At 45.9% G+C, this 72089-nt stretch overlaps 2 long non-coding RNA genes across 3 annotated transcripts; both read left to right on the top strand.

Annotated features, from left to right (window-relative positions):
* Nucleotides 1-11789: 11789 nt before the first annotated feature.
* LOC102152209 lies at nt 11790-17060 on the top strand. Its single transcript, XR_005377388.1, has 4 exons — nt 11790-11970; nt 12685-12766; nt 14618-14764; nt 16963-17060. It is a non-coding gene; the product is annotated as an uncharacterized LOC102152209 (long non-coding RNA).
* Nucleotides 17061-23154: 6094 nt separating this feature from the next.
* On the top strand, nt 23155-69293 carry LOC119865549. 2 transcript variants are annotated; one of them, XR_005377386.1, is made up of 3 exons: nt 23155-25262; nt 61114-61174; nt 68605-69293. It is a non-coding gene; the product is annotated as an uncharacterized LOC119865549 (long non-coding RNA). The 2 variants fall into 2 exon arrangements; XR_005377387.1 differs by lacking the exon at nt 68605-69293 and adding an exon at nt 68076-68540.
* The last annotated feature ends 2796 nt before the right edge of the window (nt 69294-72089 follow it).

Genomic DNA, 72089 nt, shown 5'->3' with positions numbered 1-72089 from the left:
ATGCTCACTATATTCACTCATTTGTCAAGGCGATTGTGAAAGAAGGTATCAGGCTTAACACACGTGGGTCTCCTGTGCCTTGACACCCAGTCTGTGCACAGTAGGGAGACTGCACCTGTAATTAAGTACAAGTCCAGGCTTGGAAGCCTCTTGCTGAAGAAATGGACCATGGATTCAGAACAAGCATCTGGGTGGGGCTTACACACATTTCCAGCTTTCCTGGCAACTTCCCACACAGACTCTGGTCTCCAAGGACCAACCTGGCAGTATTGCTCTCTTTCTCAACCCACTGCTCCTCCCTGCTTGGCTTGAGATCTAGGTGGAGGCCATAAGGACTTCTTTCCCAGGGTGAATCCAAGACAGTGAAGGAGAAGAGACATGACCTTCAGAGACAGGCAGCTCAGAACACAAATGTAAACCCTGCTGGCTTGATGAGTCACTTCACCTCTCAGAGCTTTAGTTCCTCATCTAGAAAATGGAAACAAGTGCCTCTCTTAAAAGGTGGTAACATATGAGATAACCCATATGTAAAACCCCCCAGCCGTGTGCTTGGCACATTGTAGGTACTTGAAGTTAATTTGATTCCATTGAATTTGGCTTCATTTGTAGCCCCAAATCATTTCTTAAGTGGAGAGCAAACTGTGTCTAGTTAGCTGTTATAATGCTCATTTTTCATTTTATAGATGAAAATAAACACACACACACCACACACATACACACGACACAAGCACTGTAGAATATGATTTGTACTGTCGTACAACTGGAAACTTGCCCCAGTTCAAGCTAGACCCTGACTTCTGGCTCCGAAGAACTTTCAGAAAGAAGGTATCCATAGGATGACGCTGCATAGAACTTAGTTTGCCAAGGGCCTGATAAGTTGGATTCTAAAGTTTGCAGTAGAAAGTTGAGTCTCTGAGTTTTCTTTTTTTTTTTTTTTATGATAGTCATAGAGAGAGAAAGAGAGAGAGGCAGAGACACAGGCAGAGGGAGAAGCAGGCTCCATGCACCGGGACCCTGGTCTCCAGGATCGCGCCCTGGGCCGAAGGCAGGCGCCAAACCGCTGCGCCACCCGGGGATCCCAGTCTCTGAGTTTTCAAGAGAAAACTTCTGTCCTCTTAGCTAGAGTCACTGGCCACAGGGTCCCCTTGACAGGAGGTCGGTCCATAGACAGTTCATGATGGTCTTAGGAGGAAGTTGGATCCCTCCCCTCTGTTGCAATTGTAGGAGGAGAAGGGCAGGGGGAAAGGAAGGAGTCATATCCCAGACTCTGAAGGTGAGACACTAGAGCCCTCTGCCCACAGCTCTCAGATTGGGAACTTGATCAAGAGAATCTCGGGGAATCTCTTCTTCCTGCCATGGGGGCCAACTGAACCCTCGTGGTTCAAAGCCATATCAGGAAAGGACTTTCTATTTTATAGGCATTTAGCTTAAACAATTCAGCGTTGAAGCAAAAACGGAAGAGAAGAAATAGAAAATGTAAGCACGCAGATGATTTTGGCCATTGATCTGCTCAGTGAGCCTAGGCACGGAGTGAGCTGGGTGGGGAGAAGTCAATCTGCTAGCTGAGTGTCAGCTTCAAGTCCATGTGCCTTTCCACTGGCCGGTGTCTTGCAGTACCAGCTGTGATTCTAGGAGTTAAAGGTTTGAATATTTTCATGCAACATTGGCCTGGGAGCACGTCGATTTTATCCTTTAGTGCTCAAGTGGAGACATGGTGATTTGTTCCAATATTGGAGACAAATTTGTCCTTGTGGACAGATTGAGAAAAGATGTGAGAGTCCCCGGTATGGATCCCAGGTGGTGATTAACGATGCTTGCTAGTTCCCAATTCTTTTTTTTTCTTCTCTGTACACAGAAGACTACAACTTTGTGATTGAGTGGGGTGTGTGACGGGTTCTAACTACTGCATGATGTGCATTACTACTGGGTCAAAATATCTCCTTGCCAGGGCAAGAAACTCCAAAGCTGTCTCTTTCCCTTTGGCATGGTGGCAATTGGTGGCTGCTTTGTAAGCCTGGGATCCTAAATTCCTATGACAAATGAAACCACCCTGCCTATCTGCGAGAAACGTGGCACTGAAGAGACGTAAATCCTTGTGGTTTTACCTGAGGATTTGAGCTTGCTTGTTGTAGCGACCCAACCCAACACATCCTACCTGAGATATTGTTTACAGGGAAATATCGGGTATCGTGATGGTCACCTTATGGTGTGACTTTACCATCTACATCATGGTGGCTCCATTTGAGCAACAGGTACCGGCAGGTACCCTATTCTCTTCTAAGCACTGTGCTTGGTACTTCACTCACATGATCTCATTAAATCCTTCCCACTTCTCCATGAGATCAACAAAATCATTCCCAGATGAGGAAATGAGCATAGAGTGATTTGATATTATGCTCAATTTAAAATGGCAGGGATGGATTTTAAAGTCTGATTTTTTCTGACACAAAAGCTAGTGTTCTCTCCATTCTATTACTTGTCCTGGCACCTTCAGAGCTAGTTTCCCCCAAGAGAGTGCTAGGCAGCTGGGGGTTTGGCAATGGAACTGTGCTGCCAGGCTTTGGCCACCCTGGTGCCAGCCCAGTCACTGCTGTGCGCCAAGACTCCAAGTACCTCCACCTACCCCACACCTCTTCCTACACTAATGATATTTACTCTTGCCACCCTGGCAGGGTGTTCCACTGCCTAATTACTGTTTAGAAATCTCTGAGGGTGGAAAACACAATGTTCAGTGCTTAATGGTTAAAGGACCCATGTCAAGTCTAGAGAAGACCGGGAGACTTGAGTGCTGTTGGCACAGGGCAGGCCTGGGACACTAGGGGTTCAGACCAACAAAGGTACATTGTGTCATAGAAGGACAGGGACAGAGGCTCTGAGGTGTCTGCTCAGGCCAAAGGCAAGCTTCCTCTATTATCTGAGTCATGTAGCTGTGGGGATGAGCACCCACCACGATCACTCTTAGGTCCCCCTCTGGGACCAAACCTTTGTTTTTGCCATGCTACCAAACATACAGCAAGCCATTTACTGAGCACTTACTATGCGCCTGGAACCTGGCTTGGGACCCCGAGAGTCACAGTCTCATTTATTCTTTGCCAACAAGGTGGTGAGCACTTGTCCCTGTCTGGAATCTGAGGCTCAGAGGTTGAAGTGACTTATTCAAGGATGCAGGGCTGGTGGGCGGCAGATCTGAATCCAGGTCTGTCTGGCTCCTACGCCTGGGCTTTTAAACTCAAGCAGCCACGTTTCTCCTTTGAACAAAGTTGGAAAGAACAAAGCCAGGTATTTTTGGAGTCACAATGATGGGAGGACTCTGAGATCTCAGACCATATGCCTTAGCCTTTTCATCTATCTGAATCATGGTGATCACTTCTCTAAGATGGGAATTGTGACTATATACATGTTTATATATATACTATATAAAATTTATATATATTTTTATACATATAAAATTACATAAAATTCATGGCCTTCCTAAAGGTTCTTGGCTCTTGGCCTTTGGAAGACAGTTCAGTGATGATCCTGTGTACCCCAGACCTAGGAAGTCATCACTGTCTTGAATATCTCCCAGGATGGGCAGCTCCCCACCTCACGAGGTATCCCTTTCTGAAGTCGTACAGCATAGTGGCGTAGAGGGCTTTGCCTGAGTAAAATTGCAGCCAAGGTACAGCCTTCACCCCCAGGGGACAGGGAAGAGTGGGAGGAAGAGAGGGGGTGTGCATTTAATGGCTGCGTCCTGGTGGGTGTCCCAGGGGACACGCCTGTGATGGCATGACTAGATGGTGATGCTGGGTCATTTTCCTAATTGACATTAATGACACCATCTGGCCTGAACATCTACCTCCTGCTTTCTCTCCTGCCACACCTTGCTAAATCTCTGCTCTGAATGGTGACACCTGACCTGCCAATATCCCAACTTGTCTGGCCAACACCAGTTTCTAGAAGCTGGCAAAGGAGGTACCTGAGATCCAGATCTTTCCAGATCCAGACTGGGTTCTGGTCTCCTTTGCCCTGGACACAGGTGAAAGTCTGGTTTTCTCCCCAAGTGGGTATGATAGGCCTCCACGGCCCAGGTAATGGTCTGGAGCAGAGTTGGCTCTTCCTTGTTTGACATGGAGTTGAGGGGCTGGAGGCTAACTGCCAGCCACCCCACAGGCTGTCTGGAGGTGAGAGAAGCAGAGACACGGAGATCCACAGGCAGAGGGAGGCACGGGGAATCGGGATGAACAATAGGACGGGAAGAAGGAGGGACAGGAGGAAGGTAGGCAGGAAGGAAACCATAGTATGTCCCTTCACGAATGCTGTGTTTGGGGATGCTGAGTTCCTCAGGTACCTCCTCCTTCTCCCTCTTCTCCTCATTCCTTCCTCCCTCTGTTCCTTTTACCTTAGTTGTACAGAGACTCTGAAGTCCTAAGGGGTTGCTGGGAAGAAGGGAAAACACGGACGTTCTAGCTCTGCCACTGAGCTGAGCCGCTTGGGGCAAGTGTCTTGCCATCTCTGAGATGTGATCTTAGCTATAAAATGGAGACCCTCCCACCCAGATGGACATGGAGCTGCCTGCCCTGAGTTGTGGTGTCCACGTTCCTTGGACTCTGGCGGGGGTAGGGGGCTCCCCAGAGGAAAGTTTGGGTCATGGCTCACTGAGCGAGGGCTGTAGGACCAAGGCTGGGCCACCTCACGCAGAGCAGCTGTGTCCCTTGAGAACATTTCTTGCTGTCCGTGGGCAGAGGCCGCCTGATACCCAGGGTCTTGGTTGGGGGGGTCAGCTGCTTCCTGGGGCCTGAGTCCATTTGTGGGTCCCAACAGCGGTTCCTGAGAGGACAGCCAGTGACATGGGGGTGGCTGGTTGGGGTGGGGCCCGGCGGGAAAGCATCGCTGGGCACGGTTACCAACCATGGAGTGCTCTGCGCCGTGATTTTGGCTGGTACGCCTCTCATTAACTTCACCAGGTGGGTTTATCGTCCCCATTTTACTGATGAGGAAACTGAGGCACACAGAAACTGTGTGTGTGTGTGTGTGTGTGTGTATGTGTGTTAGAGAGAGGGTGACTGGTGAAGGCCGTACCTCCTTTAGATGCAAAACCAGAGAAATGCTCTTGCCTGCATGAGGGGTCCATGCTCTGAGCACCCCAGAACACAGCACTACCTGTCGTGCGGCCCCTGTAACCTGGAGGGAGAGGGGTGGAATGGGGGGCGGGGAGCCCCTTCCCTGCCCTGTGCCCTGGCCCCAGTCATCCTGACCCCCCGCCCACCCCCCCACAGGCCTCTCAGAGTCCTCTGACCTGGGCTGACCATGTGCCAGGCCATGCAAGGCCGGTGCGCGGTGAACGTGCACCTTCCCCCTTCTGGCCCTCGGTGTTTCCAGCTGCAGAGGGAAGAAGTGGTCCTTGCAGGTCTGTCACCCAGATCTGAGCCTGCTTCCCCTCCCGCGAGACCAACCTGAATAGGGGGAGGAGGCAGTGGCCCGATGGCTCTGATCTTGGAAACTCACAGTCGAGGGAAACAGATTTTAAACCCGGAATCACATGGCCACTTTGTAAGTTGAAAACTGTGCTGGGTACCATGTGGCAAAAGCAAGAGATTGTATGAAGCATGATGATAAGGTGACTTTAGATTAATAAGTTTAATTTAGGAGTCCCCGAGGGAATGCCGGCTCACCTAAGGTGTGACAGGTGACTAGATGTAGGCAGTGCTGAGCGGGGTCCTGCGTAGCGGGGACCACCTGGAGAAGGACCCTGAGGAGGGGGCCAAGTGGGAGTATTTGGGACCTCTGCCCGGAGCCTGTGCATCATTTCATCTGATCCAAATAAGACTCCACGAGATGAGGGCTGGTGACATCCCCAGAAAGAGACAAGAAAAGCCAGGGTCCGGGACGTACAGCAGATAAGTAGAGTGGCCAGCATTTGTTTTCATTTCCTGTGCTTTCCCCTGGATCTCAGGGACCAGAAGTCCAGCAACCACATTCCACAGATTCCCTCGCCCCCAGAATTCTTCCTGTGAGCAGAGTTTGCCTGGGAGATCCAGAAGGCAGAAGGGCCCTGGAAGCCATTCTTTCTTCTCAAGCAGTGATGGTAGAAGTGTCAGTGCCTGTCACCTGCCCCAGACCTGCATGGAGGGGACCTGCGGTGGTCCCTGGTGGCTTCCTGGAAACTCCTCACTTCTGGGGCAGGAGGGCATTCCTGGCTTCAGACCATGGATATGACAGTGAACTGGAACTCTAGGGCAGACTCGGACTCTCTCCTCCAGCTCCTTTGCACGCCTTGCAAACCCCCAGTTCTCTGAATTAAGCCCGTTTGTGCTCGAGATGCCTGGGTCTCTGGATTTGGGATCGCCCTCTGGCTGATACAGAAGAGAGGGCGCTTCCGAAGACCACAAGCTACCAAGTTGGTCAGACTGTGAGTCAAACCAGGTCTGCTTGGTTCCAAGGCCTGCACGCTTTTATTGAAAAAAATTACTTTCATACCTTTACTTAAATTTTTCTTTTGTTGTAAAATACACATTAACATAAAATTCACCATCTTAATCCATTTTTAATGGATTAACCCAGGTCAGTGGCATTAAGCATATCCACACTGTTGTGCAGCCACACCACCATTCCTCTCCAGAGTTTTCATTTTCCAAACCCATACTCTGTGCACAGTAAACACTAAGTCCCCATCACCCCCTGCCCTCGGGCCCTGCGACCACCCTTCTACTCTGTCTCTACCACTTGGTCTGTTCTGAGCATCTCGTATGAATGGAATCGTACAGTACTAGTCTTTTTGAGTCTGGTTATTTCCCTTAGCAGAGTGCTTCCAGGTTCCATCCAGAGTACGGTATACATAGAATTTCCTTCCTATTGAAGGCTGGATAATATTCCGTTGTACAGAGAGACCACATTCTGTTGATCCGTCCCTCTGCTGATGGACACCCGGGTGGCTTCCTTGCTTTAGCTCTTGTGAGCAACATCGCTGTGAACCCAGGTGCACGAGAGGGCCTGAATGCCTCACCTGTCTGCTGCCACATGGCTTCCAGCTGCCCAAAGTTCTCCGTTTTACATCACCCTGAAGGCAGGTTTTCCCTATCATGTCTTTGAGGCTGCAGGATGGGACACTGCTTCCCCAAAGTTGATATGCAGGATTATCAATCATTCCCTGCAAAACCAGGCTGTCTTCCCACCCCTCTCAAACGCTCATGGGGTGGGCTGACTTGTGAGGCCGAAGAAGGGGCGGAGTGGGGGAGGTGAGGGAGGGGTGAAGCCTTGAGGTGGTTTGAGAAACAGCAAACTAGCAGCTGATGTCTGAGCCCGAGAAGCAAAAGCCAGACACACGGCCCTGGTCTGTCCACAGCTGGCTCGGTCCACTTCCTATCTGACAGGTGGGCTGGGGAGCGGGAAATCACAGGTAGAAGGAGCAAGTTGTGTTCCCAAAGTAAGATATCCAGGTCGCCTTGGGTCCTTGTGTGGTTGTTTAATTTCTGCTTTTACCATACTTACCCCTGTTCCCAAAGGCTGGTTCTCCACAGCTGGCACTATTCCCCATCACTCAGTGGGACATGAAATCTGGACGAAATGCTGCCTGCCTCAGAGACCTACTGAAAATGGGGGCAGCTCCCCATGCCCCGGTCCTGACCATAACTGGTTTCCCCAACTCCTGCTTTCCCCATGCCTCCTCATGTCTCTCTTCACCCTTCCCCGTGTTCTCAGCTTGCTCCACACCTGAGTCCATGATGCCAAAGACCTCCTTTTGGACACAAGTTTTTATTTAACCTTGACATCAGAGAATCATTCCCCAGACAGAGAAGTCCGTCTGTCTCTGATGTGGTGTGCCCTGGGGCTCACGTCACTGGGCACCTCCTTTACCCAGATTGGGCAAGGCAAAATTGGTGTCGACGAACACATCGCTCATTCATTCATTTATATCGATAGTTAATGGAACACCACCATCAAGAGAAATAAGAGTAAGAACACAAGGACAGCTAATGAGGGGGAAGTAAACCAGGAGGAGATATTTTAAATGTACTTAACTGGGACCTGGGGCCGAGGCAAGATTTTTTTTTTCAGAAGGAACTGATGTGTAAGTTGAAACCTGAAATATGAGTAGGAATTTGCTAGAGAAAGAAAAGTATTCCAGGTTCTGGAACCTGCATGTGCAAAGGCCCTGTGGTGGGAGAGAGCTAGAGGGCATTTGGGGAACCTCGAGAAGTTTCGACAGACTTAGGAGTTGTTTGTAAAGGACAGCATGTATGTAAGAATCCAGCTGGGAGGTCCTCTAGCCCAGAGGGCACAGGTTCTTCAAGGTCTTATCCATTTCTTTTTTCATCAAATGATCCTTTTCTAAAGAGTAAGATCAATCTCAGAGGAAATTATTGCCAAGGAGGAGCAAAGAAGGAGAGTATGGTTAACTTTGACTTTTTCTTGTGCTTTGCCTTCACAGGCAACGTGATCTCTGTGGGTGTCCCCCTGACTTCTGGGTCCGGTTCTCCTCCCTCAGGTTCCTTTGTGTCTCTCCATTTTTCCAGTTTCTTACCCAGCCACTTTTATGGGTGTTTTTTTTGAAAATGCTACCCCTTCCTCCTTGTGAATTACAAGCTGCTGTGCTCAGGCTTAGCCAGGGTGACCCTTCGGTTGTCACAGCGTGGAGGGAGTGAGACCAGCCAGGGGGTCTTGGGGTCGCCCAGGACCGGGGGAGTGGCAGAGTGGGTGCAGAGGAGGGCCTAGGTGTCAGAAGGCTTCAGGAGCTCTTTGAGAAGGCTTGAGCATGGCTTGGATGAACCTATGGGTGGACACAGACCATGGAAGAAACACAGGGAGGTAAGGAGGGGCGGGGCAGAGGGGCTGGAATCTTTGAGACCATGGTGTGGAACTCCGGAACCGCACAGCACAAACTTGGGGGAGTCGTTTTACCCCCTTGACCTTCAGTTTTTCCATCTGCAAAGTGGGGATACGAACAGTACCTATCTCGGGGTGCCCGAGGGAACGAAATGAACAACGTTCAGACCTGTGATTGGCACGTGCACCTCTGTCTCAGCGTCGGTTCAATACATTCGGACACATTCCCATAAACACGTGGTTAACACAGGTCTGGAGTCCAGAAGGAAGACCTGGGCTGGAGGCAGAGACGGGTGGGGGTGGGATCTCCTTTCCTGGATCATCGCTCCTGGCCACCAGGTAAATATTTGCTGGGTTAATGTGGAAGCATTTAAGAGAATCAACTCTGCACAGATAGCTGCGGGTTGTTAGGAGGACCTTATTTGCATGCGCGCAATTAGTATGTCAATTGCCAACCAAGCGACTCCACTCATCAGAGCTGCCCGGGGGACTAGTTATTGGTAGCACTCGAGTATTTAGTTTGAGTTACGGTGTGAGTTCTGGAGCAATAAAACTACAGACCACTGGAAAAAAAAATGCAATTCACTTCTTCTCACTGGTCTTCCTTCCCATTAGCCTGGATGAATGGAATGTCTGGAATCACGTTGACCTTCCTTGTATTCCGGTTCTGAATGGCAGGCTGCTGTGCTGTAAGATGGGATGAGGGGTGGCTGCGAGGGGTGCGCTCCCCCGCCTCCGGGGGAGTCTGAGCAGCCTCGGGCGGCTGCTGATGGGAATGAAGATGCCAAGCACAACCCCCCCGCCCCAGGCTCCGGGCTCTCCATTTCTTCCATCCAAGACTAGTTGAACAAGAAGCGAGAAAGAGTGCCTAGTGAAAGAGGAGACGAGTGGACAGGAAAGTGGGCCCATTCTATCCGTTCTTTCCTGCTGTGTAGAACACCACCCAGGACTCGGTGGCTCAGAGCAGCAGCTCAGCTCATCTGGCTGGAGGCCCTTCTGCTGGGCTCACCTGGGCTCGTCACGGGGCTCCATCTGCTTTGGTCTTGGGCCCGGCCTGGAAGTCTTGGATGCCTGAGCCTGTCTCCAAGGCCTGGGTCATCTTGACCCTCCTGGCATTGCCAGACCAAGTCTTGTGTCCAATCCCAGAGTCAGTGTGGAGGAAGGGACTGCACTGGTGTGGATTCTGAGAAGGGGGATTTGTTGGGGTCACTGCTGTAAGGATGAACCCTGGGAGTCTCTGCACTGTGTCCAAGATTCCAGGGGTCTGCTGAATCACACAATGGTGATGTTGCAGATACTGATAATAACCCTAATACTAGGATTAATAACATATACCTTTTTATTTAGTACTTATTAAATCCTGGGACAGAAATAATGCATTTGGTATTTAATCTTCTAGGCAATTCTGCTGGGTCAGTACCCCTCCCAGTTTGTGGATGAGGAAACCCAGGGTGTGTTTTTCTTTCTTTAGGTATGGAGAGGGAGGAGGGAGGGAGGGAGTGGAGGGAGGGCGGGAGGGTGGAGGAGGGAGGGAAGTTAAGGAAGGATTAAGGAAGGAAGGACCATGAGTACTTAAGTAACGTCAATTTTCTGGTGATTAGTTATTCGTGTATTCTTTATTTCTTTATTCTGTCTTTTTCTTTCTTTCTTTTCTTTGCTTCTTCTTTCTTTCTTTCTTTTTTCTTTCTTCTTTCTTTCTTTCTTTCTCTCTCTTTTTTTTCTTTTTTTGAGAGCAGGAGAGAGCATGTATGCACATGTGCTGTAGGCAGGGGTGGGGCAGAGGGAATATCAAGCAGACTCCCCGCCCAGAGCAGAGCCATATGTGTGGGGTTTGATCCCATGACCCGGAACTCATGACCCGGGCCAAAACCAAGACTCGGATGCTTGACTGACTGAGCCACCCAGCCACCTGAGGTTTGAAAGGTGAGGTTTGTTTCTCTAAGTGCATCTCATGGCTGTAATTCTTTGTGAAGTGGGAGAGGCCTGCGGTGGGAGAGGCAGGCTCTGGATCCTTCCACCCTGGCCAAGGGATCTCTGGACAAAGCTAAATCACATTTCCAAAGGAGGTCCTTCGATGTGTTGAAATGTAAGCAGCTTTCCCCACATAGCAGTTTGATGAGCTGAGCATACGTGAATCAGAAACACGAGGCTGATGTTTGTCTTTCTCCACATGGGGGTCTGGCACTCTGCAAGTTCCCTTGGCGAGCAGGATTCGGGTCCTGCCAAAACCTGGAGTTCTGGCAGAATGGTGTGGGCCTTCCGGTCAGGCCAGGCCTCCCTCCCTGCTGTTCAAACCAGAGTCCCAGCCTCCTGCGGCTCTGGCTTCTCCCACCGCTTCTCCCAGCTCCCGAGTCCCAGGGACAGGACAGCAGGAGGCGTCTGCGCAGCCCAACCCTGGGTGGAAAAAGGTGGCACAGGGCACGGTTTCCTGGAGCGCTGCCAAGCTGCATCCTCTAGGTGCCAGGAACCCCAGCGACGGAAACTGCGGCTGCAGGGCCCATGCACGGGGCGTGCTGTCGGGAATCAGCTCGGGCTGAGGGCGAGTGTGGCCCAAAAGAAGGGGGGGACTTGGCCGGGGCCCGCGCAGGAGGTGGCCTTGCCAGATTCCTTTGAAATCATGGGATGGCGTTCTGGGAAAAAGCAGCTCTCAGGTGGAAAGGGTTCAGAGCAGACCTGGCTCATCAGGCTTTTCTGTAACCGTGTTCCTTCTCAGAGCCTTCACTGTCTGAGGTGAGGGGCCAAGGTGGGCAGCAGGGCCGCGGCAGCCTCGGGCTCATCTGCCAGAGGAGCTACCTCTGTCATACTCACCAGGGCACCTCTAGCATCTGGCTGGGACCTGGCGCTAAGGTACACTGGATGAGCAATGAAACCTGGGGATGAGGCTGATTTAAGGCCAAGGGCCACAGCCAGAGGTGAGAAAGAAACAAAAGGGGCAGTGGATATTCTGGGCCATTCTGGAACATTCTGGAATGTTCTGGAGTTCCTGGCCATAGTCCCAGTTCTGAGTCTTCAGATGCCCATCCTTCGAGGGCTGCAGGATGCCCTCCTGGCCTCTCTGACTGACCCCTGAGGCTGCAGCTCAGCCAATGCCCCCTTATTCTCCTTTCATGACCAATTATTCCTGGGATCCAGAAAGATCTCTTGGCCGTATAGGGAGCCGTGCAGGTGCTGTCAAAGAAAAGCAGGGTTGTTACTCTGAAGGGAGAAAGCCTGTGTGGGTCTAAGGTAGCCAGCTTGCTCCCCATTAGCCGAATATACCAGGTCTCAGAGAGTCATGGGCGATGGTGGTGGCAGGGGTTCCCTGGGACCATTCCTAATCCCATGTCTGCCCTCAGTGCTGAAGCTGGTGCTGATGGATGGTGTTTGGTCCATCAGATGATGGAGCTCCCCTTGTTGGATTCAGGGCAAGGATCTGAAAGCGTGGGGAAGGTCACTGTTGAGTTAACATAAGTGTGAAACCCTCTCCAGACCACAGTGAGGTGATTATGAGGAAGGGGAATTCCGGGGGCTCCCCTCCAAAGCTGAGCTACTGCAATGTTCCAGGCCCTGGCCCAGGCCCTGTCCTCAGTCCCCATACAATCCTGCAAGGCAGGGTGGCTGCCCCATTTTGCAGATGAGGAAACTGAGTCCAGGGAATAAAAGTGACATGTCCAAGTTGTTGAAATGGGGTTTGAAATCAGGTGTGGCAAATCTGAAGCCCAGGTGATTTTCAGACCAGCCTCTGCCTCCTGTGACCAGAAGGATGTGTGTCCTCTGAGGCAACCTCCTATTGGGAACCTTGGTGTTGCAAGGGAAAGACTCAGGGGAGAGACTAAAGAATATGCTCGAAAGTCCGTGTGGTAAGGGGAGAGGAATAAAGTGACTCCTTCATCCATCCAGATAATACTGAACATTTACTGCAGCCTAAATGCCAGAGATCCAGCAAAAAGAAAGCCAGCCCCTGACCTTGGAGAGTCAGTAGGTGAGTCAGGTATTTTTTAAGTATTACACAAAAATCATAAATTGCGTCTGTGAGCAGTGCTCTGAAGGAGAAGTATGAGATACTAAGAGATATTCTGAGAGGGCTCTGGCATGGTCAAGGGGGCCAAAGTAGCTTCCCCGAGGAAGGAATGCTTTAGCTCAGATCTCAGACATGAGTAGGAGTTAGCAAAGTGAGTGTGAGAGTGGAAGGGGAGGAGCAAGAAATATTCCAGAGAGTCAAAGGCCAGAGACACGTGCAAAGGCCCTGTAGCAGGAAGGAGAGATCCTGGTGCTCTCTGGAGATCAAAGAGCAAAGGGCTGGATGGTGTCTTAAAGTTGGAGCATAGGAAGCCAGTGAAATATTTCCAGTAGAGGGGGCATGATTATATCTGAATTTGGAAAAGATTCCCCTGGCTTCCATGTAGAAGAATATGCTTCCTCTTTTTTTTTTTTTTTTAATTTTATTTATCTAATTCATGAGAGACACACAGAGAGAGGCAGAGACATAGGCAGAGGGAGAAGCAGGCTCCCTGTGAGGAGCCCCATGTAGGACTAGATCCCAGGACCTGAGCCGAAGGCAGACACTCAACCACTGAGCCACCCAGATGCCCCAGATATGCTTCCTCTTAACTGTGAAGAGTAAGCTTGGCAAGAAGGCACTGGGAGCCAATTGGTAAGTCAACTTCTCTGGCCAGTCTTTGGTTTCCCCCTTTCCATGGGAATTTAGATGCAGTGATTGATCATTTCCATCTTGCAGATGTTCTGTGGGCCTTCCTCATGCTACCGGATGCTGCCTCTCAACAGGACACTGAGTCCTGGGGGTGAAGAGATTCTTCTCTTCTTCTCTCAATCTTTCTCTTGTAGCATTTAACATGAACCGTTCCAGAGTGAGTTGCCATGTGCACATGGACAGGTATCTGTGAATACCTGGAAAACAGGTAGGATAGGCTGTATCACCATGCAGTGATATCTACTAAGGCAGCATGTGTGCTGGGATGCACTGATTCTACCCCCTGGCATCAGCTTTCAAGAACTACCTGCAAGAGGGCAAAAGAAGAGTGTGGGCGGGTGGTCATGCTAACATTGTTTATGAACAGCACAAAAAACTGGAGCCAAATTAAAAGTCCACCAGTTGGCAACTTAAAAATTATAGCACGTGCATAAGTGGGGCAAATACTCAGTAACCATTAAATGAAATCAGTGGACCCTTTGTGTGCTCAAATGGCAAATCTCTGAAGCATTGTGACAGATGAAAAAAGCAAACTGTAGAAAGGTACATACCTTGCAAAAATCAGCATAGACATGCACCCCAGGGGCACTTGGGTGGCTCAGTCAGTTAAGCATCTGTCTTCAACTCAGATCATAATCCCAGGGTCCTGGGATCGAGTCCTGCCTCAAGCTCCCTGCTCAGCAGAGTGTCTGCTTCTCCCTCTGTCCTTCCCCCTGATCGTGCTGTCTCTCTGCCCCAAAAATAAATAAAATCTTAAAAAAAAGAAAGGCACCTCCCGGCTTCCACCCCTAGTCTTTCCTATGACTTCTATGTCACATATAATACCATATAAAGAACAGAGATTTCCGAGAAATACTTCCCTGGTGATAATGGTTGCCTCTGGACCGGGTCAGTTTTGGAGGTGACCTCTGTCAAGGGGAACTCTTGCCTTCTCAGTACTAGTCTACTATTTAAAAAAAGAAGGTTGAATTTATAGATTTCTATGTAACTTAAAATTAATTTAAAAAGATGAGCTAGGGCTCTTAGAGATACTCGGGAAGATATTGGCCAGATCTGCTGCGGCAGAGGGGCAGTTTCAGGTCTCTATAGGGTTCTATGCTTGATTGTCTTTACATTTTTCAGAAGGTACGTTTGTGCATTCGTGGTGCAATAACACAAGGAAAAATGAAGTAGTTCTTCTAATTTGGTCTTCTCTAAGTGAGCTCAGCAGCTAGGAGCACTCGGGGGACCTGAGGCCCAGAAACCCATGTGACAGCGAGCCAGCCTGCGGTGAGTCAGTGAGCGAGGGAAGAAAAGGCCATCCCCAGAGCCCGCTGAGTCACGTGACGCCCGAACACAGCAAACTGGCTTGTTTTGCAACCCAGGCAGGCCCTTTAACCACAAGCTGCTGGCTGGCCCCATGCGGTGGGGGGAGATGATGCCAGCACTCTTCCCTCAATGAGTCATGCTCCTTCCCGCAAGAGCTAGGGCAGGATGTGGAGGAGATGGGCTCGGGGGGCAGAGGCTTCTGCCTTTAGGCCATGGGAGGCTGGGTGCCCTGGAGGGTGGCAGGCCCCGGGGCCCTTGGGGAAGTCCTCGTTGGGGCTGCTGCTCTCCTGTGTAGATGGACACAACCACCGACGTGGGCCGCAGACCACCGCACTGAGTGCCTGCGTGGTGATCACAGGGAGGCAGGTTTCGGAGGCTTCCACTCAACACGGATAGCACATTTACGTGCAGGGCACTATGCTCATGTGACGTGAGAGCTTACAGGACAGGGCTTGCTGGCCCTTGTACACAGAAGGGGAGACTGGGCCTCAGTGGAGGTAAGGGGCTTGCCCAAGGTCTCAGGTCCAAGCTGGTAAGTGACAGAAGCAGGATTTGAAACCAGGTGCGGCTGAAGTCAAAGACCAGCTGGCTTTCACTGCCCTCTCGTCCCTTCCAGAAAGGTGTGTGTCCACAGGTCTGTGGCCTTGGAAGCCACTCCTTGTGCATCACACTCTCAGGTTTGCTGGTGGAAGGGAAAGTCGGGCAAAAGTGGGAGATCCTCAGAGATGGTAACAAGAACTTGACGTACCATTTCTGAGCCCTTCTCGGCCTAATGCTGGACCGAGCACGTTACTTTCATGTGTTGCTCAGTCCCTCCAACACGGTGGTGAAACAATGATCTTTGTTCTCAGGAAGGGCACACTGAGACTCAGAGAGTGAAATGACTGTCTAAGCACACAGCTAGCAGAATTCAAAACTGAGTCTGTCTGATTCCAAAAACGCACCGTCTGTAGTTACCCATAAGCGCTCTTTCCACCTGCAAACACAGATTTCCTGTGAGGTCCAGCTCTTGGCTCTCCTTTTCCTCTGCAGTCTGACCCTTGCCCACCAGGCAAGTTCTTATTCATGCTCAATACCCTACCAGGAAGCCTTCCTCAGCTCCATAGCAAGGGGTTCTCTTGTGCCCCCACAGCTCTCCAACCACATGGGTCTTTATTAGATGTGCTTTTGTGACTCTCCTTACTTACCTTTTCAGAGGGCCATGAGCTCTTTCAGGGTAGATATAATGTAATGGTGAATTTTATGTGTCATCTTGACAGGGCTAAGGGATGCCAGGGATACCAATGAAACATTTTTTGGATATGTCTATGAGGATGTCTCTGGGAAAGATGAGCATTTGAATCAGTAGACAGAGTAGAGAAGATGGTGGGGATAGGCATCATTCAATCTGTTGAGGGCCTGACCAGAACAAAAAGGCAGAGCGAGGATGAACTCATCTTCACTTGAGCTGGGAAGTCCATCTAATGCTCCCAGACATTGGAGCTCCCAGTTCTTGGCCTTTCCAACTCCAAGTGGGACTTCTCAGGCCTTCAGACTCCAACTGAGTTACACCACCCATTTTGCTGGTTCTCCAGCTTGTACATGGCAGGTTGTGGGATTTTTCAGCCTCCATAATCACATGAGCCATTTCCTATAATAAATTTCCTCTTACATGCATATCTCTATTGGTTCTGTTTCTCTGGAGAACCATAACTCATACAGAAGGTAGCACATTCATTAACTATGTTAAAAATACTTTGGTCATATTTTCCATCCAGAGACTAGTGCAGTGGTTACATCATGATCAACCCATAGATCTGGGCTTGAATCCTGATTGGTCTGGGTGATGTTGGGTCTGGTCTGGGTGAAGTTGGGCCAATAACTTGACTTTTCTCAGTTCCGTCTGTAAAATGGAGATTCTAAAGTTTACTTCCCAGTGTCACCGTAGGGATTAAGTGAGATATTTCTGTAAAGTGCTGAGCACAGTGCCCGAGGCACAGAGTGCATTCATATCAGTAACCACCCAGTCTAGTCCAGTCAGAGGTCAGCAGATGACTGGCTGGGAGAAAATATAGCTGTGCAGCAGCCCCTATGCCATTGTGAGGACCCTATTCCAAGCTCTGAGTGCTGCCCATGATTTATAACGTCATCCCCTGAATATATCATTCCTTATTTTTCAGAGGGTGGTGATTCACACCCAAATTTACAGATGCAGAAAAGGGGTGAGAGAAGATGAGCTGAATAAATCTACAAACCAAAATTCACATATGGAATAATATAAAGAATAAAGATTTTTTAAAAAAATATTCTTTCTTAATTCTGTCTGAGGGAATTACAATAATTTGCATCAATCACCTAAAGAAAAAATTTATTTAATTCCCAAGTCTGATGAGGGTGGGTTGAAAACCACATACACAAACACTACTTGTGACCCTCTGAATTCTTACAAATTTGGGGACGATGTGATAATACATTGTCACACCCTGATATTTATCCTGAGAAAATAATCCTGAAGAAAGGAATAGACATAAGCAGAGATATTTATTACATCAGTGTCTATAGCAGCAAAAACCTGGATAACCCTCAAAGGATCATTTGTAGGGGACTGGTAAGTCAAGTCGTGGTCATCAATGTAATTGTCAACAATGTCAGTGGTTTCATTGGAACATGCAAGATGTTTATTACACAATTACCAGGAAAGCAGAATGCGACCTGGAATTTATTCTGTGAATGCAAGTGTGTGAAGTTTGTGTAAATGTGAGCAAGGGCAGGCAGGTCAAAGGCAGAAAGAAAGAGTTGTTGAATGGGGGGTTGTGGGTTGCTTTCATGCTGTTGTTTGATTGAGTCACTATTTCTGGGTCACACTATAAGTGGCCTGGAGAAGTCGCCTCACCCTGGGATTTCATACCCAGATTATTTTCCACCAAGCTGTATCTAGCCTCCTCTTGCCTCTCCTGCAGCCAGGTCACCCCAGCAACCCCCAAAACAGCTTCCATGCTGGCCTCAAGATGCAAATACACATAATGGTCTCTTGTCTGGCTCCCAAAAGCTGACTGGCCTTCACCAGGGACTTCCAGGAAGCCAAAGCACTCCAATGTGGACTGAATGGTTCCCCCTTGGAGTGCTCTCGGGCACTGGTCAGGAGGGGCTGGTCTTGCAAAATGGTTCCTGAGAGCACTTTCCATAGAGGCAAAGAGCCCTGCAGGGGAGGGAGGCTGCGTTAGTCCTAATGGGGCTGATGGGAGTCCCATTAAATTAGGGAGTTTCACTCCCCGAGAATCACAAGTGGGAGTCATGCACTTTTGCCCACAGGACCATTTTCAACTCTAGACAAACAAACAAAGTCATGGATGAAACCATTTCTGTCTGGAGGGAACTCCAGAGGGACCCTTAAAGCAGGGGGGAAGCTGCTATGCTCCCCAGCCACCTCCTTCCCAGGATCCTCTTTGGTCCGGCTGATGTGCGGCAGCCTCAGATGCAGGCCCCTGTACCTGCTTCCACCTGTCTCCATCTCTGGCGACCCAGGCCTCTGCCCAGCTGCTGAGTACAGGCATGCACCCCCGGTTGGCCCCCGACCCAGCCACAGAATCACGCTCTTTCAAGCCGGTTGACGTGAGGAGCCAGAGAGGGGTTTTGGAGGCTGATTAACCGTCATTGCCATACATGCATGGGTTCATTCATTCATTTATTCATGATCTCTTCTTCAGTTATTAAGGACACCTGTTCTCTGTCAGACCTTATTCTGGGCTCCGAGGAGATGGTAAGACAGTGGTGGTTCAGGGAGTAAATGATAAACAAGTGAATAGGAAAAAGCGGAGAAATTCTATAGAAGAAATCCCCTGGGCGTTCTTTTCTGGGGGAGAACAGCAGGTAGCAGTGAGTAGAACAGACCTTCGTGGCCTGAGGTGGCCACTGGACACCTTCCTGAGCAAAGGCACAAAGTGGGTGCTGGGTGCGTGCTCTAGACTCCCCCCACCCCCCAGCTCCGTCACTAGCCTTTCCTTCCCGTCTGTCTCTCCTTCCCATCTCATTGATTATTTGACCTTCATTCATCTAATTTTGGCTCCTGACTTACTTAGTCTGCTTCTGGCCTGGGTCTCCCTGCCTCTGTGTCCTCCACCCCTCTGAGTCTTGCAGGGCCTCCCCCAATTGTCCTCTCCACCTCTGTCGCTCTATGTCCACTTGACTTTGGCTCCCTCTCTCCCCCCTTCGGCTCCTGTGCCATGTGTCTCCTGTGCCAGAGCAGAGGCCACTGGGAAGCCCCGCCTGATTGATATTGCTACTGACAGCTAAAGCCTTGAAATCTTCCCACAGTGCATCTCCGGGAGGTGTTAAGCTGGCAGTGTTTTGTCTGCACCCGAGAAAGACAGGGGTTTTTAAACAAATATATACATTCTCAGAAATCCAAGCGATTGTATTTTTCCATTGATCCATTATGACGTTGAGTAAGTGTAAAGCTTCCCTGGTGCCTGCAGGGGAATTACAGAATGAGCGGGCTGTGCTGGGGAGGGAGGGGGAGGGCAGCGGAAACTGTCCCTGGGGCGCAGCCTGTGCTCTGAGGACCCGACAAAGGGGCTAATCTGGGGAAGGGAGAGAGATTATTTCTCGGTGGGGGCGCCAGAGGAAGCTTCTCGATGCCTGAGCATCACCCCTGAGCATCACCCCTTCCGTGGAGCCTTCCTGCCCGCCTCCCCACCCCCAGAGGGGAGTGACACTCACCCTCTTTGTCTCCACTTTGCTGTGTTTGGATGTCTAGCACAGCACCGGGAACGCTGAAAGGCCTTTATTTGCTACAGATTCCTCTTCCCCACTGGACCATGAACTTTGTGGAAACAGCGTTTGAGGGTACTCCACATCCCCAGTGGCCATCCCACAGCCCGTGTCCTGTTTGGCAGGGCCAGTGTCCAGCTGAATGCTCATGAGGGTGTCTCGGCGAGGAATACACAGCAGATGACACTTTGCAGGCTCTGGGAAAATGCCTCAGTTTCCTCATCTCTGACATAAAGGGGTCAGTGAAACCAGTGCTGGCAAAGTACCTGAAACATTGTGAAAAGCCTCAGTAGCGTGAGCTCTTGTTCCTCTTATGGCCATCAACTCTGTCACTCTGTCATCATTGGCATCAGCTTTACCATCACACTCTCCAGGCTTGGGCACTGTGCACATAACTGGCCACAGAATCCTCGGTCTCCATGATGAGTGGATCGAAGACTATGACTTGCAGTGCAAAAGGCTAGCTATGACCTGTGTGAACGTTTTTTATTCTCCCAAATATGTTTTTTTTACACCCTGGGTCCCTGCCATGAGATATTGAAAGAACTCAGGGACAATCTTGGACATACCTGAGTGTTAATTCTCGTCCTTTCGTTCTGCATGTCTGCTTTGCCTGGAAAGATCTTTCTGCGGTGTGGCTTTTTCCCTACCTCCTGGGCAGCTCAGTGCCTGATTCTAGGCCCTCACAGGCTGTGGACAGAGCTGGGCAACCCACTTTCAAGTTTCCATACCTGCTCAGTCCTTGCTCTTTCTGCTCATTTGGGTGTTGGGGAGCTTGGTTACTTGATTCCAGAACTGTTTACCACTTCTCTCTGAGTCTTAGCTTCCCCAAGTAGACATGGGAGTATCTTAGAGTGTTAATGTGAAGATTAAGGGAGATAATGCATGGGACATGCACTGTGTCTCACGGTCAACAAGTCTTTATGCCGTCCTCACCTAAGCGTGAGCTCTCCAAAGGCAAAGCTCCATGATTCATCTTCAAAGACCTAGAAGCAGATGTCCAGATGGTAGCCACGGACCACATGTTGGAGCCCTTGAAATGTGGCTAGTCTGATGGAGCTGAGCTGCATGTGCAAAGTACACGCTGGGTTCTGAAACCTTAGGATGAAAAAAAGAATGTCGAAGAACTGGTTAATATTTTTATATCGATTACACGTTGAGAGGATCATGTGTTGGCTATACCGAGTTAAATTAAATGAGTGAAAACATCATTAAATAGTGTTTACATTTTATATTAAAATAGCTATATGAAGTATATTAAAAGGCATGCTATTCTATAATAAAAATGATGATTACACAATGTAATTATTATTTAAGTCAACTTCATTTGTTTCTTTTTCATTTTTTAATGTGGCTCTGAGAAAATCTTAAATCACTTATGTGGCTCACATTATAGCTCTGTTGGACAGTGTTGCCTTGGAACACAGTGAAAAGCCTTTGTAGCTCAAGTGAACAATGCATGTGGATGGCGTGGTCTGATGTATGGGTAGATGGAGGGAAAGTGAAAATGAATGAATAAGTAGATAAATGAGTTAATAAATAGCTAATAAGTGGATAAATGAGTAGATGGACACAGATGAATGGGTAGAAGAATGAATACATGAATAGAAGTGTGGGCTGATAGAGTGAAAGAAAGGGTGATGAACAGAATTGGTGATGGCATGAAAGAATGACTAAAAATAAAAAAAAAAAGATAAACTAGTAGATGAGTGAATGACTAAAATATTAAATAAGTAAGTCCCTAAGTACAAAAATAAATACATATGCTCAGAAAGGACAGATGGCCTGGGGGCCCTGGGGTTTGACTTTGATAATCGTCTTGCTGGGCTCTTGGAGTATAAGCCTTTGACCAAGAAGAAAGGTTTACCCTTGCTCTTGGGGAATTTATTATTTTAATTGTTAGTCTTCATCAGGGGTTATTGGAATTTTTTTCCCCTCGGACAGTTTATCACTTGTAAATTATTTGTCACATCGTTGTAATTCTATCCAGATCCTTAACTTTCTAATCATGCATCTTTTATGGGGTCTCCTTTAAAGAAGCACTATAATTACGTGCCAAGGGTCCCAGTAAATTTTATCAGGCCATAAAATATTATACTTTAATTATTTGGAAGGGGAAGAAAGGCAAATGTTCCCTCTGCAAGACTGGTGATCAATACGGCAGGGCTCGTGGTGGCTCGGGCAGCTTCAGATTCTCATCTTCCTGGTGGTCCTCCCAGGCCTCATGTTTCCTGCCCCAGCTGTGCCTGCACAGAGCAGTGGAACCAGGGACACTCATGCCTGTCTCTTGATTCCCTAGTGGATGTTGGGCCATCACAAACCCTTGATGTGCATCCTTGCAGGGCTCTCACTGTGTGCAGCAAGTCCAGGAGGAGGTTGGGGGCGGGGGGAGGGGGAGCTGTTCTTTCACTCTTTTCACAGATGGGGGAACTTAGACCCAAAGAGCATGTAGAGATAGGAGTCTAACGTCACTCTCCTAAGTCCACGGTAGATTCTTCTTCCTTCACCGTGCCACACCTGCTGTTAGGAATTCTAACTAGAAAACACATATGCGCTCTGTGGATTGGGTTTCCCCCCCCTTCCCCCACTCTCAAGCATTTGAATTTAGACATGCTGTGGCACCAGAGCCAGAGCTTTGCATCCAACATTTTAATCGTTGGAATAGATATTTTAGCCAGGCTCCCTCTATGTGCCAGGTCCTGGTGCTGAAGTGAAGCTGCAAATAATACAGATAAGTCTCTGGGGCTCATGGTGTCTTTGAAGAGACAGGCAGGCATTGGTTAAATCTTCACATTGATCGGGGATAAATCTTCGCACTGATCATGGAAGTTGCATCTGTGGTAAGTGCTACTAGAGGGACTTTGAAATCTTTAAAAGAGAGATTTTTAATGAGTTGGGGGAGGTCAGGCAAGGCTTTCCTGAGGAAATAAGTGATCTGAGAGCTGAAGGACAAGTCAGGGTTAACTAAGTAAAGAGACAAGGGAAAAGTAATTCTAAGTAGAGGAAAGAGCATGTGCAAAGGGCCTGTGGTAGGAAGGCCTAGAAAATAATCCAGGGTGGCCAGAGCAGAGTTACCAATGGGAGACCATGAAGCCAGGCCAGAGAGGTTTTAGAAGCCATATCACACAAGGCCTAGTAAGTCATGTTATTAAGGCTTTTGGTCTTTATCCTGAAAGCACTGAAGATTCAGTAAAGGTTTAGGTGAGGAAAAGAAATGTTTTAAAAGGCAGTGTAGGCAAGGGAGGACTTGGCACAGGAAAAGGGAGGAGGAGTGATCTTGTGCATGGATGGCTGTCAGGAGGTGGGTTTATCTAAGCGTAGAGGCAAACTCAAAAAGAGGAGGAAAGCAGAGGATGGTGACTCAGCCCCACTCAGTCCCCTGGTCGTGGCTTCAGTGTCATTTCCTTGGGGAGACCTCCCCTGACCCCCCAGTGGGCCAGGTCCTCCGCCCCCAAATGGTGGTCCCCACCCTCCACTTCCCCTTTCATAACACATAACACCATTACTGCTGTGACTTACGTAATGACCTCTTCCCCTCGCTGGAGGTGGGCCCCTCCATAAGGCAGGGACTGGAGAGTCTTGATCACTTGTAGTGACCCCACTCTCAGCCCAGGACCTGGCTCCTATTGGCAAGTACTACACAGACGTGAAGAGTGAGTGAATGGGTGCCCGAGAGAGATGGCAGTCATGGGGGCATGCTTCCTCCAGCCTCTTCCCTGTTCTTGCCCCTCCTGGGCCCTCCTTCTCCTCCTCCCTTACTCACTTCCTTTTATTGCCCTGAAGCTGGACTCCTCCAAAATCCCTGCCCAGGGGCTCTCAGCTGAAGGATGTGGTGGACACATGAGGATACATCTTAGCTCTGGATTTGAAACCTCAGTTTCCCTGAGGGAAGGTCTGCGATGCATACGCTCATTATACAGATGAACTACCTTGATTCAGGAGGTAAGTTTGGCTTTGGTCAAAACTGCTCAGAAGGATGATGGCAGAGCAACTTCTGAAACTCCTCCATGTCACTGACTTGGGGTGACTCATCTTGTTGCTAGGTTGGCTCATTATCTCAGCGTGAACACTTTTTGGTGAACCTTGTGGTTACAGGGCTGGTGAAATCCCCAACCAAGTCTTCTGCCTAAAGAAAGTTGCATTTATATCAACAAGAATAATACTTATGCTAATGGTGGCTAGCACGGATGCCAGGAACTTTCCCAATCCTTTATTGCAGGGGTCTGAAGTCTGTGACCCGCAGGCCAGATCTTGTTTCTGCAAAAGAGGCTTTATTGGAACACAGCCATGCCAATCTGTTTATGTACGCCTGTGTCTGCTTTCTTGCTGTCATAGCAGAATTGAGTAGTTGTGACTGCCCGTATCGTCCCCGAAGCCTAAAATATTCATCATCTGGCCCCTCACGAGTGGAGTTTGCCAATCTCTGCTTTATATTCATTATTTGACACGATGGCCCAGGTCTTTTTACATCACCGTTTTACAGATGAAGAAACTGAGGCTCACACAAGACAGTTGATTTCCTTGAGGTTTCGCAGAGACAGGAAGAGACCTGGAGATTCTATGTTCAGAACCTGTGATCGTCCTCACATGTTCTCCTGGAAGTGACAGCGTTGGTTTGATCTTGAAGGAGAAAGCAGAGGCTGGGCTGATTCCTGATAGATTCCAGGACTCCAAACACTGAACGCTCCAATGGCATTTCTTTTTTTTGGACAAATGCTCTGATTATCTATTGTTGCATAAAGATTCCCCTCAACAGGTGGTTGAAAATAACAACAATCACTTACTTTGCTCCCAAATCTGCAACTGAGCAGGGCAGAGAAGGGATGGCTGTTCTCCATGCAGTGTCAGCAGCGGCGGGTCAAGCAAGGCTGAGGATTTGCCTCCAAGATGACTTGTACGTGGCTGGCCAGTTGGTTCTGGCTCCTGGTCTCTCTGTAGGAGCATTTTGCAGGCATGTGTTGGGCTTCCTCACAGCATGGTAACTGTGTCCCGAGAGGAAGCATCCTAAGACCAGGAGATGGAATTCTCCAGGATTCTTAAAGCCCTGGACACTACTTCCATTGTGTGCTTTTGGTCGGGTGTCATAGACCAGCCTCCATTCAAAGAAGGGGGAGGAGACCCCATCTCTTAATGAGACCAGTGTCAAAGAATTTTGGGGTCATATTTAAAAACTCACTGCAAATATTCATATTCATCTCAGGGGTCCCTCAGGCCATCATTCTGATCCAGCATAGACTATGTCTGGTTAGGGTCACCTGGTCATTTCTTTCCCAAACTGGGACTCACCAGCAGACTGGAAGGATGGTCTAAATAACACTACCAGGCAGTGAGTGCAAATCAGAACTGTCTCAACCTACCAGCTATGCAGTCACCCTATCCTTGGGGGGCAATGATTAATGTCTTGTTGGTGTCCTCAAGTCATCTTGGGAAGGTGATGTTAGGACCCATGTTCTGTTTCAGTATGGGAACACATTTAGGAAAATGTTGGTAAGTTGTTTAAAAATGAAGAGTAATTTTTTCCTGGATGTAAATCTTCAGTTATCTGGAAAACTCATTTAAACAGAGCTTCTGCTTCCCCGAATCTTCTGGTTAACCACACCGCTCTTGTTGGATATGGCACCCTCAGATGCGGAGCCCCCCTGAATGCTACTGGCTGTGGCCATGCTGGCTCCTTTTGCTGAGCTCCGTACTAGATTCTGGAAAAGCAGAGGTGGGTAAAACACACTCCTGACCTCCAGCCACTTATGACTACTTAGGTAAAATAGTCCAGGCAATAAGCCATTGCCACGCCAGATGATAAGGGCCATCAGAGAAATGGAAACCAAATATCGTGGGAGCACCAGCAAATAGCTCTGTGAAAACACTCAGGAAGATTTTGCGGAGGAGATAATAGTCAAGTTGGGTGATTTATTTATTTTTTGATTACTTGGTATGTCTCAAGACATACTAGGAATTTTATGTCCATCATCTTATTTAGTATTTAGAAAAGCCCCCTGTTAGGTGGACATTATTACTATCCCATTTTATAGTTAAGGAATGTGCTTGAAGTACCTGAAGTAACTTGCTTGAGTCTAAACAGGCAGCAAGTAGCAAAAGCAAAACAGGTGCTGGGGATGGAGGAAGGATGAGTAGGAGGGAGTTCTTAAGGCTTCAAAGAAGGAAAGAACATTTTAGGGCAGCAGGTATAAAGACAGGCAGGTGAAAGAGGGCTGGCTGTTTGGTGTGTCCGGAACAGAGTTGGGGCAGGTGGGGTGCAGTGGGGTCCTGGCTGGGAAAGGGTCTTGCAACACAGGGAGCTTGGGCCTTCCCTCGCAGACATTGGGGTTCCTTGTCGAGGCAAGGGAGGAGAGGAATATTAGATTTATCCAACACCAGCCATCTTGAGCTTGGATCCCTCGCTGTTCTAGGTATGAACCATGGACCAGAAGCATCACCTGGGAGTTATGTAGAAATGCAGCATCTCAGGGGCGCCTGGTTGGCTCAATCAGTTAAGCGTCTGACTCTTGATTTCAGCTCAGATCATGACCTCAGGGTTGTGAGATCGAGCCCCGCCTCCAGCTCCATGGGGAGTCTGCTTGAGATTCTTTCTCTCTCTCTCTCCCTCTGCCCTTTCCCCTGCTCATGCTCTCTCTTTGTCTCTCAAATAAATAAAAACATCTTAAAAAAAAAAAGAAACACAGCATCCCAGGCCTCACCTCAGACCTACTGAATCAGAACCTGCATGTTAACAAGATCCCCAGGTGGTTCACCTGCCCACGAACGCTCAGAAGCACGGGTCTAGCGTATCGTAGTTCACAGAATTTATAACTTTCTATCATGTTTGCTCATAGTGAAGATCTTCCACTGGTAGTTTCCAGTTTTGAAAATCAGAGCGATGGCTGGCAAAGATTTGGGGGAGGATCAGAGGTCAATAGCAATCTGTCTATTGGATTTTCTTCTGGTCATTCTAATGACTACAGCCTGGACCTTCTGGAGTGGAGCCAGATCCAGCCCTGGTTCCTGCTCACCCCCTTCACAGACACTGAGCAAGCCAGCTCAATGGCACAATGTTTGGCCACAGAGTCCTCATTTGAGAGTCTGCTGTGTCATGCACTGGGGGCCGGTCTCTGGGGATAGGCAAGAAGATGAACAGACCTCTTCCCTGTCCAGCTCCCAGAACCACTAGCCAAGGCCGCAGGGGAGGGTGACATAGACATTTTACCAGGGTAGGGGCTTGCTCTGGCTAAGGGGGGAGTTCAGAAACTGATCTCTTTGGCCATTAGATTACTTGCCCACTGGGAGATGCTCTGGGGCAGAAGTGGGGGCAGACTGTGTGTGTGTGTGTGTGTGTGTGTGTGTGTGTGTGAGAGAGAGAGAGAGAGAGAGAGAGAATCTAAGAGGCTCAGGTTGCAGAAATGTTAGCCCTTACATTTTCCTCCTGGCCCTCCGAGAGTCATGACCACCTCCTGAAGTCAGAAGTGGTGATGCTGGTTAGACTGAACATTCTCACCTTTCCTTCTTTCTCTCTCCTCCCTTCGATGAGCACCCCGTGTGCTTCTGTGCTGCTCCCTGGGGATGAGGAGGGCAGAGCTGGTCCCTAGGCTGCAGAAACTTGCCCTCGGTGGAGGAAGCAGGGAACACAAGTGAAAGGATGCGGCAGGTGCAATGTTTTAATGGCCCCGAGAGAGGGACGCTGTTGATGCTGAGGGAACAAGAAGGAGTCTCTGGTTCTGAATGGAAGATAGTCCTGCCATTTACTATCTTTATATCTTTGAGCAACTATCACTCTCTTGAATCCTCAAAGTTGTAGCTCAGGTCAAGGTTATGCTAATTCCCCCTGTCTGAGTCTGGATGGGCATTACGAGGTAGGGTGTATGGAAGTGCCCGTCTGAAGATGTGGCCCAGGGTTGGTGTTCATAGACTCCTGGCCCCTGACCTCAGGTTCCAAGCTGGGCCAATCACTCTGGCTCGCCGGGGCCAGGAAACTCAAGGGCTTGGTTTTCTTTCACAAACCACACTTGCCCGCAGCTCCTCCCTGTCTTGCAGGGAAGTGACCTTCCTCACGTGCCCAGAAGACACATGTGATGATGGCGTGCCATAGGCAACCAAAGGGATCTTGCGACACTTATGATTCCCTCACTGCTGTGGAGGAGTGAGAGGGAGAGAGAGAGGAAGTGGGAGTCCCTTGTTCTTGCATGGTCTGCAAGGCCATGCTTGCTGTGGGATCTTAAGGCCATTTTTATGAAGATGGATGAGGGACTAGTCCTGAAAGTCTTTCTTCTTCTCCTTTTCCTCTTCCTCCTTCTCCTTCCCCTTCGTCTTCTCCTCTTCAGCATCACACCTTCTCTGTACTACCTTGAACCTTCTTCCACAGCAAGTGATACTTAGAAAGGGGTGAACCTGTCTAGGCTCTGCTAGGCTTGCCAGGAGGGCTGGGAAGACAATGGAGAGCATGGGGGAGTGCTTGCAGGAGAGCAGCAAGGCATGGGGCTGGTTTACAGAACTCAGAAGCTTCAGAGACCTGGAACAAATAGGCCACAGCGTCTCTGGGGTTTGGGTCCACCGGAGGAGATGAGCCATCACTCTTCTTCCTCCCACTAGCCAGACTCTGCTCATTCTTTTTTTTTTTTTTTTTTTTTTGACTCTGCTCATTCTTAAGTGCTCAACCCGGAGATGTTTTCCTCTGAGAATCTGCTTTTCTTGACATCTTTCAGGCCTTTCATCTCAGTGGTAGGTGATGACTTACTCTCTTGTGGGCACAGCCAGGACTCTGCTATCCTTTGAAGAGAACATGAGTAATGTGTGCGCTTCTGCACACCTGTCCCAGTCGTCCCCCTGCGGTGACCCATGCCACATGCTCTTACAAGGCTCACACTCATGCATGCTTTCCTGCACACCCACTAGTGTGTGCACATTGACTTTCCCCCATCCACACACTTACACATGCCACACAGGTGCAAACACCTGCCCCCGTGGTGCAAACACCTGCCCCCGTGGTTCACACTCCCCGCAACCCACGTGTCCCACCCACCCGCTCTATTAGGGAGCTTTATTGCCTGAGCTCGCAGGTGTTTGCAGACCTGACATTGGCAGTGACTGAGTGGGCCTTTTGGTGACACTTCCATAAAATCTCATAAATCCCCTCTCCGCAGCATCACATGCACATTTTTATTTTCCTCAATAAATACGCGCATTCTCATTTCCTAACAGCTCCAGCCTTGGCTGAGTGCCCGGCCAATGGGTCCACTTCCTGTACACTTGGCTAAGATGCATCGTGGACCTAGATGGGGACCACTCTGTGGGCTGTCAGAGGCCCTAGACATCCTTGGGGATCTGGGGCAACAAAGACCTGATTTGAGGAGGACATTTAGGGTCATCTTGTCCAGCTGCAAATTCTATCCCTCCCCTCCCAAGCCATTCCTCTTTGCATTTGTTCATGTATTCATTCCATCTAGACTCTTTAACCAAGGTTTGAAGTGAGGGCTGCTATTAAGCCTGTTTTTTAGACCTGGAAGCTGAGGCTCGGAGAAATTAAGTAATGGTCGATGCCAAGGCCTAGAATCTGCATTTAAACAATATTGCCGCTCACTCTGAGGCAGGTGGTTCTAGTCACCCTTTGAGAATGAAGGCTTTTTTTGTGAATAACTTAGGTCTCAGGGTATAAACCACATTTCCCCCTTTTTAAAAATGAAAATACTTTGGAAATAGTAACTTTGAAGAGGGAAAGAGCGATCTCAAGGACAAACATCGTTTTACTCAGAGTGTTGGTAGAACTAAAAGCTCTAAGAACTTTGGGGTTGATCCTCTGGAGAGGCCAGCTGAGGCCAGCTGCCAGCCACTCACCACGACCAGTGCAGCCCATCACCTCTGCTGGCTTTGCTATAACTTCGGTGCACTGCCATCTGCCCCTCCTTAAAAATAATTTCACTACTTCTACAAATTATTTAAAGTTTACCCCCTACAAAGGTCTTCTAGTGGCTGTTCTCATCTTCATTTCACAGATTGGGAGGCTGGGATGTACAGGTACAGTCTTTTCACAGATTGGGAGGCTGGGATGTACAGGTACAGTCTCACTGCTGGTAAGGGGCAGAACCTGAATCGTGAGTCCAGTTTTCTGACCTTCAGGAGGGCTTGTTTTTCACTCACAGTGGTGCCCAAGCACTGACTGCCACCCACCTGAAATCAGAGGTTGGAGGGTGGTGAGCTTCCAGGGGGCCCATGTGGTGTGTGCTCGGAGTCCCAAGACTGCAGCACAGAAGGCCTTGCTAGGAGATCTCTCGGAATGGAGAGAAGACAGGAAAAAGGCAAGTGAAGGCTGGGGGCAGTGATGGGAGAGAGACAGTGGAGGGTCTGAAACTCAGTGCCACCCTGTTTTTTTGCCATCAAGTCATGCTAATTAGGTACCATGTCAGAAGCAGAGGGGTAAAATGTAACACAAAGGAGAGGCCTTTTTTTTCGGAGGCTTTTAGAGTTAAAAGCTTGGCTAAGGTGGAAGGGAGGGAGGTGTAGAGCTTGCATCTTCACTTCGATTTGGTCCGTTGGGAGGTCCATTATGAAGAAACCATCAATAGTCCATGAAGCTGCAGGCAGAGATGGGCGTGGGCCCCTGGAGAGCTCATCAGCTCTGATGCATTCCCTTCCCTCTGTGGGTCTCCCAAATCATGCCGCCAGGAAGTGGAACAGGACAAGTTCTCGCCTCTGGGGAATGCCCGCTGATGGGGGTGTCTGATGCATATGGCCAATCACTTATAAGTTCTGTGCTCTTCCAAGATACTTCCAGAATACACTGTGAGAAAGAGGCTAATATTCTCCTGACTCTTCCGACTCACCCAATGCCCAACCATTGGCTCTGGGCACTCCAGCCTGTTCTCTAAAATCCTGGGTCTCCCTGATTTCTCTTAGCTCCATTCCCTACCAACTGCTTTGCTCTTGTGCCCACTTAGCATAATGAGATGTGACCTAGGAGTCTCTTGGAACCTCCTCTGTTACCTGAGGCCTGTATGTCATCAGCCAAATGGCCACAGTGGCAGGGATGGAGGTTTCACATGGGCTCAGCAACTGGGACTCATTCACCAAGTCTAATCTGGTTAAAATGACTGCTCAGCACTCTACCTGCTACTAGGAACAACCACTCTGAGCCCCTAATATGGCACTGTTCCCCAGGGGAACCACCAGCCTGGTTGCAGAGTCAGTGCGCTGAATTATTTCTATCATAAAAAGGACAGTGCTTTGTTCTCATTAGAAAAGAGATATGGGTATCAATGGGACTCTGGATATAGATTTGCCCTCCCTGCCTGTAATCCTTTTGCCAAAACTGCCATGGATTCACAGAAGGCTTACTCACCATGACAGTATTTCTCCACAGCATCCTCTTCCCAAGAAACTCATTGCACCACAGATGAAGATCAGTGATGGGCTCATGTACATTACATTCTCTGGCTTTGCAGAGTTCCCCATCATCCTCAAGTAGTCAGTCAGTCTGATAGAATTCTGGAATAAGCCATTTGAAGACTTTTTAGGGCACTAGAAGGCTGGCAGCAATTTGTGGTTCTGGATGCAGAAACTCCACTAAATCAGTGACTAATATCAGGTGCTGGTTTTCTCCATAGCCAGGGTTCACACGCTGGGGCATAAGCTCCTCTTACTATTACCCTAGTGATCCAATAGCAAAAGTTTTGCATCGTGCTCCCATGATCTAAGCTCTCGTGGTCTAGAAGATTTAGAACCCAAGGGAGAAGCAAGGGGCACAGTGATGGGTCAATTAGATTGGAATTTGTGACTGCCTCCTGGCCTCTTAGGAGTCCTCATGCTGGGGAACCAATGAAGAAGGAATTACTGTGCTGGCAGGGTGACTGGTCCTGAACACGGAAGAGAAGTTGGATCATTATCCCCACAATAGGGGAAGGGAAGTATGTCTGTGTTTAGTCTGTTCGGGCTGCTATACAAAATACCGTAGACTCAGTGGCTTATAAACAACAGACACTTACTTCCCACAGTTCTAGAGATGGGGAAGTGTCTGGCAAGGCCCACCTCCTGGCTCAGAGATGGTGGTCTGGGGTCTCTTTTACAATAAGGGGTAATAATCCCTTTCACTTAATCACCTAATCACCTCTCCAAGGCCTCACTGTAGAATGCCATGGGGGATTAGGTTTCAACACAGAAATTTTGGGGCACACAGACATTCAGTCTACAGCATTCCACTCCTGGCCCTTCAAAAATCATGTTTTTATGTGCAAAATACATCCCAATAACCCCCAAAGTCTTAATTCATTTCAACATCAACTCTAAGGTCTAAAAATCCAAAGTCTCATCTAAATATCATTTAATCGGAGATGAGTTACACTCCAGATATGATTCATCTTGAGGCAAATTGCTCTCTAGATGTGAATGTGTGAAGCCAGACAAGTTCTGTGCTTCCAAAATACAGGAGTGCCCTAGACATAGAGTAGGTATTCCCATTACCAAAGGGAGAAATAGGAAAGAAGAAAGTGTTAACAGGTCCCATGTCAGTTCAAAACCTAATGGGGAAAGCAACATGGAAACTTAAGGCTTGAGAATAATCTCCCTCCCTTCCCCCTTTCTTTCTTTCTTTCTTTCTTTCTTTCTTTCTTTCTTTCTTTCTTTCTTTCTTTCTTTCTTTCTTTCTTTCTTTCTTTCTTTCTTTCCTTCTTGATTTTATTTATTTATTCATGAGAGACACCAGAGAGAGGCAAAGACTCAGGCAGAGGGAGAAGGCTCTCTGGGGGGAACCTGATGTGGGACTCGATCCCAGGACCCCAGGATCACGACCTGAGCCAAAGACAGATGCTCAACCACTGAGCCACTCAGTTGTTCCTTGAGAATAATCTTCTTTGGCTTGATGCTCTGCCCTTAGACCCAGTGGGGTCCTACCACCATTGCAGTCTTGGATTGGAGTTGTCACCCCATGTATAATAGACATAAAGGAAGGTAATTAATGTGACTAAAATAATGGAAAGATAATTGACATTACCATGTAGTAAAATGGTGTTTTTCTATCATATTATTTTCTTTCACGTCTGGAGGACAATGTTGTAGGTTGTTAACTTATCCTTCACATTTACTGATGAGTTGTTACCAGACGTTTTATGTTTTAAGATAGTTAAGGGAGATCTATATTTTTACAATTATAGAACTGGTAGATTTTCGTTCGATTTTCTAATATGTTATTATTGCAATATTGAAAAATATATATTTATTTCATTAAAGCCCATTTTAAATTTTTTTAGTTTTTAAATTAATGTTTTTAGTTGATTATCTTTGAGTTTGATGTAGGCAGTCATATAATGAGCAGATATTCATATTTTTGTTTTTTCTTTTTAAATAGTTTCACATCAATTTCTTCCTTTCTTTTTTTAAAAAATGATTTTATTTATTTTTTTGAGAGAGTGAGAGAGTACATCGAGGGGAGAGGCAGATGAAGAGGGAGAGGTAGACTCCCCAATGAGCAGGGAGCCCGATGCAGGGCTTAATCCTGGGATCATGACCTAAGCTGAAGGCAGACGCTTGACTGAGCCACCCAGGTTCCCATACATTTTTTTTCTTCCTTATTCCACTGACTAGAATTTCTAGAGTGATTCCTAGTGGTGATAATATAGGAAATATTCTTGTTTTTCTTTTATTTTTGATAGCAATGCTGCTTATATATTGTCATTAACTATAAAATTGAGATAGATATTTCCATCATGCTATATTATACTTGGTTAATCCTATTCATTATATTCTATATGTTTTTTAAAGGAATGGGAATCAATTACTTCTTCATATTTATCAAGATGATTGCATTTTAATTGACCCAATATGTATATTTGTAACATATTTTCTAGCATTAAATAATCTCTTCATCACTAGTTGTAAGTAACTATGCTTTTTATATTCCAACTCTTTGGCTTTGCTGGTGTGCTTTGAAAATTTTGTAACAGTCTTTAAAAGCAAGATTTGTTTATAATTATGATATTGATACACTACATGTAAACTGAAATAAAAAGAAGTAGAAACAAAATAAATCAAACTGTTAGCAATGGTCTCCTGTCTGTTAGGAGGTAGAATAAAGATCCATTTTGTTATTCTTCCCTTAAAGTGTAATGTTGAAATCGAACATTGTATCAATTATATATTGCTGTGTAACAAATCATCTCAAAACTTAGTGGCTAAAATAACAACTATTCTATTTGCTCACAATTCCAAAGTTCAACAATTTGGCCTGGGCTCACTCAGATGGGCGTTTCTTCTGCTGGTCTTTCCCAGCGTCAGACATTCTGCTGTCGTCAGCCGGTGGGTCTGCTGGGGATTGGTTGATCTGGACCGCCTCAGATGGCACAACTTATCTCTGTTCCTTGTCATATCGTTCTTTTTGATAGAAGCTGCAAATTCACGTTGGCAAGTGGGGTGCATGCAGAAATGGGAGGAATTGCTGTAGACAACTTTGTAAATAATCTGCTATAAACATATATTATAGTTAAAAATTAAAAAAACAAATCATAAAAAGAAAAAAGAATAACACCCTTTACTAATAAGGATATGGTAAGATGATTTTTTTAAAAAAGATTTTATTCATTTATTTGAGAGTGAGAGATAAAGAGAGCTCACATGAGTGGGGGAGGGGCAGAGGGAAAAATAGACTCCCTGTCCAGCAGAGTGCCAGACATGGGACTCTATCCCTGGACTCTGGGATCATGACCTGAGCTGAAGTCAGATGCTTAACTGACTGAGCCACCCAGGGACCCCCAAGATGGACTTTCTTACACATTGCTAATGTGCTTATTGAAAGAATAATAAAAAATGATTTGATAATGTTTTACATGGATAGTAAAATATTTTAAAATTATTATTTTACTTAAATGTACCAGTTTACTAAAGGATATGATAAAGGATATGAATTAACAGCCAGATGAATAAATACAGAGAGTGAGGTCTGGGGAAAATGTGTGGAGCTTCATGTCCTCCCCAGGCAAGCCATGAGTGGTAAAATGTTAATAGAATTTGACCTAGTTTTCCTATACGTTGGAATTTATCCTAAGGAAAAAATCAGAGTTCCACATACACAAAATTTATGTGCAAAGATTTTTATGTATAGCATTATTTGTGAGTGAAAATCTAGATCTAATCTAAATGTCAACTATGAAAGGAATTGATGACATCATCTCTATATGATAGAACATTAGGTAGTGATTAAAGGCATGTTTGAGGATATGAAGAGAAGCTTAAAAAGCAGGATTCCTATGTATTCATTGTAATTCTAATTTTGAAAATTGATTGTATTCATATACATATGTACGTGTTCCTATATATATAGTATTACTCTGTATGGCATATACTATATTCATATGTGTATCTTTTTATTTTTTAAAGATTTTATTCATTTATTCATGAGAGACACACAGAAAGAGCGAGACAGAGACACAGGCAGAGGGAGAAGCAGGCTCCACGCAAGGAGCCTGACGTGGGACTAGATCCCAGGACTCCAGGGTCACGCCTCAGGCCAAAGGCAGGCACTAAATCACTGAGCCACCTAGGGATCCCCCTCATATGTGAATACAGTCAACTCTCTCTATACATGTATATACATAAAATACTATACATGAGCATAGTAATGGTGGTTATTTCTTGAAGGTTATTCTGTTTCTGGTGTCCTTTATATTATAATGATTACCGGATCCACAGGTACCAGATGGGGTACCATGCCATTTTTGAACTAGAGAGAGTTAACTGTAACTATCTCATGTCCTGTGGAAAGTCTCTGTCTTCCCCATTAGTTCTGGGATTTCTTGAGGACTTTAATTCTCATTAGAACCTCTGCTAGTATCTCAAGATCTTTGTAATTCTGTTGCTCTTTCCTGTCTTTTTGGTTCTTCTTATGTCTCTGCCCTGGCATCATGACTGATAGGTGAGCCATACTCTCTTCTCCTTTATTTTGACTTCCAGCTCTTTCCCAAACATCCTGGGATATGAATATGCTGCACGAACCAGGCTTTTACTAAAGATCTCTGTTTCCTGTCATATCATGGAGATGGGTTATCCTATACAATATAAAAGTCAAATAAGTCCCATATCAGAACAGAGGTACTTAAAAGACTTTTTTGTTTGTTCCATAGAGCCTATGGGCAGTCATATGAGAACTTCCAAGTATATTGTTTTTAAATGCATATGATAAAATATAGAGGAGGGGCTCCTGGGAGGCTCAGTCAGTTAAGTGTCTGACTCTTGGTTTCAGTTCAGGTCATGATCTCCCAGTTGTGGGATCCAGCCCCACATTGGGCTCTGTGTTCAGTGCAGAGTCTGCTTCAGATTCTCTCTCTCTTTCCTTCTTACTCCTACTCTCTCTCTCTCAAATAAATAAATAAAATCTTTAAAAAATAAAATATAGAGGATTACAAAGGAAATGAATGATATTGAAATAAACTTGTCATATATTTAAGAAAAAACAAATCTGTGATGTGGTGATGCATGTGCTTCTTTATTAGTAATGCATTAAATAATATGCAAGAAATTCTAGTGGGACGCCTGGGTTGCTCAGCGGTTGAGCATCTGTCTTTGGCTCAGGGCCTGATCCCAGGGTTCTGGGATCAAGTCCCACATCGGGCTCCCTGTGGGGGGCCTGCTTCTCCTTCTGCCTGTGTCTCTGCCTCTCTCTCTCTCTCTCTCTCTCTCATGAATAAATTAATAAAATCTTAAAAAAAGAAATTCTAGTTAGCTAGAATTGAGTGTGATGTAAAAACAGCAAAGTGTAGAAGATATTTTGAGATATATATATAACTATAGTTTGAAAATATCTGTAATTTCTATTGATTAAAAAGCTACAAAAACTGCTAATACTATGGTTATGGGTTGCTTATGTCCATAATTTTAAAAAATGCTAGTTGTCAACTAGAGATTGGTAAAAAAAATCAAGATGTTACTTTTTCCTCATCTCAGTTCAAAGATCCCTGAATTCTGTCTGTGGACCACTTGGGACCTAGAGCCCTGGGTGTAGAACCCTGGTTTCAGGCATTCCTGTTCTCCACATTATTGTGTGTTAAGCCCTATTATCTTAACCATGTTATGTTACTTTACTTTTTCTCTCTTCCTCTTCTTCCAGTTTTTTCCCCCCACTGGAAACTTGGGATTCTTCTCACTCTCTGAGTGATTGTGCAATCCCTGGTTCCTAATTTCGAAGTTAGCTCTTATCTTCTTCTGCAACCCATCAGGGTATCTTCAGCCAAAAGAACTGGTCATCGACTCCTTTTATCATCATCATAGTTAACATTCATGGAGTATTGTCCTCATGGCAGGTGTTGTTTCGAGAGGGCATGATTTCTTTTTATTTGTGCACATGGGAAGCTTGATTTAAAGCCATGCAGTTATCAGGCTGCAGAGCCCAGGCTTGTACCCACTGGTCTGTCTGGCTTCCCTTTAGGGACACCCAGAAGAAAACAGAATTCAGCTATTCAGTGCCCCTCTTTTATTTTTTATTTTTTTAAAATATTTTATTTATTTATTTATTTATTTATTTATTTATTTATTTATTTATTTATCTGAGCGAGAGAGAGAGAGAGAGAGAGGGAGAGAGAAGCAGAGACCCAAGCAGAGGGAGAAGCAGGCTCCATGCAGGGAGCCATTTTATTGCACCTGTGGGACTCGATCCCAAGACTCCAGGATCACACCCTGGGTTGAAGGCAGCGCTAAACCTCTGAGCCACCAGGGCTGCCCGTGCCCCTCTTTTAATAGAATCAGCCATCTTTAGGATGCAACTGTAATTTTAGAATAATATTTCAAAGTGAATGCATGGGATGGGCAGACACTAGAGCAAGGACTCTGAGAGAAGCAGGAGGGGTCGTGCCTGGGACTTCCTGGTTGCAGCTTTGTTCTAAGGCTTGGCTGGTGACTGTCCTTTGGGTTCTGGATGACCCCATATGGCTTTCTATTGCAGCCCCCTTTAGGCTTAAGCAGGCTTCCATTGGCTTCTGCTACTTGTAACCAAAAGTGTTTCATACATAAATGATCGACATGATTTACTTTGAAAATCAGAAAGAGAAAATATGTTATTAGCAAAGCATTAGCAGTTGTGGGAAAGGATTTGTCATCCTTCCTGCCCTTGCTCCGGAGGCAGCCCCATTCTGGTGATAGTAGAAGTGATGCCCATTGTAGCAGAATGTCACCTTTTCTGTGTCTCAGATCCCCCGAGGAGAACACACATCCTCCTTGGTGTTTCTGTTGTAGTCCGACTCACGCGTATCTCCTACCTTAGTCATTCTTTTTAGGAAAAATAACCTACTATTGCTTATAAACATTTCTTTTTTGAATTTGTCTTTCTGTATATATTGTTGGAGTATATACTTCTGCAAAAACAGTGGCCTCCTTTGTATCTCCTGGAACTAAAAGCCCAAGGAAAGTACCAAATGCCTGATGGCCACATGGTGCTTTGGATACTTAGTGGATTATGATGCTGGTGAGGGTGGTGCCTTCCGTCTTGACTTGTATTTTTTAAGTCAGACCCCTATGACTGCCACTAAAAATATTGGCCCCTAAGTGCAACTCACTGCACTCTTCCAGTGTTGGAAGCAGTTGTCTTAGATTGTTTGCCTTTGTGGCAAACCTGGTCTTATCCTACTTCTTCTAGACTTGAATCTTGTGTTTCATCTCCTTGGTGTGAAGTGCTTGCTTTTCCTCATGGAATCTGGCTTCATCCTATCCCACCATCTTTGGGGGAACTTGAATAGGAGATGATAATCAGCCCTTAGAATTTCAACCCCAGGCTCTGGCTTAGCAGCCCAAACTCCAATATGGAACCCCAATCTTATGTGTATTTGGGGTGGGGATGAATAAAAATACTAGATGACAAGATGGTTGTTTTGGCCAGAATTCTTTCACTTTCAAGTGAAATAAACCCCATTCTAACCTGTTTAAGTGAAACAGGCAACATTTTGACATAAGTAATTAAAAATATAGGCATCTAATTCGATCAGGAGCCTTTTCTCTTTCCTCTTCCTCCTCCTCCCCTTCCTCCTCATCCTTCTTTTTCTTCTTCAAGATTATTTATTCATTAGAGAAACACAGAGAGATAGAGAGGCAGAGACATAGGCAGAGGGAGAAGCAGGCTCCTTGCGGGGAGCTTGACGTAGAACTTGATCCCAGGACCGCAGGATCATGACCTGAGCTGAAGGCAGATGCTCAACCACTGAGCCACCCAGGTGCACCCTCCCTCCCCTTTCTTCTGATCTGCAGCTCTGGTGTGCATTTCACAGTAAGCTCTCTTTACCCAGTGGTGGTAAATGTTCTCTAGCAGTTTTAGGCTTTACCAAGTCCATCCTTGTGATCCCACTGACAGGATAAAAAGAACAGCTGTGAAACAAATATGCTTGAGTCTTGGGCCACAATTTGGACCAATGACAGATCCACATAGATGGAGATGGAGAGGAGAAAGGTGTGATGGGAAGACCCAAACAATAGAGGATCCACTGCGGTGGAGACGGCTGAAGGCTAGTGATTGTGGGCCCGGTGGGTGGGGCAGTGATGAGGATGAGAGAGACACGGTGTGTCGAATGTTTGGTCCTGGAAGTGGTGATGCTGCTGATGGTGCTGGTGAGGTGTTGGTGGTCATGACAGTGAGGCAGAACAGATACTTCTTCTTGATCCAGGTCCTACTGATTCCAAGACCACAATCCAGCAAGATGGTGCCTCCAACCCCATTCGTGGAGACACATGATTTCCTGTGGTTCTTGCCATTAAGGGCAGAGCAGGCTGAGAGCAGGCTGCACATTTGTCCTAGAACTAATTCAATGGCTCCTGAGTCAGCAAGCTCCCCAGGCTGTGGAAGCAGATCACATGGTATCTCAGAAACATACCTATGCCTGTTAGCAGAAAAACAGAGCAAAACAAGCTTCCACCACCAGGATGGCAGGAAATGTGGTCAGCTTTCTCTGAGCACCAAGGGAGGTGAAGCCAAGATGAAAGGTCATTGGCTTTTCCTAATGAAGAGGCACAGAAACTGCTGATTTAAAGGATAATAATAAAGAAAAAAACACCCTGGGGGACATTTTATTGCACTTAGAAATGTTCAATTTCATCCTTCATATGAAAAAATAAAAAAAAAATGAGAAACATTTTGATTTTCATAAAAGCCAATGGATTAATATACAAAGAAAAAAAAGTTCCCGGCCAAGAACTAAGGCAGAGTTGTGTTCATGTGTATGCCTGAGCTGACTCCTCTGGCCTCATGTGAGCGTCTGCATTTGGCACACAGATCCCTTGTTCTGTAAAAACTATTTCAGGAACACTTTGAAAAGGCTGCCCAGTGATGGCTGCCTCATTTGGGATTTATTATAATATCATTAGGAGGGGTTATATCACTTGGTATAATGTCAGACACATTGTAGCCTGTGGTTTTATGATGTGGACAAATATCACACTCAGGAATAAGATGGCTCTGAACAAATCAGTTCCATCTGGGTCCCTACTGTAAATAGAGCTTTTCCCTTCTGCTGCGGGAAAATGGATCCTGATCTGCATCCGGTCCCCTGGCCTTCTATCCTGCAGGCTCTTTCTAGGTCTCCCCCTTCCTCATCCCTTGGGACTTAGGAGAGAGACAGACAGAGACAGAGGAAAATTTCCAAGGACCCCAAAACCTACAAGGAGAGGGGGGGAAGTGCTTGTCAAATAATGCGAGGAGAGTGAGAGGGGAATTAGCTTTTATCCAGTGTCTACCATGTGTCTACACCTGCGCTGGATGGTTTCATCCTATCACCTCACTCCATCCTCATAAAGAACGTATAGGGTAAGTAGATATCTTGTAGCTATTTTACAAAGAGATATTGGGATGATGTAATTAAAAATAGTACCTTATATGAGGTCTGTAAACTCCTAAGGGAGGGTAGTGAGTTTTGAGGTCTTTCCAACTCCAAACCCTGTGATCCCTTATGGTACCCCCTTCAGTGTCTGCATCCTCAAGAGCTAACTGTTCATCAGAGGAGGGAAGGGACTGGGACGTGTGGGTGTCAGTTGTATTCAGTTACAAATTTGGCCATTTTCGAAGCATCTAGGATCATGGTGTAACCACCCTGGGAAACTCTCTGGCAGTTTCTAACAAAGTTAAATATCTACCTCCCCTATGACCCAGTGATGACATTCTCAAGAGAAATGAGTACCTATGTCCATGGAAAGACTTGTGTGAGAACATTCACGGCAGCTGTTCCATCATAGTCGGGAACTGGAAACAACCCAAATGCTCATCAGTAGGAAAATGGATAAAGACATTGTGGCGTGTTCATGTAATAGATGACTGCACCGCAGTGCAAAATAATAAACCAACGGTAGATGCAGTGACATGGAGGGATCTCCAAAATGTCATATTGAGCTAAGGAAGACAGACACAAAACGGAACATAATGCATGACTCCAGTTAACATGAATTTTAAGAATGAGGAAAATGAAACAAAGCTGAGAGGAAACATATAGTGCTGGACTCTAGGCTAAGAGGTAGATAAAGCTTGGGAAGGGCCAGAGAAAACTTGCCGAGGGGTGCCTGGCTGGCTCCGGTGGTAGAGCATGTGATTCTTGATCTTGGGGTCCTGAGTTCAAACCCCATGCTGGGCATAGAGTTTACTTAAATAAATAAAGTGTGTATTAAAAAAAGACTTGCTGAGAATTGTTAGAATACTCTACCCGAGTGGTTTATACATAAGTATAAGTTAATTGAGTTGTTTATTTAAGTTTTATTTAAGATTTTACTGGTGGGGTTTATGGGTAACTCAGTTGATGGGGCGGCCAACTCTTGATCTCAGCTCAGATCTTGATCTCAGGGTCATGGGTTCAGAAGATTTTACTGGTTATAGAATATACAATCAAAAAGCTGAAAATAATAAAGAGTTTAATACAAAAATGAGGAGAAGTAGTCAAAGGTGTTATGTATCAACTGTTTTTTTTTAAACTGGCTATTTGATTACTTTTTACTGTATTTATAAAAAATGTACTAGGAAAATGAGGAAAGATACATACTGTGCCATACTAGCAGATGTTGGATGTTCAGACAAATAACTAAATCAATGGTTGATTGATTTATTTCCAATACATCATACAGAAAGTCAAGTGTCATTTTCTTCCCTCGGTAAATTGTAACTTGCCTCTCTGACAGCTGCCTGCCCGTTTGTCTTTTCCTTTCTTTCTTGTCCTATGATTGCTATCATGGAGTGCAACAGAGCAGGAGATTTTAGGTGAAAAGAAAGAAGAGGAAAAGAAAAGTGCACCACTCTCATTTCGGTGTTAAAATATGATGAAGTCCTTTGCACAGTTTTGATTTTTCCAGAAGATAGCTTGTAGGTCGACTCACAAATTGTCATAACAACCTGTTTATTTCTGCCGAAAGGGACCATCAAAATGAGATTGTTAATTATTTGAACAGACATGTGTCAAATTCACTCTGAAGAACAATGCCAGCATGTTATCCTGGTGCTTACTATTGAGGATTGCAAACATGATTTTATTTCTGGCCTTCTAAGAAGAGCACTTATATACTGGGATTTGGGTCTATAATTTTTCCACCAACACGATTTATCTCCATGGTCTCAGTGAAGGCTAGGAGAGAATAATTCTCAAGTAAGTTGAGGCCATGTAGACAGATACTCTGAATAGTTTAGAAAGCTCCTCTACACTGTCTTGTGTCATGGTATAGTTGCCCAGCTCCTTGCTGCTCTTTATGTGGCCCTGGAACATTTGAGCCAGAGACCCTGCCTCCCTGAATTCTCTCCCCTTTGGTTGCCTGAGCATGACTCTGGCCATAGCTGACTTGTAGAAGCTGCCTTTGGCCTCTTGGCCTTCTGGGTGGGTGGAGTGAATGACCCCAATATCTGGCGAATGGCGTCTTATTTTCCTGAGATGTTTGTTCTGAATACACAAGGGAGAATGGTAAAAGGGTCAGGGTGAGTGGATAAATAATTGTTTGATGGTAGACACGCAGGGAACTCTCAGATTCTTTCCTCCCATGAACCATAGCATATTCTCCATTTCTGTAGTTGGAGAAAAAGTGAGAGCACAGTTTGTATTATCGCTGGTGGGGAGTAAGTTGTCTGGGCTGGCAGAGAACAGAGGACAGAGGAGCCAAGTGCTGACCTCAGTGGTGTATGCCTAATTTCTAGTGCAAGGCTTGGCTTGGTAATGGGATCTTGGTCACAATTACTCATGGATGCTCATGGCTATCTGGACAGGACCCACACCCTCCCTGTTCATGGCAGGAAGTCATATGAGGCCGAAAGATGTGAAATTCATAAAGTCCTTCTACATACCTAAGTCTGTGAATACTATTAGTCTGTGAAACATGAGGATAACAGGACCACAGGTTTTTTTTTTCCCCCCTTAAGTTAAACCTTCAGGCTTTAATTTCACTCTGTTCCTTATAAAATGAGTGTTTTCTCAGCTACACTGGGACACTTAAATTTTCAGTCTGCTGAGTTTTAAACAACATCCAAATGGTTTAGTGTTTTCTTTTCCCTGTATTGTGGTTATTCTTTATTTACACAATCCATTCCACAAATGTTTATTGAATACCTGGTATAAGCTAGGCAGGGTTCTAGGCCATAGGGACAAAGAGGCAAAGGAAGCAGATGACGTCCTGGTTATTACAGGGCTTGTATTCTGGTGGGGAGATGAACAGTGAAGGAATACACAAATACACGATGCCAGTTGATGAGATACACTATTGATGAGAAATGAAATGGGGTCTGAGGGTGAAGATAGAGCAGGGGCTGTGCTCATAGCTGGAGAGATGAGGGAAAGGGCTTGCTGATCAGGAGCTGATAACCCAGTCACCTTCCAAGCCTTTAGGAATGGCTGGCAGTAGGGGTACATTACAGCATCACAAGCTGCTTTCGAGTGAACGTGAGATAACATGCTTTTTCAAAATATCCTTGGGTCCCAAGAGTTCTGGAGAAGGCTAGCAGGCCCATTCCCCAGCCAACACCACCTCAGCCTCCTGGAATCTTGATGGCTTTTTCATTCCTTCCCCTTCTCCTTCTTTCTGTTCATATCCTCTTTCATGGGTCGCTCTTGGCACCTCCAGATTCCTCTCGTATTGTGCAAAAATGTTCGGCCATCCCTAGCTCCGACTCTCCTTTTGGTCAATATTTATATATCCAAACTCATTGATGTCCTCAGCAGGACAGGGGGACAGGGACATTTTATTAAAAAGGACACATTTTCTTTAGAAGGCAGCCATGACTAGAGAGAGAAAAATGCCAAGAACGAAGCACCGTGTGGGTAAATCTGGAACGGATGCTGGGGTGGTGTATTCTGCTGTGTTTGTCTAGAGGGTCTAGACAAACCTAGGTTTGAGTCTGGGATTGCATTCTTATGAAGGGAAAGAAAGGAATGTCATGGGTGAGAATCACCCAAGGAGGAGGCAGATCCTGAAAAAAGACCTGGGGATGTGGAAGGCAGATCTGTGACCAGAGAGTTTCCCTCTTTAGGCTTTGCCATCTTGGGTTCAAGTATCCAGCATGAGTTCAAGGCTGCCAGGAATAGAGGCCTATGTTTCATCTGGGGTTGAGCTCTATGACTCCATGAATTGGTAGCCGGGACAGGTTTCTACAAGAAGAGGCCATCACAGCCAAGGAACCATAGCTAGGGGTCAGCTTTTAGGGACACCAGGTGATAATTCCACTCTCTGAGAGTGCTTGGTGAAGGCACAGCCCCTAGGAAGGCAGCGTATCCATCAGAATTCAGTAGGCGCATTCTCTTTGATCACCAATTCGACTTCTAGAAATGTGACCTACAGATACACTTTTATATGGCATGTGGACCAGAGTTATTTATTGAATCCGTGTTTGTAACAACAGCTCGCTGAAAAGAACCTCAACGTACACATCTGGGAGATTTTTACATTTAAGAAATGATACATTTCTGGGTGCCAATAATGGTAGTCACTGAACAGAATGCAGACGCGGTTCATCAAATGATATGGAATGATATCCAAGATAGGTTGTCAAGTGGTAGAAACAGAGAGCAATGGGATATATACAGTAGGCTCTGTAGAAGCTGTCTTGCAAGAATATTTCCAAAAAAAAAAAAAAAAAAGAATATTTCCACGTAGAAAGCCTTTGTGGGAATTAGTGTTAGATTGAGCTGCTCATTTGGGCGTGGTCTCTCCCAATCCGGGTGTTCTGGTTCTCCAGGGACAGCTGTCCGAGTAACTGGAATGGCTTCTGGCACATAGTAGGTGTACATTTGTGTGTGTGTGTGTGTGTGTGTGTGTGTTTGTGTGTGTGAGTTTGTTTTTGTCTTATTTTTTCTTTTTTGTTTTTCTGCAACTCCTCCAAGAACAGAGTTCATTACTGTACTTCTTCCATCCTAGACAATGTCAATTCTCAGGAGAAACCCCATTTGAGCCTCTCCGCCCCTTTTACACGCAGGCAGGAGTCCTGCCTTGGCTCTGAGCAGGGGGGAATCACTCACGATGGGACTGTAGTGCCCTGCATGGCTGTGTAGATCCTCAGCTTGATCTCCCTCCAGATTCTCAGCAGCATCGACATTGACTCCGAGGCTAGGAAGAACCTTTCACACTTTTGAAATAGAGCTGGCACCAAGTGCGTGGTCAGCAGGCACATGCTGTTAACACTTTCTGACATCTCTGGACACGAAAGCTTCTATTCCCATTGAGTGAGTTCTTCACAGCCGTGTTCTCAGCACCCTCCTGCAGGGGATAGGTCTTTCAAAAGACTTACCTGGCTGCTTCCAAGTTCAAGGCTATTGGCTATCTCAGCTCTGTTTTATGTATTTTAATTAATTGTTACTCTCTTCTGTGTGTGTCCTGTGGTGACTTATTTTTTTTAACCACAAAGAGCAAACTTAAGAAAATCAAATAAATAAATACTTATGAAGAGAGAAGCGAGGCCTGGGGAGTTTAATTGAGTTTCTGGGGCTACAAGGTGGCCCAAGAGCTGCTGTGGGCTCTGGCCTGGCTATCTCCTCTGAGCTGATGACTTTGCCATTTGACTGCCCGGATGAGTGCCTACTTAGTAGCAAAGATATAAATGGAAGTAACTTTTTTCAGCAACTTATTGGGTCTTTTTCCACTTAGGAATATTGATTTTTCTTTTCACTCAGCCTGGGATAGAGCTGAAGAGATCCATCTCTCTGGGCCTAAACACCAAGCTGGTGGGTGTGGTGCCAACTTGCATGAATGCCAGTGAATGAGATCTGTGGCTGACTCTAGGAGCCCACGGCCTTGCTGGGATGGCCTGCTCATGGAGAAGCTCTGAGATACCATAAAAACCTGGCCCGGTTTATACACGGGAGGAGGAAGTTATACAGTGTCCATCATACTGTTCTAATCACACTATTTACTTTAATGAGATATGAAACCATGCCAGTTTCACAATTACAATACATATCAGGGCTTGATTATATGTGCAGGATGGCGTGTTCCATTGAGTACATGGAAATGGAGGTGGTATCTTCATTCTACATGCTTTTCCCACTTTCCCCAACAAAGAAGTTTCCAGACCTTATAGGCCTAATTAGGGGCCTGATAGGGAATCGGCTCACACTACCCACTAGCCTCCTGGCTTTCAAAATAACAAGGAAACACTGGAACCCCATGATCAGGGCTTTCAGGAGACTGAATAAATAAAAATGAACATGATAAATATATCATGGCTTTTGATAGCCATGCAAGTGCATCTGGCTTCAATTTGCAGGGATTTTCTCATCTATTAAATGAAAAAAAAAAAGAGCTAATAAAAATTCTGTGGTTAAAGGTCTTTTAAAAAGTACTAGAAAAGCAAGTTAAGATTTGTTCCTGCATTTGTTACTGATTATGGGCACAAATAGGGACAATGGTTGACCCTTGTGACTTGGATCTGGACATGCTGATGGAACCCTGGGGACCCGAGTGTGTATGACTGTCTGATGTCTCTGGAACTTGGGTGGGGAGTCAGGACGGGGATGGTCATGCCAGGCCCCTGTTCTGTTGTTTGAGTGGCTTTGTGAGGGTTGTTCTTGCATTCTGGATCTGCTTCAAGACATGGTTCCAGTAGTCAAGAACATGCCCCCTAAGGGGGACCTTGTATGGGGGAGGACATAGAGCGAGAAGGGGAAAATGGAAGGGAAGATGGGAGGATAGATGACTGTCTACTGGAAGCCTGGTTTGGGACCAGGTGTTCGGCAGCAGGCCAAAGGTGACTCCATATCTAGGAGGCTGTGAAGCAGGCAGCTGGCTTTAGGGACATTTGTTCCCATCCAGAACTCCCAAATGACTCCCAGGAAAGTCTGTGCAGACCCAGTCTAGGGAGTTGGATCATCTGTTGAGCAAGCAGTATTACCCAGACTGGTCCCTTCATTGGCTCACTTCATTCATTCAGTCTTCATATGAACCTCTAATATGTACCTGTTCAAATGCTAAGGCCTTAGGGATACAAAATGAAGAAAACTTGATTCTACTCTCAGGAACTGTGTAGCCCAGTGGCTATTAGAAAATATATAATACTTGTAGTAGGTCCTGTCCTACCTGAGTTTCACAGAGGCAGGTGTAAGAAATGTTGCCCTGGGTGGGCATGATTTTGCAAAAGAGATGATGGTTGAAGTAGCAAAAGAAATTCAACAGATAGGAGAGAGAATTTCTGGCCAAGGGATTTGGGACATAAAAGGCCAAAATCCCTAAAGAGCCACAGGTTTTGGGAGGTCTGCAGTCTGGCCACATATAAACTGTTTTTTAATAAAGTGTCTTGATCACTGGATCCAACCCAACTCAATTCAGTAAAAGCTTTTTGATTCATATCTAAGGCTCTGTCCAGGCATCTAGTATCCTTTGTGGGGACAGGGGTGAATGAAGACAAATATGCAAAACTCAAGATTTGTTCAGGAAGCATTTCAAGTCTAGGAGAGGAAGAAGCATGCAGATCTCCTGTACAGGGTGTGCTGAGGGTAGGACATTAGGGACACACAAGAAGATGATTGTAGGAAACAAAGGAGAGACCACATGCTGGATAAGCAGTCCAGGAAGGGCTCCTGGAGAAGGTTGGATTAGGATTGGGCCTTTGCAGATTGAAGACAGAAGCTGTCCTCCAAGGCAGAGGAGATTGTATGAACAAAGGCATGAAAGGCAGGCTATGTGAAATCATTGCTACTACCAAAGGCCAATTAACCTTCCAAAACAGTCTCCAAATCAGGCTAACCATTAGAATCTTCTGGGTGGGTTAAAAAAAAAAAAAAAAAAAAAAAAGACTGGGTTTCATTCCCCTCCAGAAATTTAGATTTTGAGTTGAACACACATTTCAACACATCCTCCAGGGGATTCTGATGCCCAGCACACAGGTGACATTCCACATGAGGGGGAGCAAGGCTTTGGGCTTATCAGACATGGGATTGAATCATGGGTTTGCTTCCTAATCATTTTGTGATTTTGAGCAATGCACTTGATTACTCTTAGCCTCACATTCCTAGTTCTGAAAAGATAATGATAAAAAACTAGAGGGGTAGTAGTGGAAATAAATGAGATGATATGGATCAAACTCGCTAGCCCTATTTCTGACCAAAAATAAGTGGTGGATAAATCTGTTTCTTCCTCTCCCTGGTTTAGTAAAAATGACATTGTCTTCTGGGGAAGTAAAAATGCCCCAAAGGCATAATTCCTGGCCCTAAGAAAGTCACAGTCAAAGATAAGGCAAGACATTTGTGTTCTGGAATAAATTGTCAGATACAAAGACTTCTGGACCGTCAGCATCTTTTTCCCACCTTAGATGATGCACAGAATTCTGCAGCAATGCCCTTTAAATGTAGGTATTGAAAAGGTTTTGTGTTCAGTGAGTGTACAGGGACCCCACCTAAGGAATATCAGTGGATTTAAAACCATTGAGAACTTATACCTTAGTAAGAATTAGCCAAGTGGCAGCTTAATGCTAACGTGATAGAGGAGTAGCAGATTTCCAAGCTTGCAAGGAGATGCTCTTAGTCCAGTGGTTTTAAAATTGTGCTTTGTGATGACCTGCAGATGGGACCACCATGCTTGGTTATGCCCTGAACATCTCCAGGAGGAGCCATCCCTGTGGACTACAACGTGCATGGCATCTCCTGAGATTGTATGGCGTGTAACCTGCACAACTATGGAGGGCCTGCGTAAGGGATTCCTCAGTGTGGATTTTGTTAGGAGAGTAAGGATGGAGGCAAGGAGATGTAGCTACAGGTTTTTACTTCCCTTCAGATAAGCCCCGTGGTACAAAGCGAGGTTTGGTGAAAGGTTTCCTTCAAAGATAAAGAGAGGTACAAGCTGGTATCCTATTCAACCTCTCCATTATGCAGTCAGGGAGCTAAGGCACATTGTGGGAACAGAGCAGAGCTGGCACCAGAACCCGAGATTCGTTGGCCTGCAGGGTGAGGGGTAGGACAGGCACATCTCCATTCCCACCTCCCAGGGCCAGGGCAGAAAGGGAAGGCTCTGGCCAGGGCCGCCTCCTAGAGAGGAAACCCAGTCTCAAGCAGAGCCTTCAGCTGCCCTCCGGAGAGGCTCTGTGGCCCCTGCTAATCAAAAGTATCTGGAATCCAGTCTGTCCTTCATCCCTGGGAGCAGCTACCCGAGTCCTGCCTAGGCCCAGGCCCAGGTCTCAGACAGTGGATTTGCTCATCAAGGCCAGGGAGAGGCTTTGAAGAATCCACTTCCGCTTTGCCTGCTGAGTTATGAGAAATGGAGAAGAGTCCTAATAGCCAGGAAGGCAGGCTGAGGCAGCCCTTGGAGGAAAAAGAAAGTGAGACTAAGGGCAGGAGTGGGTGGGATGGGGTTGCTACCTCCCACCACCTCCTCCTCTGACCTTCCTGCTGCAAGCACCTCTCGAAGCCGGGGCCGAGCCTGGCCTGCGGTTGGCCTGCCAGACGTGGGGCACCTCCGAGCCTGCCTGTGGGTCTGGTTCCCTCGCCCCAGGGTCTCCTGGGAAAGCGGAGATGAGGCGGGCCTGCCTGGAGCACTTTCGGGCAGCAATGACTTCAGTGCTTGTCCCCAAAATAAATGCACCACAGACAAGACAATGTGGTCAGGGGCTGAGGACTTACTGTAAATACCAGCCTGGGGCTTCCTATTTCTGTTCCTATGACTCCCTGGGGGGCAGGCGCTGCCAATCCCTTCCCAGTGCACTCTCTTCTCACTGCCGCGTCCAAGGAAAAATCTTGGCCTGGGCGTCCCTCATGACGCTGCTCCAGGGACCCCTTTGGGATTTAGGGCAGGGACCCTACCTCCCAGGGTCTGACTTAGACTCAGACAAGACAAGAAAGGGGTATAGGTACCGTGGTGTGTATTCACACATTCGATGAGTCCAAAACACAAGTAACATGTATTATGCACACAAAGAGTAACATGTATTATGCACTTAGTGTATACCAGCCAGTGTCTTACTGGCTTTCCATGTTTTACTGCATATAGTCCATCCCAAAGTCATAGAATGTAGATTTTATTCTTATCCCCATTTTATAGATGAGAAAATTAAGACAAGAACATAAAGGAACGTGCCCAAGAGCATCCCATCAGTGAGTCCAAAGTTCAGCTCAGGCAGCCTGGTCCCAGATCTGCATTATTTTATTTTATTTTATTTTATTTTATTTTATTTTATTTATTTTATTATTTTATTTAATTTTAATTTTAATTTTAATTTTAATTTTATTTTATTATTTTATTTTATTTTAATTCAATTTGTCAACATATAGTATATTTAATTTAATTTAATTTTATCTTATTTTAATTCAATTTGTCAACATATAGTATAACACCCAGTGCTCATCCCATCATATGCCCTCCTAAGTGCCCGTCACCCAGTTACCCCATCCCTCCACCCTCTCCCCTCCAGTGACCCTCAGTTTGTTTCCCAGAGTTAGGAGTCTCTCATAGTTTGTCTTCCTCTCTGATTTTTCCCCACTCAGTTTCTCTTCCTTCCCCTATGGTCCCTTTCACTATTTCTTATATTCCACATCTGAGTGAAACCATATGATAATTGTCTTTCTCTGACTGACTTATTTCACTCAGCATACTACCCCCAGTTCCATCCACGTCGAAGCAAATAGTAGGTATTTGTCCTTTCTGATGCCTGAGTAATATCCCATTGTATATATAGACCACACCTTCTTTATCCATTCATCTGTTGAAGGACATCGTGGCACCTTCCACAGTTGGGCTATTGTGGACATTGTTGCTATGAACATTGGGGTGCAGGTGTCCTGTCATTTCATTGTGTGACACATTGAAACATTCATCTGTGTCTTTGGGGTAAATACCTAGTAGTGCAATTGCTGGGTCGTAGGGTAGCTCTGTTTTTAACTTCTTGAGGAACTTCCACACAGTTTTCCAGAGTGTTGCATTCCCACCAGCAGTGCAAGAAGGTTCCCCTTTTTCCATATCCTCGCCAACATTTGTTGTTTCCTGTCTCATTAATTTTAGCCATTCTCACTGGTGTAAAGTGCAGACCTGCATTCTCAACTCCGGTACCGCACAGGGAAGATGGTAATAACCTCCTTCTGCAGATGGGGGAAAAGCTGTGCGGAAAGACGTAAGATCATTTGTGGAAAGGCAAAGGGCCTTGAATGGGTAGGAAGGGTGGATTTGAATCCAAGTTCGGTGGACTCCAAAGGTCCTCCCACTGTGCTGGGGCACCTCCTAGAGGCGATTCTCAGCATATCAGAGAAGCTTCTAGCTCTGACCCCTCCCCAGCTTCTGGGCAGCAGCTGCCTCCTGTTGTCTATACTTCACAGCATTCGTGCGCACTCTCATGGAGCCTTCTACTTTGAGTGAATTTACTGTTTCCAAGTGGAGATGGCCCCTGCCTTCGGGAGGATGCCCTGGTTCTGGTGTTCCCTATCTCTCAATTCTCTGGTGTTCCCAAGGCATATTTTCCTCAGAGTTCTTGCAATCTGGAGTGGGCACGCTGCATTTGTAAACTGACTCTTGCCAAGAAGTCTCCCTGTGAACTCAGAGGGTGTCCAGCCCACTCGGGAAATGGGCATTTATCCCATCCCATTTAGTGCATCTGCTATAGAATCAAAAACTATGAAGCCAGGCACTTTCCTCCTTCTTAGGAGTGGTTGATAGATTACAGACAGTGAAAGAAGAGACGGTGGTCCGAGTGATCACGCAGAGCAGGAGTGAAATGCTGGGTCGTTTCTTTGGAGCGGATGTGCCGAGGCCAAGCAGGAGTCACACCCTCCTGCTCACCCAAGGCATTCAGTGGGATGCCAGGGTTGGCTGATAGGGTGCTGCTTTCTGCAGACAATAAAACTGTGGCATCTCATCGCTTTGCCTTGGCTACTAAGATGCACACATCAAATCTGTACCTAATTGTTAGAACTTTCATCAAAAAAGAAGTTCTTGAAATACTTCTACTCTCTTCATCCTCTATCTACTTGTTCCTTTCTTTTGTTTTGGGCAGGTCTCTGAAAAAACTTTCTTTTTTTATCTGAACTCTTATTATAAAATCACCTGGGATTCAGAATCAGATAAAGTAAAATACTGCATGATTCTGCTTGTACAAGGCATCCAGAATCGTCAGATTTAGAGTTGCAAAGGATAGAGAGTGGTGGTTGCCAGTGACTGGAACAGAGAGGGCTGCTAATCAATGGGTAAAGAATTTCATTTCCGTAAGATGAGTACATGCTAGAGATGTGCCCTACAACACTGTACCTGTAGACAACAATCCTGTGTCAGACTTAGAACTCTGTCAGGAGGGTAGATCTTAAGGTACCTGTCCTAACTGCAGCGAGTAAAAGTCACATGTGGATGCAGTCACATGTGTGTGAGCAGAGTCTGAACAAACTATAGTTGCATGATCAAGGGGTGGGGGTGGGAGGTAGTAGGTGGCTGGGGCAAGGCAGGAGGGGCCAGTAACCTTTGCAACAGCTTAGAGAGCATTAGCACCATCAGTAGCTTTAAAAAATGAATTTCGTTTAATAGAGGAGGAGTCTGAGGCCAGATCAGGTCGGGGACCCAGGACTGTGTGATTTCCCCTAGACGGGCCACAATCATGGTTACACGCCAAGGACTTGGGTTTATGAATTCCAGCCTCCTCCTTACCCTCCAACAGCTGGATGAACTTGAGCCAGTTGTGACCTCTCTGTGTCTCAGCTTCCTCCTCTGGAAAATGGGGACAAACATAGTCCCTGCCTTGTTGAAATGTCATGACAATGAAATGGCTGGCTCGGTGTCTCAACTGAGATTGGGACCCAGTAAATGTAAGCAGTTACACAATACTGCCTGTGATCCGTCAAGGAGACAGGGACAGACCCCTAAGTCACCCGGCAGACAAAAGTGAAGTCTGGTGACTTGCTGGTGGGGAACTCGCTGACCTCTGTCATCTCTGCCAATGGCCCCGGAGACTTCTTTTGCAGCAGCAAGGCCTTTCCCACATGCTGGGGCAGACGGTCTCGGGGTGCAGGCTGGAGTTCTACTCTAGCTGCCTTGGGTCTCTGTCGGTGGGGATAGGTGATCCTGTCCCGTGCCATCTGGAGGGGGCCTCCTTTCCCCCTAAGGTGAAGCTGGCTCTCAGACCCCACTGCTTTACCATGGTAAGGCCAGGCCTCCAGCCGTCAGGAAGAGATGACACAGGTGCTGTCCGCTGGCCCACTGCAGGGGCAGGTAGGGTGACCCACTCAGCTCGGTTTCCCTGGAACTTTCCTGGTTTTAGCACTGGAAGTCTCATGTAAATTGGGGTAGTTTTTTTTTTTTTAATTTTTTTTTTATTTATTTATGATAGTCACAGAGAGAGAGAGAGGCAGAGATATAGGCAGAGGGAGAAGCAGGCTCCATGCACCGGGAGCCCGATGTGGGATTCGATCCCGGGTCTCCAGGATCGCGCCCTGGGCCAAAGGCAGGCGCCAAAGCGCTGCGCCACCCAGGGATCCCAAATTGGGGTAGTTGGTCACTCTGGAAGCAGAGCTGATTGTCTGAATGACCTTCATGTCTTTTGCAAGCAATGCTGACTGTCAGGCCCTATTCTGACCTCTTGAATCTGAATCTCGGGGAGTGAGATCCAGGAATCTGTGTGGTTCACAAGTTCCCCTAGTGGTTCTAAGGGAGCCGGTTCCCTATCAGACAAAACAGTGGGTAGAAGCAACCACTAGGCCCTCCCCAGTCACTGCGAATGTCCTACTTGGAGACAGTAGCCAAAATGTATCCCCAGGATGGACCTGCCTAGGGGAGAAGAGGTGGAGGAGGAGGTGGAGAAAGAGCTCTGAACTCCTCTTGTCCTGAGACCCAGGATTGCTGGGGGGTGGATGGTGGGGAAGTGGCCCATCAAGCTCATATCACCAGACAGTCATTAGGGGACAAGTAATGGGTTTTCTCTTCCTTCTCTATGGACATCTGCAGCTTTCTACAAGGAGCTTTCTCTGATAGAAGCTTCAAGAAGGGGACACCTGCCTTTGGCTCAGGTCCTGATCCTGGGGTCCTGGGATCAAGTCCCACATTGGGCTCCCTGCATGGAGCCTGCTTCTCTCTCTGCCTGTGTCTCTGCCTCTCTCTCTGTGTCTCTCATGAATAAATAAATAAAATCTTTAAAAAAAAAACTTAAAAAAAGAAGCTTCAAGAAGGAACAGGGATGATTTGGAGTTTATTCACTCATTCGTTCATGCATATATGCATACATGCCTTCTGTACGCATCAGGCATTTATTAAACATCTATTATATGCCAAATGTTGTTCCTGGTCTTGGGATGAGTGGTAAGTGAGGCCAACTAAGCACCTCTGTGGAGCTTTAATTCTGGTGGGTTCAGAGTAGCAACAGAAAGATCAGAAACTGAAGAGAGCGCACATTTTCCACACCTGCTCCATCCTTCCCACCCTCTGTGGTGTTCCAGGAGGCCAGGCCTCAGCTTGCGGGGTTTCCTGCCCCTCTGCTACTGTTCCCCATTGCCAGTGGGAGGCCTAGCCAGGCAATCAGAGGGATCATTTATTCCCAGGCTTGCTCCCTGCAGGGCCTCTGAGGATGGGCTGCTTCCCTCCTGCATGGCTCCTTCCTTGTGATTCTCCCCAGGTCCCTGCAACGGCTCCTTGCCCTGTAGGCTGGGCAGGTAATGGCTCCATGGTGATGCTAGCTCCGGGATGTTGCACCAGCATTTCCAGGGCTGCCAAACCCTGCCCTCACCGCTGTGCATGCCCCTTTCATACACGTGCCTCCATGACCCACACTGAGTGTACCATCTATGTCTTTCTGGGACCTTCACCAACACAACCCTGAAGTGCACCTACATTCTAGAAAATAACAATTCAGTTTTGCAGATGAGAATATCATTGATTTTTAAAGACCCCTCCACACCAATGCTAAAGTGACATGAAATTTATTGTTGTGTCTGGCAGGTGGGTTTTATGCAACAATATGTTGACTGATAAGAAGCGTAAATGGCTAACAAATTGGAAAAGTCATCTTAAGTATAATAAAATAAGTTATAAGTCAGTGAAAATGAGATCTCAACTTTGCCCTCCTAAACCCTGTTGCAGAGGCATCAGTGGATCATTTAGGGAAATGTATCAAGAGCCTTTAAAAATTTTATTCTTATGGATCAAATGGTACTTTTGTTAAGAATTTTCACTTAAGGAAATATTCAGAGATAGAAAGATTTATGAGCAGAGATAGTCATCATAGGATCATCTAATAGTGATAAATTGGGAACAATATCCTACAAAAGAAAGGTGACTGAAGAAATCATGCTGTGTCTGGAAGGACAGAGTCTCTGGCAAGATCTCCTTTGGCAGCACATTTTGTCATGGTGCTGAATGCTTCGTGTGCTGACCCTCCTAAGCCCCCCAGTGGAAGCTGTGTGAGCCAGAAGCCCCTCGGAAGTGCTCCGTGAATGTGAGCTTTTATGGATTTTGAAAAATTATTTTATACAAAGGCTCTTCTATAACTACTGAAAGAATGCTTTTGAAGAATATTTAAATATGTAAACGTATTCATGGCATAAAATGAAAATAAGAAGAAACAAGGCCCAGAATTTAGAATTTAGGTGTAGAATAGTCCTCATTATTAAAGCATGAAGGACATACGCTAAAATGATAAATGTTCTTATCTGGATAGTGTGATTGCTGTAGGTGTGAATGTTTTGTTAGTTTTCAAATTATTCAAAATAGATCATTATTAACTTGCTTCTCCCCCCTCCCCAATATAGAAAAGCCAATGACAACAAAAACACTAATGTCCCAGATCCCTGATATCTTTTGTACACACACACACACACACACACACACACACACATGCACAGAGAGTGACACATAAACCTAGTTCTCAATTTAAAACTGCACGGAAGGGTACAAAAACAAGAATGTCTTCCTTCTCATCCACAAGCCTCCTAAATGAAACCACCGACAATAAATTCTTTTGATTCATTGCAGGATATATGCATATGCCAGCAGATCCTGAGTTCTTTTCAAATAAGCCTGTATTGATTTTACAATCAGAAAATTGTAGCATGCACGTATTTGAGATGTGGGCATTTTTATCGTTAGTCCCTCGAGTGGCAGATCGGGGTCCTGACCTGATTTGGAAGACAGGCAGGTGAGGCACCCCCTTGGAGGAGGACCCTGAATGAGTGTAATAGCCATTGGCTTGGGACCTAAAGGTCTCAGATGGGCTCTGGAACTCAGACATCTCCTTGGTCCTCAGTTCCCCATCAGAGGAATGGTACAGGCATGGGCACTGGCATTTTACTTTGGACCAATAATCAGCGTTAAGACGCCAGGACTGATTCCTTCAAGATTGGTGGTTGCTGTTGGGTCTTCACGAGCATTGCTACCAGCCACTTTTTCGTGTCCCTGAAAATTCTGGCTTTGGTTCCTCCCAAGGACCTAGGCACTCTTGACTTCCCCAGCCCCCCAAAACCTCCTTCTTCTTCCAGCTTCCTCCCTTCTTCTTCAAAGGAAACCAAGTACATGTATTTTCTATTATTTTTCCCCATCTCCCCCCCTTGCCCTACTCCAACTTCCTTAGAATTTGGGTCATTGATTGCACAAAAAAACAGGGAACCATGGGGTTGAACACTCATATTGGGCAATACATACAATATTCATAAAATTAACTGGAAGCTCTTTCTCTTGATGCAGTTCCCTACTTACTGAACTCATGTGACTTTTGAATAAATCACTCATACTGTTGAAGCTTCCGTTTGTTTTGTGTGCAAAAACGGAATGCAGTATTGTCTTCGGTACAAAAGGGAATGCAATATTGTCTTCGGTACAAAGTGACCAAGAATGTGTCGAGACACTTCCATCAATTCAGTCCAGAGGAGCAGCTGAAACCAGAGGTCACTGACTTTGTGTGGGGGGGTTGAGCCATTTTACCAGAGCATGTGCAATCAGGGAGTTGGGGTGAAATGGTTGCAGGAGTCCCCCCAGAGGTCCCGGGTGGATGCATGCCAAGCTTTTATCCACACATTCATGGAATTCATGCTTTTATTTGGTGTGTGTGCACACTATAGGATTCAAGGTCGGAAAGACTGGGCTGGAATCCTTGCTCCCTTTAATCATCTGTTAAACGACCTTGGAAAGCCCTCACATGATTGGGTTTCAGAGTCTTTCATAACATGGGCATGATCTTCTTTTCCTTTCTGGACAGCCGTTGTGACAAGAAGATGAAGTCATCGCAGTAAAAGCACTTTGCAGACACCATGATGTTAGGAATAGGTAAGGCATGTTCTGAGTTCAGATATTGGAAAAAGAGCTCCACGGTAGTGAGAATAAAAGGATTCCTTTCTTGGGGCACCTGGTTGCCTCCATCTGTAGAGTGAGTGACTCTTGGTCTTGGGGTCATGAGTTCAAGCCCCACACTGGGGGTAGAGATTACTCAGATAAATAAATAAATAAATAAATAAATAAATAAATAAATAAATAATAAATAAACAATCCCTCTCTCCATTTATCTTTTTAAAAATAAATATGAGACATGTAAACAGTCTTTGTTACATACCATGTAGCCTTCTAAGTACTTGACAAATACTAGCACCTTAACTTGCCCTAATTACCCAATGAGAAAGATACAATTATTGTCCCTGTTTTACAGATGAGAAAACTGTGGCATGAAGAGGGTAAGTAACTTGCCAAAGGCCACACAGCTAGTAAGGGGGCAGGATTGGATGCCCAGGCCATCTAGTTCCAGAGCCTATGCTCTTCGATGTTACTCATGGTGTCTTCATTGCTAGCGGTGTTTGGCATAGTAAAGATAACACGAGACTTGGAACAGGCTGCTTGTGTATCTGAGCCCTGCCACTTGCCTGTGTGGCCTTGAGAAGGCTAATTAGTCTCTGAGCCTTGGCGTCCTTATTTATAAAATGGGAATAAAGATGCCCACATCACACACTTTTTTCATAGGGTAAATTGAGGCATACTGTCTCGTCCACACAGGCACAATGAGGATGCACAGGAAATGTACATTAGATTTGCATGCAGAGCCTGGACCCAGCCTCAGTCACATCCTTGAATACTGGTGCATTTTAGACTTTCCCATGCTCTGCCCTCCTCCCTCCCAGAGGGACCCGCCCCTCGCCCCCGTCCACGCCACATCCTTCAGAGAGTGCCGGACCCTGTGTACACCAGCACCCGCCCCCCAGGGGCCTGCCCTGTAGATCAGGGAAAGAGGCTCTGTTTTACATGCCTGAACATATTCAGCAATTACAGTTTTTCAGGTCCCAGGAGCCATTTCTCAGAATCCTGTTTCCTTTAAGCTCTGTATAGCAAACACGGCCCCCCACTTTTCTGTCTACCTCCCCTTCCCAAAAACTTGCCAGTTAATGTTAGGGTTGGAGGGAGGCTCTGATGAGGGCCTGCCCACGTGGGGTTAAGGTTGCCAGCGGCGTCTGCCTCTGGCCAGACTCGCTGGGAAGGGCAGCAGCCACTTCCCGAAGCTCAGTGGGGGCAGGAGCATGGCCAGGGCAGTGGGTAGTGGCCGGGCACAGCATTTCCAAGATGTTGGGAGCCCCGCCTTGGCAGACCAGACCCACAGCCCAGGAGTTTTGCAAAAGAGGCAGTGAGTCTTATCCAGCAGTCTGGATAAAGTCTGAAGCGGTTATACTTTTCGTAGACTTTTCACTTTGGAAATGGCCTGACACTTGCTGCAAAAACCTGACCAGGGATCTGACTGCCTGACTTATTTTAAAGAAAAGGAATAAGAAGTGTCTACCAATTAAGAAGAAAACTTAGTTTATTACACTCCAAGCTTTAAGGCAAATAGAGAGCAGAAAAACACTTGCTTTTGCCCCCTCTATTGAGACATAATAATTAGGCAACAAGGTTAAAAACCTTATATTAAAACATGAGACAGGCTGTCACTTGTTCAATTTCTGTGTGCTTTTGCTTTTTACTTTTGCACTGGATCATATAGATCAGTCCATGCTCCTGCTTTTCTGAATTTTGCAGACCTTTTTTCCCTTCTCTGACCATTCTAAAAATTGTTACTCTCTCTTTTTGCTTTGAATGGGCTTCTCACAAGACTCATCTCACCTGTTTGCAATATTTGCTGTTGAATGAGTTCTAAGATATCCTTATTCATTTGTGTGTCCCAAAAGCCTTGACTAAGCACAAACCACAGTTTACTCCTTGTATTAAGTGGTTTGAAGCTCTGTGAAATGTTAAGGAGAAAAAAAGAGACTGGCAGATCCCAAGACTGTAATATCAAAATAACGAGAGTTTATCATTGAGGTAGAAACTAAAAACACGTGAGATATTTGAGCACTGACCTGCCACATATCTGTCCAGCTAGGCTACCCCACTTGTGTGTGTGTGTGTGTGTATGTGTGTGTACTATGATTCTGTGCTCAGCCAATGTTTGCTGAATATATAATGTCCCTTTTTCTGGAAAGTAAACTCCACCAGGGCAGAGTTTACCTGTTGTTTACTGATGTATCCCATACATGGAGAACTGTGCCAGGCACACAGCAGGCCCTCAGTTAATATATGTTGAATGAATAGATGGCTTCGGCTCGTACATGTATGTATTCAACATTCCAAAAGTCTTTATCAAGCACCTGCTTTGTGGCAGGAATTGAAACTAGGGGCTGGAAATACTATCCCAAACAAGATTGACCTGGCTCTGTCTTTTCTGATCTCTTAGGCAAGGAGAAGACAGGAAATTGGTTGAGCTCAGACGATACTGCTTTAAAGCAATCATTTAGGGGGACTTGGAGAAACTGTCTTGGAGAACAGAGTAAAATGCCTCACCCAGACCTGTGGAGCAAAGGAATAGTAGGTGGGTGAAGATAGGACTGAAAGAAGAGATAGTCATTAATAGGAAGTGAGGGAAAGCAAGGAGCCAGGAGGAACCGAGGATGCCATACCCAGAGTAAGAGTCAGGGAATCAGGTGAGAGGTGGATCCAGGGAGTAAGCAGAGGCCAGGTTGTATAGAGCCTCCCAAGGAATTTGGATTTCCCTCTAAAGATAGCATGAAGCCATTGATGGCTTTCTAGGGGAGCAAATTTTTGCTTTGGCAAGATCATTCTGGTTGCTATGTGTAGGGTGGATGTAAAGGGGAGACTTCATCAGAGAGGCGACTAGGAGGCTCCCGCATTGGTCAGGGGACCTGTATAAGGTTTTGGGTAAGAGTGGGGCAGGCCGTGGGCTGGAAGAACTGGAGGGATTCCTGAGAGATTTAGAAGGAGGAGCTGACTGCGACTGGGGGGTGAAGGAGAGGCAGTAGTATTGGTGACTCTGAGATTTCTGGCTTGACCAACTTGGTGGATGGTTTGAAATAGTTCAGGAGAGAACATTAACATAGGGTCTATATGTGTGACTTGGGAAATGGAAAGTTTCGTGGCCTCAGTGAGACTATTCCTCAGTCTGCTTTGAAGGCAGATGGATGAGAAGGAGGAAGAAACATGATTTACAAAGTTGTGCTGACACACATGTACATCTGCACCAAATGTCTGAGGATAAAGGGCATGGAATGGTGTCCTGGGTCTTTCAACTGGGTGCCTACCTGATCAAATTTCAAGGTATTTTATCCACACCTTCATACGACTCTGGAAGAATTACTTAAACTATCCTCTTGGATGGTCTCTGATGATATGAATATGAGTCCTCTCCTGGCTGCTGGGGTGGAGTGGACAAGAAAGGAGTTGGGCCAATCATCTTTTCCAGAGACCAAACTTCTCCTTGCTTTAAGGATCATTGATGTCCTCACCTGGTATTATCAAAGGGCTTTATTTCCTTCCATGCTAGTAATTTTGGGAGTGTGATATTCTGAAACACAGTATCAGCACTGCAAAAGGAATAACCCTGCACTGAGAATTCATTCACTCATCTATCTATCTACCCACCTACCAGTCAAGTGGTTTGGAACCGGAGTTGAAGTGTCTGATGTAATTCGTCTCGGACGAGGCTCAGCACTGGCACTTTCTTAAAGCTCTCCAGGTGAGATTCTCGTGTGGCTAGGGTTGAGACTTAAGGTTCCAGGAGAGCAGAGGCCACGTCTCCTTGACCTCTGCCACACTTCTAGTGTTTCAAGGCAGTGCCTGGCACAGAAATCGTGCTCAATAAACATTTGTAGAACATATTAATTTAATTATGTGCATGTCAAACATTTATTAAGCCTTGCCAGATTTTTTTTTTTTCCTAATTGATGACGCACATTATCTTGTGTCATTTTCCATAGATGGCCACCAGGTACCGCGATTGAGGAAATCAGTTACTACTGAATCATATGCTGCAACGAGGTGAGGATTTGTTGCTCTACCTTTTCAAGTACTTCCTTCTCGGGTACTTTCTCCTATCTATGGGCACCTGAGGCCTCTAGAGTGCCCACGACTGGGGACAGATTCTTGACCTAGAGGAAGCAAACATGATGCTCCTTAGTTGGGGAAGGTGTCAGTCGCTGTGCTAAGACGCCTTACACCCCTTTCAGATGCCACGTCCAGACTCTCCATCACTGAGAATGAGTGCTTGGGTCCTGCTCTCAGTTTCTGATCTGCCAGCCAGGAAACTGCCCTCTCTGCCTTGTTTCATCATGCGCTTCTGCCTCTGCAAAGTCTTGGCCCTGCCTTACTCATTTCTTCATCTACCCCTCTTTGTAGATCCCCGATGCTGTGAACAGAGACTATCTGGAGGTCCAACTTTCTCAAGTTATGGGGATGGCTGCCACAGTTCTCTTGACCCACGAGAGTGTCTAGCTGATGCAGCAGGAGCTTATTTCACTTGACTCCAATTACCTGTCCTGAGCCCCTTCCTTATATTGCCAAGAGATTTCCTGCAGATACGTAGCCCCGTGATTCAGGCAATTATTCACATATCCCCCACATCATTAGTTTTATGGAACACTGCCAGGGGGCATATTTTTCTTTCCCAGGACTCCAGAGGATAAAGGAAATAGAACTCCTACCATGAAGTCATATTAAGGAGTTTATTTCTTAGAAAATACCCCATAGCACTTTTATAAGACCTTACATAGAGAGACTGCATTTAGGAGAAGAATTATTTTTTGCCTCACCTGGTGCCGTAAGAATCCCAGTCCAGGCTCCCTGCCTCCCAGAGCATGGCTTTAGAAACAATTTCTGTAGTATCTCCTGACCAAAAACGGGTGCCTGGGGTTACTGTAGAGAGGCCATAGTGCATGATGGGTCTTCTTGGGTTTACGGAGGGAGACCATATAACTTAATCATGCATGATTCAATCATCCCAATCAGGATGCATTTTTGGTGGGATAACAGGTATAAATCAGGACTGTCCAGGCTCACTGGGACATGTGATTACTCTAGACTTAGTGCTTTAATTCTACGGCTTACTGAAATTTCCCCTTCATGGGTCTGGCTGATAGAGTCGCAACACAAAGAATTAGAGAAAAATTGGGCAAAATATTAGATGATAATCCAGAGTAGTTGTTTTCTCCACTGAACTGGAGAACAAAGGATGATGGGATCTATCAGCTCTTGCTGTGTGACAAATTGCTGAACACTATATCTTAAAGCAACAATCAGCTATTCTCATGTATCTATCTGCAGGTCAGTTGGCCCTTGTTAATCAGATGAACTTGATTCTAAGCTACAGGATGGGTCCAGCTCTACTTCACATGTCTCTCCTTTTCTGTGGTCCAGTGGGCCAACTGGGGCATGCTCACCTCATGGCAATGGCACATGAGTGGAAACCTGAGCTGCTGCCTGACACTAAGGCTTAGATCTGGCACTCTGCCACTTTCATCCATATTCTATTGGCCAAAGCCAATCCTATGGACAAGCCCAACCTCAGATATATTCTGTGGGTGGGGAAATATACTGTGTCTTCAGTGGGAAGTACCCCACATACAAAGGGTACAGATCTGATTGGGAATGATAGTACAATCTGTCACAGGGAGCATTAGGCTAAAGGGGGTTTGCTTTTGCCCAGGGCTCTGGGGTGGGCTGGTTGAGTTTATTCAACCAGACACAAGCTGAGAAGGAAACGTGAAGAGATCACAGACCAATTTGGTCTTCTAGAGGCAGGTTGCAGAGAAGTGGGCTCCTTCTTATTGAGAATGCAAGAGGAAGAGATGCGCAGAGCCCCCATGATTGACAATAGTGATCCTGCTCCATGAAATATGGTGCAGGATTGGACTCTTCCCATCCACCAATCAGATCACACATTTTACTTCCTACAGGATGGAGGCAACGAAGCTGGTAAGAAGAGCAGGGCTCATGCCCATGCTGAGGAGGGGAAGCAGAAACCCTCTGCCTATGGGCTTAGGGTGTCCCCAGCTCACGGGCATTTCTGTGGGATGTGCATGGCCCCATAGGACCCTGCCAGGTGGAGGTTTGCAGGGTTGCTGGTAAAGGCTGGCTTTTCCCTTCCTTTGCTCATTCATAGTTTCATGAATAAATGCTGTTCTGCGCTCAGTGCCCCTATGACTCTGAGTCACTTCCTGCAGTTTCCCTCCCCCTGCCCGAAGCGCCAAGCCCTGAGCCTTTGCCACCTGCTGCCAGAGCCCTGCATGACCTCCTCTCAGAGAGGGGAGAGGGGCTAAGGGGTGGTGAACCTTGTTAATCAGATGAACTAATCATGCTGATTAAGTCTCACTTAATAATGGATCACCCCTCCCAGGGAATCTCCTGTTTAATGTTTAAACCCATAAAATGGTTCTAGAGGAATGACATGGGTGGGGGTGTCTGGATCGGGGAACAGTGGGCTAAAGGGAGGGGAAGGGGACTTCAGGGCCAAACTTCCCTCACCCTGCAGATGACAAGGGGCTGTTTCCTGTTCAAGGATAGCTGAGACAGGAGCGGTGTTGATCATGCAGAGTGCAAAGCAAGACAGAATGTGGTCACCAAGCTCTGTTGGTTCTTCACTGTCCCGCTCTCCCCACCTGCTCTTCTCTTCTCTCCTCCGACTTGGCTCTGGCAGTGACTTCCTGGCTTGTAGGTCTGACTCTGCAGTCTCTATTCCACTATATACTGCAGCTACAGCAGTCTTTTCTAGGTTTCATTATTTACATATTAAGAAAAAATGTGGAAAATAATACAGGGGTGCCTGGGTGGCTCAGTCTGTTAGGCATCCAATTGTTGATTTTGGCTCATGGCATGATCCCAGGGTCGTGAGACTGAGCCCCATGTTGGGCTCCCCTCTGAGTGTGGAACCTGCTTAAGACTCTCTCTCTGCCTCTTCCTCTGCCCCTTCCTGCTCACATGAGCTTTCTCTCTAAAATAATAATAATAACAACAACAACAATAATAATGATAATACAAATAAGTGCATAGCTGATGCCCATATATTTGCCATTGCAAATCAACAAATGCTAACTTTCTGCCATATTTTATCTGTCATCTATCTATGTATCTATGTATCTTCTGTCATCTACCTATCATCTAACATCTATCACATATCTCCATCATGAACATCCATGTATCCTTTATTAAAACACAGCATACATATGGAAGCATGTAAGCCATAGTTGTATGGCTGTTGAATTTTCACAAGGTGAACAGTCAAGTAACCAGCACTATAAAAGAAACAGAACATTACCAGCCTGTCCATTTGCCTCCTGCTGATCATTCCATTCCTCCCACCCCCACAAAAGGGAATTTCTATCCACAGGCTACAGTATGGGTTGGTTTGTCTTTCTTTTTTTGTACTGATTCTTCTTCTTCTTTTTTTTTTAATATCGTTGACACACAACGTTACATTAGTTTCAGGTGTGCAACCCAGTGATTCAACACGTTTATACATTATGCTTTGTTCTGTACATCTACATGGCATTTACAGTATCACCTGACTATATCCCTTATGTTGTGCCTTTTGTTCCCGTGACTTGTTCATTCCCTAGCTGGAAGTCTGTATCTCCCACTTCCCTTAGCCCATTTTGCTCATCCTCCGCCTCCAACTCCCCTGTAGTTTCCCTTCTTTTGAATTTCACATTAATGTCATTGCTCAATATGTGCTGTTTGCGTGTTATATTTATTTTGAGTCTTTTCTTTTCAGAAGGATATTATTTAAAGATTTTATTTATTTATTTGAGAGAGAGCGTGCTGGCATGCACGAGAGAAAGAGAGAGAGAAAAAACAAGCTGTGGGGAGGGGCAGAGGGAGAGGGAGAAGCAGACTCCTTGCTGAGCAGGGAGCCTGATGCAGGACTCAATCCCAGGACCCTGAGATCATGACTTGAGCCAAATGCAGATGCTTAACCGACTGAGCCACTGGGTCCCCCTAGAAAGACGTTTTTAAAGATAAATGTGAAGTCCTCCATTTAATTCTATTTTCTTCCCCACAGGCAGCCACACACCATAAATATGATACATAATCAATCAGTGCATGTGTTTATATGTTTACATATGTGTATAACATTTGCTTTGGATGTGTTTTGTTTTTATTTAAATACATGGTTTCTCAGTGTAAGAAACCACTTACCACTTGCTTATTTCCCAGAGTAGGCTTTCTAAACTGCACACCGGGTCATGTGTCTCCATTTCCTCTTTGACTGCTCCCCTGACCCTTGCCAGACGGCCTCTACCTCTTTCCAACCTGTGAGTCTAATGTCGTGTCTGTTGCTGTATCACATGTTTAGGATAAATTAATGCATGAACAGAAGAACAAAGGCTCTCCATGTCATGAGGAACTTGAAAGTCCAGAACAAACACTCCCTCCTCCTTCTTTGTGACTGCCTTGTCAATGTTTGTAACACTCCCCAAAGCCTTAAGGCCATCAGCAAGCCCAGCATGGAAATTTGACTTTATAAAATGTTCCTTCGGAAGAGGTGGGCATTTCAGAGCTAGGTAAGATCTCTGGAGTTGACTCCTGATTTGTTTTCCTGGAACAGGGCACAGCAGTGCTCTTCCTAAGCTTCTGCTTACTTAGAGCAAAAGTGAGTTTAGAATACAGAATTATCAGGGAGGTCCAAGGAGGTTACAGTGTTAAATTCACATCTCCACAAATTGCTAAGACATCAGTTATTGGAGTTGGCCAGCCCTGGGGTTTCTGTCAAATTCTGTTGGTTCCTCCAGTCTCCCAGGTAGTTCTTCCAGGGCTCATCAGGGAGCCCGATGTGGGGCTCGATCCAGGACCCCAAGATTATGACCCGAGCCAAAGGCAGATGCTTAACCAACTGAGCCACCCAGGCGCCCCTAGTGTCTGACTTTATTTCTAACATTTTCCAATCTCATTAATAACACTTGCTCAAATGAATGAAACCATATAATGTTTGTCCTTCTCCAATTGACTTATTTCACTCAGCATAATACCCTCCAGTTCCATCCACGAATTGACCAACTTTGGAAGGGGAGATGGGCGGGGGGGTGGGGGGGACTGGGTGACGGGCACTGTGGGGGGCACTTGACTGGATGAGCACTGGGTGTTATTCTATATGTTGGCAAATTGAACACCAATAAAAAATAAGTTTACAAAAATGAAAAAAAGAAAAAAAAAGAAAACCACTTTCTCTACATTGCTTTTGATAGTTGCATAATATTCTAACATGTGGTTGCATTGTAAATACACCTGACCATTCCACATTGTGAGCCACTTTAATTTGACTTTTTAATCAAGGCAAGTTCTGAGGCCAGCCCAACCTGACGTTGCTCTTTAAAAAAAAAAAAAAAAAAAAAACTCATTTGAAACAACGTGTGTTGTCTTATTTTGCTTTGTTTTTTTTTTTTTTTTTTTTTTTTTTTTGCCGAGGATACTTATAATTTTTTTTTTCTTGATGTCAAGTTGTGGGTTTCTTTTTTATCAATTATGCTCAGTGCAGCACATATCATTTTGTTTTGCATTCTTAGATCGTTTCTTTCAGTTCAAGAATGTTCTACTATAGATTTGATTGGTGTTTCAGTGTCATTACTTTTTTGAAGACTTTTTAAGGAACGTGTCTTTTTTCTTGTTGCAAATTGGATCACTTTTCTGTTTTCACATATGCCATCTGTTTGTTCATTATTTTCAACTCTAGATTCTAAAAGATATATTGCAAAGTTACTATTTCTCTGAAACTCAGTTTTCTGCAGTATAAATTCTGCTCTTCATTACTTCTAATGTAAACTGTGATTCTAAGAGTGCATTTATAGTTTCTTTGCCTGCTTTCGGATCTTGGCCAGACTTTGCTTCATCTTAGCCTGTGTCTTCCTTTTGTATTTTGTCTCATTTTTCATCTCCTTTCCCCCCTCTAGAAGCCATGCCTTTTTACAATTTATTGGGAAAAAATACATATACTTTCTAAAATCTTCTATATTTTTTTTAGTAAACAAGTTTAGAGGCATGTCTTTTCTCTATATCTTTAGGGAAACACACCAGAGCAATATGACAAACAAACCATGGTCCATGGTCTGCAGGCCTATGATCTACAGGCCCAAACTAGCCCATTCCCTGTTTTTGTAAGTAAAGTTTTATTGGAACATACCCACAGTCACTCATTAATATATTGTCTATGACTGCTTTGTTTCACAGTACTGTGTAATTATTACAGAGAATGTATGTCCTGTAAAATCTAAAATATTGCTATCTGGCCTTTTAAAGAAGAAAGTTTGCCAACCCCTATCCTATTCTCCTCTGTTTAATCATTGTTAAATGAAGAGAGATATTTCTAAATCCATTGTTTGACCCTAGAAGACTAAAAATCCCATTGCCTCTGTAGGTGTTAATAAAGTCATTCTCTCAGATTTAAGGTAGAGCAGAGCTAGGATGGATAATCTATTAATTTTGACTATTGATAAAATATTTATTAAGGGACTATTTCCAAAGGTGTGGGAAGAGTTCAGGGATGCAAAAGCAGAGGAAGCAATAATCCAAATTTTGTACCTTTGAGGAACCTTTCCCTGCTTTAGGCCTGAAGGTGTCAGGGAAGGAAGGGGTGGGGACCGGAGCCCAGAGAGGAGAGCCCTATGGGAGATTACCTGACAAGACTGTGGCCTTCTTTTCTTTCTTTCTTTCTTTCCTTCTTTCTTTCTTTCCTTCTTTCTTTCTTTCCTTCTTTCTTTCTTTCTTTCTTTCTTTCTTTCTTTCTTTCTTTCTTTCTTTCTTTCTTTCTTTCTTTCTTTCTTTCTTTCTTTCTTTCTTTCTTTCTTCTTCTTTCTTTCTTTCACCTGTGGCTTTCAATAGAGACATGCATCTAAGTGACCAGTAGAGAGGAAACCAGAATAACAAATCCCCTGACCTTACCTCTTGTCCTAAGGTACTGTGCTGAGGCCCCTTGATGGCTGAAGTCAACCAGAAGCCAGAGGACAAAGAATTCTTTTACTGCACCCAATACAGGTTCACCTCCTTGGGGCACAGCAGAGAGTAGGGAAGGACAAGTAAGTGAAAGACATCCAGCACTTGGAGTTTACATTCATAGGCTCGAGATCAAAGCTGTCCTACAGAATTTTCTACAATGATGGAAATATTCCTTACCTATGTTGTCTAATTTGCTAGCCACTTAGCTCCACATGGCTACTGAGCACTGAGAGTGTGTCTATGAGCTTATGAACTGAGTCTTTCATTTTATTTAAGTGAAATTAATTGATATTAAAATAGCCACCGAGAGCCAATGCCTACCATATAGGATGGCATAGATCTGATGGATTTCTGTTTTCCTGAATGCATTGACTGCAGGGTGCTTTGCTGGGTTGTCCTGAGATTTCTTTCCCCCTCTGGTTCTCTGCAGATTATGAAACAGATAATTCATTTCTGGACATTCTGAGATAGTTTGTCTCCTTTTCTAGAAATAATATCTGAAAATTCACAACCTCTACGAAGCGTGACTTCTGGGCCTCTTTTTTATACCATTGCCTGCCTCATACCCCACCTTGGACCCCTTTCTCTTCCCTCCACTGTGAAGTCATATGATAATTTCTCACCGGAAATGAAAGACTCTTCCTGCAAAAATGACTTTGGAAAGTTCCTGGAGCGCACTACAAGGTGTCTGGTTTATTATTATTATTTTTTTAATCGGTATAGATCTGGGGTCACTGCTTGTGAATTGGGGTTTGACTGTGCCTATCGGCCTTGACACTTTGCTTCAAAAGTTAAGATGTGCCATCAGTAATGGCTTGATTTTATCGGTTCCCTCCCATGGATGTAGTTCGTGAAATTTTATTGTTGAGACTCAGAACTTGAGACTCGGTTGATTGTGATTCTTAGCTCTGAAAATGTTCATGTGTATTTTGGAGGGAGAGATCACACCAGGGTGGCTATGTGGATTCTATTAACCCCAGAGCCTCCCCTCACCATTTTGTCTTTATGATTGTCACTGTTGCTGTTGAAAACAGATCATGATTTTAAATGTGCATAATCTCAGGTCTGATGCAAAATTAATACCAATTGCTTGATTTTCACACCAAGACATTAATTACTATTTATTTTGCATTTGCATTCACAGGTATCTGTGGAGGGAAATTAGCATACTCTGTTGTTAGACCATTATTAAAATGACAGTTGGGAAAATATTTGAAAAATATTGTCTTTCTTTCTGTTTTCCTCTCTGGCATTGTTCTTCTTATTTTTTTTTCTTAAATCTTCTCAGTAACTTACATTCGTTGCCCAATTTTGAAATTCTGGGTAAGTAATGGGAACCATCCTGGAACATTGGTACTTGCAACAAAATCCACAGTGTGGGCACTTGGGCTTCCTAATGGCTTTTGCATTTGTGTGCAAACAAGCTGAACCGGTCAAGCTGTTTAAAGTGAGTGAATCAGAGGCACCTGTGAAATCATCTTTTGTTGCTTAAATCTTTGGGGGGCACAGCAGACACATTTAACTGGCTGTTTCTTGCAGTTGGATTTGCCCATGGTTGGGCTGAAAAGAGCAAGCAAAAGAGAATGGCAGTCTTTCATCATTGTATTGGCAAAGAATTCTGAAATAGGAGTCTGATCGCCAGGGTTCCTGTGGCCTGGGGATGCTACGGAGTAGCTGAAGATACCTGGACAAGGCACTCGATTTTCTTATCTGTGATAGTGAGACTCACCCCAGCGTGTCATGGCAAAGCTCAAGGGAGGCGAAACACCCTGTTAACTCTGGAGAACCATGCACATGGGACAGGTGGCTGCAGCTACAATTACCTGTTTTGTTTTCTTCTTCAGTCTTCTCCTGTGAAGGTCATGCTGTCATGGGTACTCACCTCCTGAATCCGTGACTCATTGCCCAGGGTCCCGGAGTCTGCGGTCACATGGGTGGGCTCCACCAACAGTGCTTTTCCTGCTCTTAGGTGTTTCCTCTGTGACTGTGAACTGCTTACAAGTTAAGGAAGACAGCCTTTCTAGGTAAAGAAGAGTCTTACTTTTTTTCACCAATATTAGTAAAGATTAATTTGTCAGCTCAATACATTTACTGAACATCTACACTGCCAGCTTACAAGGTGTTTTTAGTTCCCATCCTTGGGGACTTATAGTCGAGTTACAGCTCAGGGTGCATGAGTTTCCCCCAAAGCTGGAAGGATAAATTAGTTGATTAATTGATTAATCTGCTCATCAAATAATCATTTGTTGAGTCCCTTATGAACTAGGTCTGGTGCCAGGCACTGGAGATCAGAAGTGAGCAGGATCAGATCCTTATCTGCAGAGTCACCAAACTCTTTGTATGCTGCACATACAAATCTCCAGTAGGCTCAGCTGCACGTTCAGAGTTCAGGATGCTCCCTGTACTCACTCCCGGGAGATTCGGACCAGGCATCTGGGGTTTAAAGCTGCATTTTAAACAAACTCCTAGGTGGAGAACTATTAGAAATACTGCTTTGGGGGAATCCATGTGCCATGGGACGGACCACACACACACACACACACACACACACCTAAGTCAGTGTGGGAGAACCAGAAAATATTTCTCAGAGTTGGAAATCAGCTGTTCAGGCGAAACATGCTTCCTGGCTCCCTCTGGCTTCCTGGGCCCCTTCCGTCCCCAGTCCTGAGTGTTCACCCCTCAGAGTGAAACAGCCATAGCCTCTTTACAACCCTGAAGTTCCATTAAGAAACATAAAATCCACTCCTCCATCATAAAATATGCACTTTTTTATATAGAAAAAGACAGAAAAATATTTTGTGCATTATACCATAAGTTTGTCCTCCTTATCAGTAAATCTTTTTGGAAAGAAACCACCTCGAATTGCAGTCTTACAGTGTTTCACGCTCCTTGGCATGCCACCATTTGTGTAACTGATTTATTTATTTTTATTATTTTTGGATATAATTTTAGCATTGGCTATTTAGTGAACCTTTACTTGGTGGCAAGTGCTGTGCAAAGCACATTCCATGTATTATCTCATTTAATCTTTGCAGCCAATTCATGCACTGAGAGTGTTATTACTTTTCCCATTTTACAGCTGATGCAACCGAGGCTTGTAGAGCGAGGATCCGGCCCCAGGTGGCCCAGGCAATGATGCATTTCCAATTTTCTCCTCTCACAAATGGTGCCAGAATGCTCCTTTTTGGACAGAAACTTCTGGCTGTGTGCTTGATGATTTCTTTAAAATTGATTTCCCAAAGGGGGGATATCTGTGTGGCTCCTATCAGGACAGACTCCATTCTGTGACCTTCTATCTTGTCCCAGTCGCACTCATCATCCCATCATCCCAGGGGCTTGCGGTGCTGTGCCCTTCCTCCCTGCTTTCCCCTGACCACCTCCCTGCCTGCCGCAGATAGAACTAGGGCTCCCGGGACCCTCTCCCTTGGCTACCAATGTCTCCTGATGCCTCTTTGGGCAGTGACATGTAAAGGCCAATAAAATCAGGTCAGGGTGACACCGTGACAAGGTGTCAGGGCCTATGGCCATCCCTGGACTGTGACAGGCACCTGGGCAAGCTTTCTCCATGACCCCTGGGTGACGAGTGACAAACAGCATCAGTCACGAGTATAGTTGGGCTGAAAGCAGAAGGGGATGCTGAAGGCAGCTGTGAGAAAGCCCCCCAGGCCTCCTGCCACCAGGAGCCCCTGGGACATTGTCAGCAGTAGACCTTCACAGGCGAGGCAGCACGGAGTTAGTGGCACATGCTCCTTGCCTCCTGGGGCTGCCGCCTCCTGTAGGACAGGCTGAGAGTATTTGTAGGTTTGAGGGTCTCCAACTTTTGGAGGTCCCATCCTACATCACCGGAAACATTTTAAAAACGTACTCACATCTCAGATTAAGTATGGAAGTTGAGCTGCTGTTCAGTAGTGGCCATTTGGAGTACTTTGCAGGCATTTAATGAACATTTATTTCTGTTTTAATTTTTTTTCTA

Source organism: Canis lupus, chromosome 24, assembly GCF_011100685.1.
Source record: "Canis lupus familiaris isolate Mischka breed German Shepherd chromosome 24, alternate assembly UU_Cfam_GSD_1.0, whole genome shotgun sequence".
NCBI classification, from domain to species: domain Eukaryota; kingdom Metazoa; phylum Chordata; class Mammalia; order Carnivora; family Canidae; genus Canis; species Canis lupus.
This window is presented reverse-complemented; position numbering and strand designations above follow the sequence as displayed.